The 71,710-nt window shown below is 41.7% G+C and overlaps 4 protein-coding genes across 6 annotated transcripts; 1 reads left to right on the top strand and 3 right to left on the bottom strand.

The window, feature by feature from the left end:
• Window positions 1-20,639: 20,639 nt before the first annotated feature.
• Window positions 20,640-21,458, top strand: gsx1 (GS homeobox 1). Its single transcript, XM_061702994.1, has 2 exons — window positions 20,640-21,021; window positions 21,103-21,458. The coding sequence occupies exons 1-2, from the start codon at window positions 20,640-20,642 to the stop codon at window positions 21,456-21,458; spliced, it is 738 nt and encodes a 245-aa protein (XP_061558978.1).
• Window positions 21,459-26,235: 4,777 nt separating this feature from the next.
• On the bottom strand, window positions 26,236-41,650 carry arhgap31 (Rho GTPase activating protein 31). The gene is made up of 12 exons (XM_061702491.1): window positions 41,126-41,650; window positions 37,969-38,071; window positions 37,645-37,789; window positions 34,250-34,332; window positions 34,051-34,158; window positions 33,820-33,962; window positions 33,544-33,748; window positions 33,293-33,414; window positions 31,737-31,793; window positions 31,010-31,657; window positions 30,128-30,270; window positions 26,236-29,991 (listed from the first exon to the last, which is right to left on the bottom strand). Exons 1-12 carry the CDS (start codon window positions 41,223-41,225, stop codon window positions 28,003-28,005), a joined length of 3,846 nt encoding a protein of 1,281 aa, XP_061558475.1. The 5' UTR covers window positions 41,226-41,650; the 3' UTR covers window positions 26,236-28,002.
• Window positions 41,651-47,782: 6,132 nt separating this feature from the next.
• b4galt4 (UDP-Gal:betaGlcNAc beta 1,4- galactosyltransferase, polypeptide 4) lies at window positions 47,783-54,948 on the bottom strand. Of its 3 annotated transcripts, none has more exons than XM_061703273.1 (7): window positions 54,682-54,948; window positions 52,409-52,850; window positions 51,294-51,526; window positions 51,011-51,198; window positions 50,740-50,862; window positions 49,974-50,078; window positions 47,783-49,898 (listed from the first exon to the last, which is right to left on the bottom strand). In XM_061703273.1, exons 2-7 carry the CDS (start codon window positions 52,668-52,670, stop codon window positions 49,763-49,765), a joined length of 1,047 nt encoding a protein of 348 aa, XP_061559257.1. In that variant the 5' UTR covers window positions 52,671-52,850; window positions 54,682-54,948; the 3' UTR covers window positions 47,783-49,762. The 3 variants fall into 3 exon arrangements, with proteins under 3 accessions (XP_061559257.1, XP_061559259.1, XP_061559258.1); XM_061703275.1 differs by having other exon boundaries at window positions 54,692-54,948; XM_061703274.1 differs by lacking the exon at window positions 54,682-54,948 and adding an exon at window positions 54,539-54,667.
• Window positions 54,949-62,197: 7,249 nt separating this feature from the next.
• Window positions 62,198-68,130, bottom strand: casr (calcium-sensing receptor). The gene is made up of 6 exons (XM_061702521.1): window positions 67,946-68,130; window positions 67,170-67,476; window positions 65,035-65,874; window positions 63,827-64,057; window positions 63,406-63,529; window positions 62,198-63,333 (listed from the first exon to the last, which is right to left on the bottom strand). The coding sequence occupies exons 1-6, from the start codon at window positions 68,128-68,130 to the stop codon at window positions 62,198-62,200; spliced, it is 2,823 nt and encodes a 940-aa protein (XP_061558505.1).
• Window positions 68,131-71,710: the final 3,580 nt, after the last annotated feature.

The following is a 71,710-nucleotide window of genomic DNA, read 5'->3' as shown; positions in this document are numbered from 1 at the left end:
ACACCAGAAAGAGAGCACACTGACGCATTTTGGCTGGAGCGTTTTGACAACCGCTTCCTTTTAATTTAAAACGGCTTACTTAACCAGGATCCTTCGCCGTATCATGGCCGTCGTCTGTTTTGCGTCGGTCTCCGTGCCGTAAAATGCGTAAGTCCACGCTGGCTGGCCCGTTAGTTTGCTGCTAGATAGCTGTAGCTGGGTAGCTCTTGTCAATCATTTGCCACAATGTGTTGAATGAATCATGCACAACTTTATACAATTCATCTGCTGCCGTCGCAGTTCGCCATGAACAACAGGGCAGTGCTTCGGGCACGGTAATCGGACACGTCATTCTGCAGAGGTTAGTGCCTCGGGGGAGACAGTACCGTGATCAATTTGACCAGGACTACAATAGCTAACTGTGCAACTGCGCATATATGCGCATCCGCAGTAAGTAAAAAATGGCGGCATCTGTAAATAACGCAAGTAAATGCGACGTAGCAGCATTGCAGATCTTGTCAGGATGAAGTAAGTAGAATGTTATTCTTTGATTCGTTTTGATTCAAATGCAAAAATTCTGATTCGGGATTTGTTTTTTCAGGTGAGTCAATTTGAATCACCACCAATTCATTGATAGCTCTATTATATGCACTTATTTTTATTATTCAATGTGTTTTATTAATGAGGATTTAAATTATATGTACTATATACTTGTATATACTATTTAAAAGTGCTCATTAATAAAACACAATAATCTAAAATAGGCTTTACACGATCAGGATTTTTGGGGCCGATCACCGATCAGCAAGTTTAAAAAAACGATAACCGATTACCGATCCGATCACAAGATGGAGCAATGTGTCCATTTACATGACTTGTTCATTTATTGTACATACTTGTGTACTTTATGACTCGTTCATTTATTGTATATACTTGCGTTCTGTATACTGAGGACTGAATCCATCCATCCATTTTCTGTACCGCTTATCCTTACTAGGGTCACGGGCGTGCTGGAGCCCATCACAGCTCAAAATTATTCTCTAGCATTTTAGACAAACGTTAAAACATCGATGACCTCTAGGGGGAATTCAAGGATTGGCCACTGACATAAGTTTAGGTCAGATCAACATTACAACATGACAGAAATAATGGGTGCTAACTTACTGTAATTAAATTACTTTATTGTAATTAAATCACTTTAATAAATACTGTTAATGACATGCTTACTCTTAACTTTCTCACTGTCCTGGCTATATGGACGGATGTTGTCCAGAGTTTGTGTACGTTTGGCTTTTCCTTCTTCTTTTTTTTTCTTTTTCTTGAATGCAGCATGCTCCTCCTTGTGTACATTCTTCAGGTGCCCGATCAAATTTGTGTTGAAGCATTTAGATGACGTTCCCCACAACGTACTTCAGTTGTGCACAGACTGCAAATAATTTTGGTGTTGTTTGTCTGAGAATAGTCCCATACCGATGACGTGTTTTTTAACCGACAAGATTGAAAAAAACTTTATTGGCCGTCAGATAGTTACAGTACTGCGCCACAACACATGTGACAAGACTAAAAATGAACTACCTTTTGGATTCATACGCAACGGCGACACAGAGTTAAATGTCTTGTGTGGAGCCGATCGATGCCGTCATTGATCGGATCGGCGAATTATGACATGAAAGCCGATCCGCATAAAATGTGAATTATCGGCCGTTACAGATCACACCGATCAGATCGGCGTAAAGTCTAGTCTAAAGGCAGATAATTAATCAAATGTAGATATTCTCATGACAAACACGCTGGTGAATCTTAAGTCATCTTGCAACATTTAGCCAGCAACATCCAATCAAATTACATCATGGTGATTGAAGTGATGCCAAATATCTAACTGGTTATGGCCAAATGATCTCATAAATACAAGACAAAGAGTCAGAAATGTTCCAGGACTGATGTCACAAAAGTCATCTATATTTAAAACCTAAACTACAAGTTTTTCTCTTGGAAGTAATCCCCCTAAGGCCTCTCTGCCACACTTTCATGCACTTCTTGAAGGATTCTGTGTTCCTCTGCAGCTCCGTCGTCACGGCCATCTTTATAACATCCCTGTCTTTAAAACGAGTCCCCGTGATCACCCCCTTGAGCTTGGGAAAGAGAAAAAAAAGTCACACGGCGCCAGATCTGGGTGAGTTGGGAGGTTGCTCCAGCATGATGATGTTCTTGGCCAAGGAGTGTTTTATGCTCAGGGCATTGTGACCAGGCGTGCTGTCATGGTGAAACAGCCATGAGTAGTCCTGCCACAACTCTCACCTCTTCTTGTGCATTGATTGAAGCAAACACAGCAAGATCTATTTGTAGACCTGCTGGTTGATCATCTCGCCCATGTTGAAAGGGAAAATGCCGTTTGGGTTGCAACACTTTTGCAACACCAGTCCTGGAACCTTTCTGACACACTTCGTACATTTTTAGTTGCTAACATTTAAGTTTGATAGTTCATACATTGCATGTGATTGCCGTTGTGGTCAAAAACCAACAATCAATACTTCTGCCCAACATGAAAAGCATCAAGTTATGTTTTGATTGTGGTATGTTGGTTTGTTAGCAGTGTTATGAAAGAAAATACACATGGATTTCAACATTTTGTTTTTTTTATTGAGGCATGGTACTTGACCATGGAAGAGTGCGTTACATTTTGGCACAGATTCTGATTAAGGTGCATATCAACAAATGTATTTTCTGTTTTTGTTTTTTAAATCCACTTGCATTGGGGCAGTGTGAGGCATTGACTCAGCTGGTGGTGATGCCATGGGGGGAAAAAAAAAAAAAAAAGTGACACCCACAGGACTGGAGTGGAAAAGTTGTGATTTGACCTATGCTATTATAAGAGGCATTGTAGTTTGTATATTTAATTTCTTGCCTTTTTATACTTTGCTGCTTGGTTTCTCTACCAAATGCTGAGAATGGCTGCTAACAGTAAAAATCACTGCTAAAACATGGATGCTTATAGGTCTGGTTTCTAGTTTCCATCCACAAACTAAAACCTCATACCATCCAAACCCCCTAAAACTGAACAATGATATTTAGTACCATTGGTTATTTATAGCTGGCAGTACTCTGAGTTGTTGTTTAAAGCTGCTGGAATGCACAGAGAGATGAGTAGGCAGATGCGTAATGGCATGTTTGCATCAACACACCTAATTCACTGTTTCTCATTTAAAGCAGAGAGTTTGTTTTGTCCCGTAGCTGCTGCCTTTTTTTCATGTTTTTAGAGGCGGTCACACAAGCTGCTCCCAAGCGCCACCATATAGGGCTGTGGTGGTTTTGTTTTGTATGGTTTTGTGCATGCAAGGTCCTCATGGTTTTACACACCGCAGTCTCCCTCCACTCTCCACCAGTGCTAAAAGCCCAGAAACAGAACGGTAATTGCCCAATTAGGGCCCTCGCTCCGTGGGCCGCAGAGCACTATGCGCCTCCACATGCTCACAGAGTCAGATAATTGAGATGAAAGCAAATGAACGGATGGCAGACAAACAAGCTACTAGAAAATAATTACTTGGAGTGTTTCTTTTCAGTACCTGTACAGCGAATTTCATTATTGTCAATAGGCTCTAAAGCTGCTCGAACGCTGGTATTTGTCATATTCATAGAGACTTGATAATGACATTAATTTGTCTTAATGGCTTGGTTCTATTGTTAAAAATAGTGAAATGAGCAGAAATTGTCTTTCCTCAGCAGGTAGAGAGGACTTCAGCACACTCCTGGCCAGCATGAGGAGATAATTTGGTGTGCTTGTCAAATTTCCAATAATTTGTTACATGGAACATGAGTAATGTTATTACCATTAATGTCCATTTTCCTCTAAATTCATTACTGCCCTTTTTCTCTTCTGTTTTAATGTTTTTGTCATTTTCCTTGGCTTCAGAATATTACAGGAAGAGTGGTTCAAACATTTACAATTTTGTCTCATACACAAACACATGCACAGATTTAAAAACGTGTAACCAATCCTCCTCTGGACCTACTGTATCATTTAAGATTTAGCTAATTTTGACTCAGACATATTCTTTAAGATACCTACATACTCACATAACACTAGTTTACACCTCTTATTTATATAGTATATAGTATTTATTAAATATTCACATTTTTGCACTGGTTAGGTCTGAGGAACATTTACCATCTTCTGCTTATGGAATATCCAACAATGGTGAAAGGATGTGACACTGTAAAGAAAAATCTAAAAGAAAAAAGCAATTTGAATAACGTCAAATATTTCATGGTGGAGTTTAACCTTTTTTTTAAAAAAAAATATATTATTATTACAGAGAATGTCTATAAATGTTAACTTGTGATTTACACAAAAAACTATCCCTTAATGTCCTCTGATTCTGTTCAATATTAAATGAGAAAAGCAACCAAATAAATCAACCGATGAATCAATGAATAATGAAAAAAATATATATACTGTAGAAGCAATGTATTCCAGCATTCCCAACATCATCAACTCACAGAGTTGTTAATAATAATGATTACAACACCACGTTAGATGGTAATAGGCTACTGCTTGTTTCAAAATCTCCTCCTCAGCGGCTTGCAGACACTTTCCAATCACCGTCCTCCATGGATGCAGCAGTTTGCAAAGTGTTGACATGAGAGCAGTAACAACACAAGCAACACATGAACACATCTGTTTTGAGCATCTACTGAGCAGAAATGGTAGATGCTGCTCTTTTTTCCCCGCTACAGAGTCAATATCTCCATAAGATTCCTTTGAGACTTTCCCCCAAAATCTGAGATTTTCCATTGAAATTCATGATCATTTTATGTTATGTTAGAAATACTGTACATATTGTTCAGGTACTATTTTATTTTATTTTATTTTATTAAATAAAATAACTGCATGCCGACAACGTTCATGCAAACAGCAAAATATGTAAGCTTGCTGATAGGGTGGACAATGACGGGGTGGACATTTTTGGCTAATATTACCATTTAGGCCCATATTATACTGTGTGTGTAAGTCAGAAAAGGCGCGCTTTTCTGGCTGCGCGCACTCTCCTGTCCGCTCAAAGGTGTCATTCATCCACCCTCATGCCAGATACACACTCTGGGTAGAGCAACCCTAAACTGTGGGCTTCCCTTTCAAATCTGGCCCAGTGTGCAGCATATGCACATTCCTCCATGGACTTAAGCACTTTTCCTTTGCCACACTCCTTAGTCCTAGCTCCCCATGAAGTTGAAATATCATATTGCACGTTTTGATTCCTTTAACTGCCGCTGATGGCTGGCTCGTGCTGACTGTGCGGGACACACCTGGCCCACAATTCTCACCTACACTCACCAACCGCCCAACAGCCATAATGTGTCCTTACAGCATTACGCCGATGGCCGAATGTTGACATCCATCCATCCATCCATTTTCTGTACCGCTTATCCTCACTAGGGTCGCAGGCGCGCTGGAACCTATCCCAGCTGTTCTCGGGCGAGAGGCGGGGTACACCCTGAACTGGTCTCCAGCCAATCGCAGGGCACATCGAAACAAACAACGATTCGCATTCACATTGACACCTATAGGCAATTTAGAGTCTTCAATCAACCTACCACGGATGGTTTTGGGATGTGGGAGGAAACAGGAGTGCCCGGAGAAAACCCATGCAGGCACGGGGAGAAGATGCAAACTCCACACAGGCGAGCCCGGGATTTGAATCTCGGTCCTCAGAACTGTGCCCGAATGTTTACATACTATATCATATGCCCCCGGAATCTGTGATTGCAGAGCTTTCCACTTCAAAGATTCTCCTGGCAGCTTTTTTTTCTTTTTAAAAAGCGGCGCTCACTATTATAACAACTACAGTACAACTACAACTACATAATGGCGTGATGGTGAGTTAGATTTGGAATCATTTGTTTTTATTGGATCTATGTCAGTTGTCAAATACGTTAAAGTGACTCATGTTCTGTTGTACAAGGAAGATTGCAGGGCACCACTGATATGGAACTGATATGGAACGGCAAGCACACCTGCTTTACTATTGATGGACCGCCAAACCTGCATCCTCAAGAGAGGCTTTCTTAAAGGGGCATACCCCATAATGACAGGGTGGACAAAAGTTTCAGGGACACATGCAAAATGTTCAATATTCAATATGTTCAATATGGTAGTGAAAACAGAGTATACATGTTCAAAATGACTCCTTTCATCAAATACCTTGTTTTTGGAAAATAAAACCATGTAAAAAAAATATTTGATTTAGTACCTTTTAACCACTTACATACATCTAATGAAAAAAATTCATTCTAAGAGATTTATTGTACGGATATGTGTGTAAAACTGCAACTATTTGGCCACTTTAATTTAGGCTGTACATGATCAGGATTTTTGCGGCCGATCATCGATCAGCGAGTTTAAAAAAAACAATAACTGATATCCGATCACAAGATGGATCAATGTGTCTATTTAAATGACTTTGTTTTCTGTATTTACTTGTGTACTGTATACTGAGTATCTTCAAAAGTATTCTCGAGGATTTTAGACAAAAGGCAAAACATTAATGACCTCTATGGGGGATTCAAGGATTGGTCACTGACATAAGTTTAAGTTTTCTGTCAGGTCAAACCAACATTAAAACATGACAGAAATAATGGGTGCTAACTTAGTGTAATTAAATTACTTTATTGTAATTAAATTACTTTCCACACACCGAAACTTTAGTGCATGATTCAACAGAACGCCAGCATGAATACTACAACCGTTAGTGCTACCACTAGCTTGCTAGGCTCCAGAAGGTTTTGTTGCCTGCTTGCGAGTCATATCGTATTAAAAGTACATAAACATACCTCAAGCATTCCTTGAATGAACGTCCTCTCTCGAGCACCGGTGATGACCATCACACTTTTTCCTTATTTTATTATTTTTTCCCCCCCCCACACAATAAATTTGCGTGATCTATTGTTGTTGTCGTCGCCATTGTAACGAGTGTATCCGGTCGCGTTTGAGTTGACAAAATAAAGCCCAGTGATCGTAAAAGACGGGTTGCGGTGGTATCGGAATACAAGATTTTATTGCAGTAGTCTGACATAGTGCAATCGTGAAAGACCAAATTTGTCTTGTAGTCTGATCCAGGGATTACGTGTTGTCTGTATCAGGCGTGTTGTCTGTCCCACACTGCCGATATGTTTTTTATTTTTTTTTTTTAATTTAATTTTATTTTTTTTAAATAGCTTTATTGGCGGTCAGATATAGTACTATGTCAAAAGACATGCGACAAGGCTAAAAATAAACTAACATTTGGATGCAAATATACTGTACACGCTGGCGACGCGGAGTAAATGTCTTTTGCGGATTGATCGGATCGGCGAATTATGACATTAAAGCCGATCATCATAAAATGCTAATTATCGGCCGATACCGATCAAGCTGATCAGATCGGTGAAAAATCTACTTATAATAAGACCTTAGAGTTTCATTATTCCGCTACATTTTCATGATGACTGGGGGATTCTGATGAGGTCACCAAAAGCACCTCATAGTGATATTAACCCAAGAAAACCTCTCTTGCTACATGTTCCCAAATGCAACCTTTAAAGGTCCTGTATTTTAGGAAATCAACTTTTTCTAGTATTAGGGATATTAGATTGACTCTATCGTGCCTCAATAAACGTGAAATATGAATTTAAATCATTGCATTCCTGCGTTCCAGATGATTTTCTGGCAAGAGGCCTGAAATCAAGTCATTCGAATTTCTCGAGCTTTTTTATGTCACTAGCGAAGATCTCCGCCTACCTCTCTGCTCCTGAGCCAGCGCTGTCAACATAACAAACATGTGTGTTCTCACGGGTCTTCTACACGGAGGCAATCAATCAGAGGAAAGGGGGCGGTCTTAGCCAAATATGGACAAAATGGAAACAAAACTGGGTCAAACAGAAGTACTGTAGCTGTCAGAGGGGGCTTTTCTGGACACTAGTATGACAAAAGAAAGATGTTTTTTTTTTAAAGAAATTGACCATGTCCGTGTTAGAGAGTGGAGGTCTAAAAGCCAAGATATGGGACCTCTAACATACACCTGGAGTAATTAGAAAAATAATTAATTGATATTCCTCTGTGGTGATCTTGATGCTGATGATGATGATAGACCACTGTGATGCATGCTGCTCACCATCTCTAGTTTAGCTCAACAGCCACATAAGTTCAATTTGCCACAAAATGTATGTTTACATCATGATAACACGTTGTTGACCATTAATTGTGCAAATAAAGGTTTTATTATAGCACTTTATACAGAATAATAAACTAATGAAAAAGAGAACCATTACTGTGTGTAAAATATCGAACCATGCAACAGCCAGAACTAAAATCAATGTTCTTGAGTGTCTCCAAATGCAGATCATTATCTTTTTATTTTCTGCAAAGACCAGTGGAAGTCATACTGCAATAATCAATATTAGTATTAGTTTTATGCACTATGTACTTGTCATAATCACGCATTGTGCATATTTATTTGGCCTGTTAACAAAAATACTGCCAGGGTGTGTGTGCGTGTGTCTGTGTGTACTAAGAGGTTAGAGTTATTATTGCTTAACACAGAACCTGGTGATTCATTTGACTCCTGTTTGGTGCTTCTTATATAACGTGTTGAATAATACTTTTTAAATAGTTTTCTGTATTTTCCACAGGAATGGAAAATGTATATGTTGTCCTTGAAAATGTGGTGTGAAACAATCCAAATATATACTGTATTACAAACATTTGAAATTGCAGTATTAAAAATGGCTATGATGGATTGTTTAGCTACGGTTTCTAATGTCCTAATGTTGTATAAATTCAAGTTTTTTATTGTAATATTTTGTCTTGTTTCTGTTTTTTTCCCCGTTTTATTGATGCCCCCCACTATTTCTATCAAATATTGGAAATTCACCATCATCACGCAAAAATCTCCATAACCCCCTCTGAACCACATTAAGCCAGTATTTAAATGAAATTTAAAGGACTCGAAGAGTGTCTCATTTGAATAATTCATTGATGGTGTATCTCCACCTGCTTCAGCCGCTGTGCCAGTGTGTAAATTTGTGTGACTGAGGGCCTGAATGGTGATGTGTGACACACTCCTGATGAAAAATAACAGCCGCCCTCAGATCTGCACAACGACCGATGAAGAATCGCTGACTTTTATTGGTGCTGAATAAAAGGATGCGATGAAAGAGTCAAAGGCTTGGGGAGAGAGAGGGATTCAGAGGGAGGGGCGGAGGAGTGCAAAACAAGGCCCCATCCATCACATGAGTTGAGGAGACACATTCCAGTGCCCTTAGCAAGAGGATACATTCACTCAAAGTCACAATAGAGGAGGAATCTGGGAGAAGTTGGGAGGGGCACCCATCAATACACAACCTCACCCTTGGGCTCTCAGTGCGGACAACCTCAATGCTCCTTCCAGCCCAATTCACTTCCCTCTATAGGCATGACAAATGTACATTTTGCTGCCCGTGAATGTGTTTATACTCAAAACAACAAAACAGACACAAAAAAAAATCATGGCATGGATGCGAATAGTTAACAAACATTTCAACTACCCTTCTCTCGCTCCCTCCCTTCCCCTCCCTCTTTCTGTCCGTCTGCCTGTCTCTTTCTCCACTTCGTCCCACTCATTAATCGGGAGTTGCTGAAATTTGGGGCCGGGGTGCTAGGATATCTCTGTCTGGCCGAGTCGGTGGGGATTTTAGGGTGGAGGGAGCAGGTGATGGCTTTCTGGAGTGCACTCATTTACACTCCTCCCTTTCTCTCGCTGAGCAGCGTGAAGAGGCGGGAGAGATGAGGGGGACGCTTCCCCTCACTCCTGTGAGCTGCACCTGCCAGGGGTGAGAGGATCAATGGTGAACTCTGACCTTGTACCTTTTACAATGCCCAGTTATCACCCTTAGCATGTAATGTATACATCATTTGTTGAGGATGCACCATAACTTTACATTACTGTGCCATTCCCATCTCAAGTTTGGAAGTTGTAAGAACATTTTAAACCACTGTAGTTCTGACACAATGTTAACAAGAACATCTTATAAACCATTATAAAAGCCTACATTTCCATGATTGACACTTACGAGTAACCCGACTTACAAGTTTTACAAGTTACGAGTCTAGATATGAAGCAAGAGAGCAGTATGTCGTGTATTTAAAACAACTACATTACTTTGAATGTCTGCTAGCTTAGTGCTCACACACAATGCAAAATTCAAAACGAACTGACAAATAGCAGAAGTGGGAGTAAAGTCATAAACAGTATGTCAAGCAAGTATCAAGTCCTAATCTTCAAGTCTCAAACAAGTCCCAAGTTACTGTGGAAAAAAATCAAGCCAGTCGAGTCACCAGTGGCGGAAACTGACGTGTGCGACCGCACTGGGCGCCACTCGTGATGGTGGTGTGTGTGTGTGTGTGTGTGTGTGTGTGTGTGTGTGTGTGTGTGTGTGTGTGTGTGTGTGTGTGTGTGGTGGTGGTGGTGGTGGGGGGGGGGGGTTCAAATTTATTGACCAAGGAAATTTTTTTTTATTTAAAGCTGCCGATCACTGAGGATATGGAGCGGCAGTGGACGGTGAAACTTTTGCGGATATTTGAACAAAAATGGTGATGCAACACATCTCAAGACAGTCAATAACAAAAGATGCACAGGTATGTATTCCTTATCCTGTGCAAAAAAACAACTATTACTACTGCAGCGTACTGAGTCAGGTGTGAAACTCTTCTTTGTGTATGCATCTGTCTGTTACACTGCCCAAAGCGCTATATGGGACTGGAACGGATTAATGGCATTTCCATTGATGATTTGCGATATGAGTGTTTTAAGTTCCGTGTGGTCACGAAATCAATTAAACTCATAAATATAGGCCCCAGGTATATTGATGTAATTTGTTTTCCAGATATTTCAATTTTGGATATTAGTTTTATTTCAGGCGGTACGGTGGAAGATTGGTTAGCACATCTGCCTCATAGTTCTGAGGACCCGGATTCAAATCCGGCCTCGTCTGTGTGTAGTTCGCATGTTCTCCCCGTGCTCCCACCTGCATGGGTTTTCTCTGGGTACTCCGGTTTCCTCCCACATCCCGAGAACATGCATGTTAGGTTAACTGAAGACTCTAAATTGTCCAGAGGTGTGAATGTGTGAGCGAATGGTTATTTGTTTATATGTGCCCTGCGATTGCCTGGCGACCAGTTCAGAGCGTACACCGCCTCTCGCCCAGAGTCAGTTGGGAGAGGCTCCAGCATGCCCGCGACCCTAGTGAGCATAAGCGGTTCAGAAAATGAATGAATGCAAGTTTTATTTCAAGAAAAATCTGTTTTTTTTACAATTGTTTTAACAATTATAAGCAGCACGGTGGACGACTGGTTAGAGCGTCAGCCTCACAGTTCTGAGGACCTGGGTTCAATCCCTGGCCCCACCTGTGTGGAGTTTGCATGTTCTCCCCGTGTCTGCGTGGGTTTTCTCCGGGCACTCCTGTTTCCTCCCACATCCCAAAAATGTGCATTAATTGGAGACTCTAAATTGCCCGTAGGTGTGAATGTGAGTGCGAATGGTTGTTTGTTTGTATGTGCCCTGCGATTGGCTGGCAACCAGTTCAGGGTGTACCCCGCCTCCTGCCCGATGATAGCTGGGATAGGCTCCACCACGCCCGCGAACCTAATGAGGAGAAGCGGCTCAGAAAATGGATGGATGGATTAACAATTACATCTGAAATTATTTGTAATAAAAGAAAAAAGACTTTCACATTAACAGGCATATCTAATCTTTCTTAAATATGGCATGTCCATAGTGACAGTTATTCTCGCAAGGTTGAAGTATAGCAGAGATTCCGATGCGCTGATTTCACTAGCTTGAGTAAACTTCTTTTCATGAGTATGGTGGCAACCAAGGGATGGAAGAATTTCTCTCTGAATGTTAGACAGCCAAATTGTTGCATCTGAGTCAACTGTACTTCTGCTGGTTGCAGCCAGTTGCATCCATTTTGTCTTAATTGCTACAAGATTCGATTGATCATCAGCTAATTTTATAATTGATCAATCAATCAACTGAACAAATATGCCCCTTCCTAATGTAAGCAACGCATTACTTTCCAGAAATTGTATTTAATAACACACAGTTGTCTTAAGTGTTTTTTTAATCACCTGTTCATTTTTTTTTTTTTTTTGCAGTTATAATTTTAAACTATTTGACAGGTTCCCTCCACATCAATGGCCAACAGCACATGACTGTATTGTGTTGGTGTTTTCAATCTTGCGTACATTATAAATAGGAGGCCTCTTCTTTTTTTGTCTGGCAGCTCATTTTGTCCTTGAACCAAGTATAAATGCTGATTATTCAGAGTACTGAGATCTATTTTGGATTCTGCCGTAGCGTTAGAGTAGTGTGAAAGTCGGTGGACCCCTGGCCTTGACCAGCTGAAAGCCAGTGTGTCGGTTTCTATGGTAATGGTGAAAAAGTAACTACCTCCCAGCAGCGCCCCGCCGCGTGTCGCCTCCCCAATAGAGCGCATCAGCAGAATACAGGGGGGACCCGCCAAGATGGGCAGTGACCCGTCATCACAGCGACTCTCACACATGTGCTCATATACTGTATAAACTTCGAATTAGCCTAAATCTCTTACACGCTGCCTGTGTCATAACTCGTGAGAGAGAGAGAGAGAGAGAGAGAGAGAGAGAGAGAGAGAGAGAGAGAGACAGACAGACAGAAACAGAGAGGGAGAGAGCGACACAGCCATATATTCCCAGTTCTGTCAAAAGCGGTGTGTGAATGGAATAAAATAAAAAGCTGTCATGGGGTCATAAGAATAATGTGGGGGGGGGGGGGGGGGGGATAATACAACTACAACGTTGGTGGGAAAAAAATCTTACAAAAACAGATGCCACACAATAACAATGCTTGCAATAGAGATTTGAGGATGAAGGATTTTGGTGTATAAAAATCATACTGTGACATCGTTTTACTCATGTTTAGGTCTTAATTTGTTATTCATTGCAGTTAGTTGAAAATGGAATTGGGCCCCTACCCGTGTTCAATTATTGAGCCACCATAAAACGTTATTGTCTAATGACCTTTGTATGTGCTTTTTTACTTAATAAAAAAATAGTAAATAGAAGGACAGATACATTTAATCAGCAATGACATCAATTATGGTCTCATTCTATTTTGGTAAGAAAAATAACTTGATGAAGAGAGGGGGGACACTACTTATACTTGACACTTTAGCCCATAAGATTGTTTTTTTAGCCTTGTTTTTTTGTGTATATTTAAAGAAACACATCTACAACAATCAACACATTTATTGGTGGATTTGGACTGTCTTTAAAACTTTCTTACAGAATGTCTTTAAAACCTTTTGTCTACATTTCAGAAGTCAAAGTTTGTGTTGGCAGTCAAATAGCTTCACCCTGAAAAAAAAAAAAGAAGACCGCTCCAAAACAAAGGCGACCCCTGAAAAGAAACTAATGTGAGATGAATGGGGAGGAAATAGTGCAAACCACAGGAGGTCATTAATGAGAAAACCATAAACTTAAAATGAGTCACAGTATTTTTTTTTGTTTCCTTTAAGAGTCCAATCTTTTTAACCTTAACTGCCTAGGTGTGTTTTGTTGTGTTGAAAACTCCACTGGCGTCAATCCCAATATTATGTAGCACTAACAATTTGTAAATAGTGTCTCCATGACTTTTTTCTTGTAGTGTTTTTGCTTTGCTCTCTCTGCTCTCTGACCTCCCTCCTCCCTGACTCTTACCCCCCTCTGTGGTTTCCCATGAGCCTCCAATTGACTCAATTAAGTGAACACACAACTACCATATGCTTAAAGATGTTTGTTCTCACAAAACGGCCTTGCAGCTGCATCGAGGGAGCACACAGTAGTGGGAATTTAGGCGAAGATGAAATGTCCTCCCATCCTGAGTTCCTCTGATCTTTTGTCGTTTAGAAGAATGTTCAGTGGAAACATCAGACAAAAATGGCAAGAGAGAGAAAAGTGACAATGAAGGAAAGTAAAAAGTGAATGAGGCGAGGGATGGAGGGGAGGATCAGGAAAGTCAAGTGAAAAGGAGGGAGGAGCAGTGAGTCGCCATCAAAAGTTGTTCTGCGCCATAATTCCTCTTTGTTTCGGCCACAATAACGTCTCTTGCATGTTGGCCTGCAGCATGACATTCGGCGGAGAGAAATAAGGCAAACAGAACATCGCAAAAGGCGCTTTGCTGCCTTGGGCTTTTGTACTTGGGGGACTGTTCACGGTGCAGCAAAGGACACAAAACGTGGAACAAAAGGGGCAGTGTAGATGAAGGCACTATCATTGCCATCCCCAGCACTTTGAACAACTTGTCAACGTGGACACTCAAGCGCCTCCACTCTGTCACATTTGTGTACAGACCCCTTGAAAGGCCTTGCTGACCTGCCCATATCCCTTTGCTTGGGTTCAAATGGCAAGAAGCCTTCATTGTGTTTGGCAGAGTTCATTAAATTCATTGGTTTGACCTGTTATTTCTAGGCCAAAAGTCTGATGATTTGGAAAAATGTGAGTCAGCCATACGTAATCGCCTAGTGACCTTCGCAGGGTAACAAACCCCTTTGGAAAGCATTTCAAGGCTTTTATATGAATGGAGTCAAAGGGAAAGTTTGAGACATATCTATAGCAGAACAAATGGATTTACATCAAAAGAGAATTTGAAATAATCCAAAGATATTTACACCTCTAATGGCTCTGTGGACTTTTTTCCATTTAATATTTTGACTGAAATGCATCCATCAAATCTTTACTTACTTTTCATTGATCCCACAAGTGAGGAAGTAGCATTGGAGAATCAAATACATGACACATTATAAGAAGTTAATTGTATTTGTTGGTGATAATGTCAAAATACGGCATGGAGAACTTGAGCCTCTTAGTTCCCATAACATCGTCACATTTAGATGTAAATTGGCTCATTAGGATGGCTAGACTCTCAGGTTTGCATTTATCTCCCATTTGTTCTTGTCATACACTTACCAGGCTCCATGACCACTCGGTCCTGAGGAATTTATTTCAAAGAACTTTAAATGGGCAAACTTCTATTGAACTCTTGAAAAGAGAATACAAATGTTAGTAGATCAGTGTTTCATATAAATAATTGATTTGCAACGCCTAATTGTATAGTATAATATACTATTAGGTTGGAAATATTATTTTCAATAAATGCAAACCAGGCAGACTGGGATTTCTCAGGACAGTGTTTGTAAGATTTAACTCCCTTTGGCACCCTGCTTTTGTACCTTTATTACTTGACTCTTACAGCTCAGCAACACTTGTACACACAGCACAAAATGTCAATGCCAAGTCCTTTTCTTACTGTGACAAGACCAGGCCCATGATTACTACAGCCGACCATGCCTTTTAAACCAAATATTGATAAACTATCAGAAATCCTTCTTGGTACAACCCCAATTCCAATGAAGTTGGGACGTTGTGTTAAACAAATAAAAACAGAATACAATGATTTGCAAATCATGTTCGACCTATATTTAATTGAATACATGACAAAGAGCTTCTTGAGCCATCACCTTATCGTGGTGGAGGGGTTTGTGTGTCCCAGTGATCCTAGGAGCTAAGTTGTCTGGGGCTTAATGCCACTGGCAGGGTCACCCATGGCAAACAGGTCCTGGGTGAGGACCAGACAAACCACGGCTCAAAGACCCCTTACGATGACGACAAAAAATGGACTCAGGTTTCCCTTGCCCGGACGCGGGTCACCGGGGCCCCCCTCTGGAGACAGGCCTGGAGTTGGGGCTCGAAGGCGAGCGCCTGGTGGCCGGGCCTGCACCCATGAGGCCCGGCCAGGTGCAAGCCCGAAAGGGTAACGTGGGTCTCCCTTCCCATGGGCTCACCACCTGTGGGAGGAACCATAGGGGTCAGGTGCAGTGCGAGCTGGGCGGTGGCCAAAGGCGGGGACCTTGGCGATCCGATCCCCGACTACAGAAGCTGGCTCTAGGGACGTGGAATGTCACCTCTCTGGCAGGGAAGGAGCCCGAGCTGGTGTGTGAGGTCGAGAAGTTCCGACTAGATATAGTCGGACTCGCCTCCACGCACAGCTTGGGCTCTGGTCCCAGTCCTCTCGAGAGGGGTTTGACTCTCTTCCACTCTGGATTTGCCCACGGTGAGAGGTGCCGAGCAGGTGTGGGTATACTTACTGCTCCCCGGCTCAGCACCTGTACGTTGGGGTTCACCCCGGTGGACGAGAGGGTAGCCTCCCTCCGCCTTCGGGTGGGGGGACGGGTCCTGACTGTTGTTTGTGCCTATGCACCAAACACCAGTTCAGAGTACCCACCCTTTTTGGAGTCCTTGGAGGGGGTGCTGGAGAGCGCTCCCGCTGGGGACTCCATTGTTCTGCTGGGGGACTTCAATGCTCACATGGGCAATGACAGTGAGACCTGGAAGGGCGTGATTGGGAGGAACGCCCTCCTCCCCCCATCAGAACCCGAGCAGTGTTCTGTTATTGGACTTCTGTGATCGTCACAGATTGTCCATAACGAGCACCATGTTCAAGCATAAGGGTGTCCACACGTGCACTTGGCACCAGGACACCCTAGGTCGCAGTTCGATGATCGACTTTTTTTTGTCATCAGACTTGTGGCCGCATGTCTTGGACACTCGGGTAAAGAGAGGGGTGGAGCTGTCAACTGATCACCACTTGGTGGTGAGTTGGCTCCGATGGTGGGGGAAGATGCCGGTCCGACGTGGCAGGCCCAAACGTATTGTATTGTGAGGGTCTGCTGGGAACGACTGGCGGAATCCCCCATGTCAGAAGGAGTTTGAGAAACTGGTGGCTAATGCTGGCGCCCATGTCGAATTTTAAATAAAACTCCATGCAATACACTTTCTTCTCATGTTCATTTCTTGTAAGAATTATAGTTCAGAAATAAATGACAAGTACTTAAAAATAGGGAGTTACTTTTCAATCTCCCGGTACAGTATGTGTGTTACATACTGTATTTTGTTTTGCGTATTGCATAAAACCACAAATAAAAAAGCACAAAGAGAGACAGACAATACTATGCCTCACGGAAGGGGGTGTACAAGAGCTCACAGGCTCACATTGCTGCTGTTCTTCAGAAACGTAGCTAGGTGCAGTTCCATAGTCAATTGCACAGCTGCAGTCCATTCATTCTAAAATTTTGCTCCAAATGAAAGTCAGACATGGAAAATATATCTAACTTTAAAATTTCTCCAAACTGGACTTCCAATTGAAATGAGATAAAAGACGACCAACCGATGTTAAAGATCTGCTTCAAACATCAGGTCAGAAAGAAATCCGGTATTTAATTTCAGGCTGCTAATATAATGGCAAATATGCCAAACTGTTTGGCATAAATTTGTAAATCTGACTCTTGTCAGTCTCTCACCAGTTATGAACGTCCCCGCACGTCACTGCTGCCCACGTTAGATGGACTAGGCAAACAGGTTTGGTATTTTAACATTTTTCACCCATTTACTATATTTGCTTCTAATTGGGGTCCGTCTGTATACAATTTCCCTATAGTAGAAATTAACCAAATTCCGGCTTCAACCCAAAATGGCCTGTTCCATTTCAGGAATGAATCTCAGGAATCAGGAATCTCCTCAGACTTTTTCCTGTGACCTGTCATGACAGACATTTGCTCAGAATATCTGTTGATTGGAGAAATTAGTGTCTGGGGGGAAAAATTGTTTTAACTTGCCCTGGGATGCGATTGAGTCAGTTTTGGGGAGGTCATTTTACGTTATGTTATGTTATGTTATGTTATGTTATGTTATGTTATGTTATGTTATGTTATGTTATGTTATGTTATGTTATGTTATGCTATGCTATGCTATGCTATGTAAAGAATTGCTTTATGCCTCACTTTTGGAAATGTCAATTTTATTACAGTACAATACTTGCAGGGTTAATGAGAATCATATGGAATTTTAAATTCGCCTGTTCATCAGTACTGTGGGTCATTTTTCCACATTTAATATCACATCGAAATTATGTGTTTGTTTCGATTCCTTGTACTGTATTTATTTAACACTTTTTGTTCCAACCACCAGTTCACACAAGGCCACATTCACCTGTAGAGCCCCTCTCGCACCCCACCCATCCATACCCCCCCCCCCCCCCCCCCCCACCTAGCATCGCATCACCGAAGCCCTCTCGCTTAAAGATTCATTGGTCCCTATAGACTCCAGCAGCCCAAACATATTGCACCATTCAGCCGGTACTTATGTGTCATCTGTTATCTATTGGGCTGGTGTTTCTGTTGAGCATATGAATGATAATCAGGCCTTTGTGTGTCCAGAGAGGTGCAGCAGGATATGCACTCTGTGATGTTGCCTCAGGGGGAGATTAGGAGGGGCAGTCGGCCCTCTGTGTCACGTCGACAGTCACAGCGCCCATCGTCAGCCGGGCCCAAACCCCACTGGGACCTTAAATCCTGTTACACTGTCAGCTAAAACCATCATTTGTATTAGAGATGTGTGGGTGTTTAAGTGCGCGTACATATTAAGTGAGGGGGGATAGTGTCTTAAACTATGAATTATTCATACCAAAAGAAAAGGAGATATTGACTACATCTCCATAAACAGACTGCACTCTTTATGTCACCGGGCACGGGATCTTTGGGTATAATTGCCTAAAAGCTCCTGAAAATGAGCTCCTCCAGCAGCACAGCAGGCACTGGTCAGCGTTATCATCAGGGATGAATTTGAGTGATGGCGATTGTTCCATCTTAATGTCTTATAAATAATTTACTCTTTCAAGGGTTTATTCCTCTCCCCTTTATCCAACATGAACATTTGGAAGATTCTCCAAACAGCTGTATGTGAGTTGGATTAGCGATATGCATGATTCTTGTCATAAGTGGCTGCACATAATTTATTTATATTAATAATTTTTTTTAATTATTATTTTTTAGTGCAGAAAGAGTACAGTAATAGGGTGAGCAGGCTATTTGGCGCGATTATTTCCCTTAGTAACAAGTGATTATGCACTTCTGGCCTGCGCCTCCAGAGGGAGGTCACAACTATTTGTCAGTCTCCAGTTGGGAGTGCAAATTGGGATGAGTCTCCCTGCGTGACGACCCGCTGAACTTCTACGGGGCAACTGCTGTATATAATTTGGGAATTAGTGCGTTTAATAGCAGCTATTATGCTGAGCAACTGCTCACGCTGCCACAGATTTGATCCTACTTCGGTGGTTTAAAAAAAAAAAACAGTTATGACACAAATTCACTTTTTCACCCACACATTTCTGAGTGTGATCGGGTCTTTAAATTTTAAGTGGTTATTTTCAAGATCTTGGAACATATTGCGACGAGGTTGACAGTCTGATTAATGAGCAAAAATTAGAAAAAAAGGCATTTTTGTCTTCTGTAATAACAGATCTCATCTCAGGGTTTAACCGCTCCATCACTGTTATGATGAGCCCTAATTACAGCTCCAAGGTTTATTGCACATTAGGAGGGGTGTCATGTTTAACACATTATTATATAGGACCTCTTTTAATGGTCACACAGACACCATTTATCCTGATGTGTTTAGAAGTGAATGAACAAAAAATAAGCCAAACTAAAGAATTATTTGAAGCTAGTATATCCTCCTCCTCCTCCTCCTGCATGATTTTGACGTTAATGATTTAAAAAATGTCCCACTTTTTTTTAGTGTTAGGGGAACTTGCACGTCCTTGAAGGTCGTGTTCAGAGAGCCTTAAAGTGAAAGAAAATGTTTTCCTATTAGCTAATTGAATGAGAGCGCAAGGCGAGGCCGCGCTGCTCCATGACAGAGTCGCCTTTGTTGCGTCTATCCGCCGCTGTCACACACTTTAATTCGACTCTCTTTCTCCCTCATTGAAACCCTCCACAATGACATTCAATAAGGGCCGCCGAGTGAAAACCTGGTTATTTTTTACATATTCTTCCAAACCAGCATCCCTCCCACCCACCAACCCACCCCCGACTCGGCAGGGGCCCGAGCAAAGGAATTAATCACTGCTCTTTAACAGAACTGCCTCCAGGCAATGACTTGTCCCTTTTTGTGCCTATAAATGACACATTAACCCTAAATTGGTTTGCATAAACTTTACATTCAGCTGGTACGTGTGTCCACAAGGTTAAAAAAAAAAAAAAAAAAAAAAAAAAAAGTAAAGCATATGCGGCAAGAAAAAATTCCAGATGCATCAACTCGTGACGGTTTCGCAGAATATTGTACACATTTTTTTGCAATATTTTGCTTTTGCAGCACCTATCCCGACAATCCTGACAAATCCTTGAATCCAACTGTTGGCTTTCTGAAAGTGACAATTTAAGCTGTGCTTTAAGATAAAATAAGAGATGATAAAAGGCAGAATGGGGCAGCGCCGCCTCTCGCGGCGTGGGTGGGGCTGACAAGAATAGACTACATTATGCAGTTCATTTAGTTAACAAGTGAAATAATGGGGAAGCGTGCAGTGGGAATGCCGAGAGAAAAGCACAAAACCCTATTGAGGGTTCTCGGCCGCTTGCAGCGTAACCGTCACATGGGCGAAGCGGCTCCGCGTTGCCTATTTAAGGAGCCCCAGACGCGCCTTCAGCACCACTTCGCTGTCCACCCTTCCACGCGACAGCACGCTCCCACGTCCCACGCCACTGGCTGCAAGATTCGTCCACGACTCGTCTGCACGTCCGCAACCATGCCGAGGTCTTTTCTCGTGGATTCGTTGATTTTAAGAGAGACCAACGACAAGGGGAGCGAGAACAGCTCGCCTCTCTTCCCGTACGCGGTGCACTCGCCCGGCCACCACCCGCACGGGCTGCCGGGCTCGTGCCACTCCAGGAAGGCCGGGCTGCTCTGCTTCTGCCCGCTGTGCATGGCCGCCTCCCACTTGCACCCTTCTCCGCCCGCACTGCCTCTCCTCAAGGCCTCCTTCCCGCCCTTCGGCTCGCAGTACTGCCATACGGCCCTGTCCCGGCAACAGGTCTCATCCAACGGCATCAGCCTCGGCCACGGCGCCGCCATGTACCAGGCTGCCTACACGGTCCCAGACCCGCGTCAGTACCACTGCATCTCCATCGGTGAGTCCCGGCATATAGTGTTACTAACACCCTAACTCCTTCCTTATTCTTATACTGACGATCTCGTTTTGTATTTGACAGAAAACAGCAACAGCAAACTTCAGAGCAGCAAACGCATGCGCACGGCGTTCACCAGCACGCAACTTTTGGAGCTGGAGCGCGAGTTCACCTCCAACATGTACCTGTCCAGGCTGAGGCGCATTGAAATCGCCACCTACCTCAACCTGTCCGAGAAGCAGGTCAAGATCTGGTTCCAGAACCGCAGGGTGAAGCACAAAAAGGAGGGCAAGAGCGGCTCCGGCGGCCCACGGACTGCGACCAACGGCTGCAAATGCTCGTCGGCCGCCAGGTGCTCGGAGGAAGAAGAGGATGACATGCCCGTGTCCCCCTCATCATTCTCCGAAAAGGATGATGTGGACTTGTCCGTCTCCCCCTAAACTCCTATCTGGACGATTTTCTTTTTAAACATATAAGCCAAAAAGACTGTTCCACCTGTGTACATACAAAGAGAATATTTAATCGGGGGATTGTCCTGAATTATTGTACAATTCTGTATACTTGTTGTACGTTTTCTATGTATTTTTTTTTTTTTTTTTTTTTTGGAAAACGGTAAATTTGTTGTACCGAACGCCTGAGTATGGGCATATTTGTAAAGCCGAACCCAAATGAAAAATGGACATTGTCTAATAACATTTTCCCCTCAGTATTGTTTGAGAATACTACTTTGGGTGTATTGTGGGATGCAAGCTTGGAAACTTTTTCCCTCGCGGTTTTTGAGCTCGGCCTCAAAATGTATTATTCAATGTCATCACAAAAATATTTATTTATTTAAAAATGTTGAAATAAAGACATATTTCTGAGCCGTACGTGGTGCGTTGTCCTGGTGGTCTTTTTGCGCGTAAATTTGAGCCAATTTCACGTGAGCCGACTGGACTTGACTGCATGTGCGTACATCGCAAATGCAAATACATTTTTGCGCTCACAGAACTTGTAACTAGAAGTTAGGATATTGCAGTATATAAAATGTAAAGTGACTGTGGTGTGAAGAGACTTATTCCAATACATTTTAATATTCCCTTGTAGTAATAGTTGATTTCGTTGTCATGATCATTTTTGCTGTACTTTCATGAATGATGTCAATTAAATATGCTTCTATAAGATATTTTATCCTACTAAATGAGGACCACAATGTGAATGGCTGTAAGAAGTGCATTGACACAGTTGTGCTTAACTTGAACGCGGAGTGATAAATGAACTATTTGGTGGTCTTTATTGCTGAGGCAATATATCTATTGACGTTTTCTCCCTTGGGGGGGGATTTTAAAGCAGATTTCACTGCCACTCATTCATTTGTGGTCTTTGGATGAAACGATAAGTCTCGTGTGACCGCATGAGTAAATCATTACTGTGGGTGAATAAACGAACATCATTTTGTGTGCATCTGCTTAAGATATCGATCTAACACGAAATTAAATGAAAAGACACGGCTTGGTGTCCCTGACCCACATTGTTCTGTCGTTAACACACCCCAAGTGTGGTCAAGTTTATTGCCGCTTTCATGAGCTCCAGCAGGTGGATTTAAGGCTGAAGAAAACCCTATGCGCATTACTTTATTCCTGTTTTAGTTTGATAAAACATCATTAATTGACGTAATTGGTTTTTATGTAAAAAATAAAATAAAATAAAAAGAATAATAATGAAACCGTAAGAAAGTATGGGTAAAGTGTGCTATAGCCAAGTTGTGCATTCTTAAACATCCATATAATGTTTTTGATTAAAAAAAGTAGTTCTTTTTTTTTAAAAAAGTGTATGAATATGTATTTTAATAAAGAATAGGTCTGCACACAGCGTGCATGTGCGCGTGTTGTTCATCCACTGAGGTTCGCCTGTTTTACGCACCGTTACAACTGCTTTCTGCTTCACTGTTTAGCCCATAGACTGATTTTATTACATTGAACACACTTTAAAAATGTACATGCCTCATTCTAGACATATCGTAGACTTTTCCAGAGGGGGTGGGGTGGGGGGGTGGGGGGGCTAAAGTGCGCACACAGCCTGCTATTTGCATCAATGTCCCTTTTGGATGTTAGGTTTCGCTTTTAAACTTTCCCTTAATGGTTCACTTAAGCATTTTAACAAAAGTGCTATATTTGCATTTGTTAAGATATGGGATTAGACTATTTTGTTAATTGCATCATATAGCCCCATTTTGCTCCAAATGTGCTCTGTAAAGCAGCCTTTATCCATTCAATAGCCCGGGGATATGCGCCCTGGGGGAGCTTATACGCCCGGTGCTCCAAATGCTTAATTTATTTATTCTTAATTTTGTGCCGATCAATTCATTGAAGCAAAAAGGACCACGGTGTCTTTTTAAAAGGAATAAAAGGGGATTGTGGACGTAACCTCGACGGGGCTGACGAGAGGGCTCCCCTGACGCTGGAGAGCCGCTTGAGTCAACAGGCGCCCATCTAGCAGACTCGCCCTTGTCTTTATCCCGGCTAATTTTTTATTTACGGCTTTTCTTTGACATGTCTCTTATCTATCAGATTAAAAGAACGGCTTGTAACAAATCAGTCTGCCCGATTTACAACAGCATTAAAAGGGGACAAAAGGAGCAGGCAGTCAGTACCTGAGAGTCTGGTAGACGGGCGCAGCGCTGCAGCTGATTCGATGGTTTGGAAATACGCACGAAACAAAATACTTGAATCCTGAAAAAGAGCCTTTGTACGTTTCTTTAGAAATCAAGCAATTCTGCATGACAAAGGACAATTAATAAGCCGTCTTTTCACGACCAGCAGCTGGTTTCCCCGTCAAGGAAAGTTGGAAAAAATTCAGGCTGAATGCGCGCAAAAGCCCTTTGCGCGCAGACAGCAACCCAAGGTGACCCATTTGGCACAGTTAAAATAACCAAGCCGAGGTAAAAGCGAGGGAACTGTCAAAAACATTTAAGCTGAAATATCTTGAAATTGCAAATCCCTTTATGTGGAGGGACGCTGCCGATGTGGGTTAGTGGTACAAAGGAGGTGGTTAAGTTGGAGAGGCTTTGCAAACGGACACGTGGCTTTCTCAATGAGAGCGTGCAGGCTTGCTTGTGCAGGCGCTGCACACTCGACTACTTTCAAACTTTTCCAGCCCAGTAAATAAGCTTTAGAGTGCCTAACATGCAAACCAAACAACTAGAACCTTCAGTCTTTATCGTCCCTTTAAACACTTCAAGACATGTTTACTTTGTTTTGGCCTAATTTTAAAGGATAAATAGCAGCTGCTGCTCCAGGCTCACAACCCATCTTTTAACTGCTAGTTATCATAGGAAAAGCAATTATTAGGATTATTCTAATGATGGTATAAAATACTGTAATTCTATTTTTGATTCACTTTTAAAGGGTAGGCATTTTCACGTTGCGTGTCTTTTATTATCCATGTTGCACTAGATCAGGGATAAACAATGTGCATGTTTATGCCAAATGTGTTATTTCACTCAATTAAATTTATAATAATAATATTGTATACAGTATTTTGACACGACCCTACTTGCTGCTCTTGTTGCTGTCTTGCATGTTTTTCATGACGAGTGCCGCATCATCATATGCAGGTTTTGTTTTTGTTTTTTTTTGTTTTCTTGGGTGCAGATCCTGCCAAAGTGCCTGAGAAGGAAACTGGCGCCTTGAACTCCTGAGTGTCTTCTTGCTGCAACATTTGAACCCATTCAGATGCATATAATCTGTTTAACAGCTAATCAGTAATGTAAGATGAAGGACTGGCACGCAGCTTCACTTCTCCCTCATGTGCCCCCCTTCTTAATTGAATATTCAACGCGCGCAACCGTGCTTTGCCTTTTTCAGGGTGCTCAGAATGCGCCTTTTTAATTCGGCCTCCGCTTATAGAAGCAGTGTCAGAGGTCGACTAATAATGAACTGACGTAGACATGGAAGTGCTTCTACGTGCGTGCGATGCTTGCCTTTTTTTTTTTTTTTTTTTACGCATTTGGCTACACTTTCTGCTCCAGTAAATCATTTAACGCAAATACTGGAACCTCCCTAGTGCAGTGTGACTTATTTTCTTTTCAATATATTGTGATAGTTCATAAAACAATATGGATTCTCCCTCTTAAAGTTCGCAGTTGCAATGCCAAATGCACGGATATTGCTTAAAACAAATCGTACATTGGTCAATCAAATCCATGCATTTAAGTCTGATTTTTACGCAAGAAAATGCTGTTGTTCCATGGGGTTTTCTAAAGATAAAATGTGCATACATTCCAATGGCCGTATGTTTATTGAGTTATACGTCTAGTTACACAATGTTCACTTGCAGCACACTCACACATAGACTCATACTTTACGTTTATCGGTGTGCGTCCATCTGAGCGACACCGCGTGGCTTGCTTTGGTCTCCTGCAGTTTGGGGCATGAGCGTCATCTGCTGGTAAAGAAGAATGGTTCGTTTCCACATTGAAGCTCACATTTGCAAGTGTGGCGTTTAGGTAAATGCCACCTTACTCGTTTTTGAATGATAAAATGACACGATTTGCTGCTGTAAAACAGCAGTTAAAATGTAACTAAACCATGTTCCGTGGATGCAATAGTTGAGAAGTTGTGTTATTGATAGTTTACCCAAATTGTTTAGTTGGAGGTATACTCCAAAACCAGACAATGTGCATTATGTGCCCAATACCTCACTGTAGATTAGTGCTGTCTTAGTATACTGTGCGTAGTGTTTACTGCTATAGCACCATAGTGCCACTATCGCCAACACAACACAAATGACTAATGTTGCTTACAGGCAAGTATATTCGTTTGGTACCAAAATATTGGAAATATCTACAAGGCAATCTTTTTTTTTTTTTTCTAGGTTACAAACAAACCACTAATGTGTAAATGCCTTAAGTCTCTCAAAGGGGGCCCATGCATGTGAGTCAGGGGCCCCTCAAATACTTTTCTTTAAGCACTGCTTATTATCTGAAACCCTCTCCATGCACAAATCTTTGAAGGAACAACCACCTCAAGATGCACTAAATAATGTTACTATTACTTTGATTGACTCTAAAACATTCTTTTAAATGAATGCAGTGCAGGTATATACGTACTGTACATAAACTGCCAACATTTCATCCCCTTACTTTACTAACCTGTGTTGTTGCAGTTCTAATTTGTCCTAAAATTAGAATCTTTTATGTGTTGAAAGAAATCTAAATACCAAAACATGTCATTTGAAGAACTGTTTATTCTCATAGTCTTTGTTGTAACAAAACTCACAATCACTCTCTCAATGAGCACTTTCTCAGGTGATGTTTTACCCTTAAGTGCAAATGGAAAAACTAAAAAAAACAAAGAAATAAAAATCACAATAACCATCACAATGTTTGTATCCAAGACATTTGGACAGTATAAAACACAAAGCCTCTTTCGACCCAGTTAGACCAAATAAAACTGTTTAGATGCGGTCAGTAGATTTTGCTCCGAAGTATCATGAAAGGTCCACATTGATACAATCAACATGCACACGTCAACCTCCAGGGAAGCAACTCCAGGATATTTCATATAGGCTGAATCATCTTTTCTCTTCCACACAACGCTGAGTTGGCATTTTTGTCCGAAAAAGAAATACAAAAAAACATCAAGATAATAAAGATACACATGAAAAGGTTCATCTGTAGGTTAATATTATTATCCAATGTACAGTCTGTGTATCAGACAAACATATTTCCTTTTAAATATCACATGAATCACAGTCAAACGCTAAATGCTGTATTCTTTATTTCCTTATGTTTAAAGTTTACTTCATGTCACCGACACACACATTTTCAGCAGTATATTTCCTGCAAACTATATGATCATAGCTATTATAGCTAGCACAGGTAAACTGTTAAACAGCGTCATTATCATTTTTTGTACACTTCCTTCCATTTACAAGACTTAATGTACAAGGATTGGTTTTTCACTTGCTGCAACATAAGACTAAAATTTTGCAGGTTGAACATTGGCTTTTCATAGCTGATTGTCAGTATGTTACAATATGATGATGTAACATCTTCCAAGCCGTGTTTCCACCAAAGGCTACAGTTCAATTCTTGCCACAGTATGTGTTGAAACAGCCAGTCCTGATCCATCATAGACAGAGCATAGCACACAAATAAATTCAACAACAAAAAAGACAAATGTGACATGCGAGATGAGGTTGTTCTTCCGTATTCAATTCTGTTGTCGCCCAAGTGACAATTTTGTAGTGACCTATGAATTAAATGCAATGTGTCTAGATCCAAACTTGCGGTATCATACCACACTATGTATCTCAGTGGAAAAGTGCCACATTTTTATTTTGGTATACTTCACAAGAACAATGCATACTGAATGGAACTTTACTGCTTGGTGGAAACTGGGCTTGTTACACGCTAAGTGCTTGTAAATGTAACCTAGTCTTTTGCAAGAAAGCAGTTGTTTTTTTCTAGGAAGTAAAAAAAAAAAAAAAAAAATAATAATAATAAAAAAAACTCAACAAGGAAGAGCCATTTGTATGGCGCCCACAAGACTGAGCCTTGAAGAAAACTATCTCCAGTCAAACTAACCTTCATAGGTTTTCAAGTATAAGATATGAGAAATAAAGTAAATTATGCAGCTAACTGATTGATAGTCAAAAGCTGATTGTCAGTCAAAAGTTTTGCACATGTTCTCAAAAGCATGTTTTTGTGATAAAATGACCGTGAAGCACCACCCATAGGCTGAACCAAAATCACTTTGAATATCTGAATCGTAGCTGTCGTCACATAAGTCGCTGTTAAAAACATTCCATTAGTGACACATAGCCCAAAAGATCTCAGAAATTTACAATATTTTCTTAAATACTTCATGAATGTAGAGAGAAATCTTAATTTAACAAATTGTTCAACCCCCAAGTACAGCTTTATATAAAATACTGTATTTTACAACATGTTATCATCATATCTCTCTCAGTAAGTTATTTACATTCAGCCAGTCTGCATGATTACTCTATCTGTCTGTGGTTCCTGCTATCAAATATCATCGATCTCCTCTGAGGCTGGTAGAAGCAGCTGGTTGATGTTTCCAGTCTCTGACCACTTTTTGGAATCGTCATTTTACTTTGGAGCGCAATCCCCTCTCCTGATGTCTCTTTCATTGCTGACTCCTCATTCAGGCTCTTGATGGATGACAGTTGCTTACTGTCATCACCTGATGGAGGATAATCCATTATTGGAAAAGGGGGACTCAACAGGATCAGACTCTGGGGTCTCTGGCGGTTTCTAAAAGACGGTCTTTGTAAAAGATTTGCCCTGTTGGGTTTGGGACAGTCAACAAACACTTCGAGACTGGGGGTGTGTCGCCTTGTGATGACCGGTAGTTCTGTCGTGCTCGTTGTCCTCGCGTTCTCTGTTTGTTTCTCAACCTTTGGGTGGGACTGCTGTTTGGGCACCGGCTCTTTATTCTCTAACTCCTCCTTCAGATCAGACATCACTGGAAGAGGTGCTGCATGGTTTTTCTCTGTGCTCGTTTTAGGATATTCCTTCTCTTGTTCCTTTCCTGACTCCATGTCACCATCTCTCCTGGAGTGAGGTATCTGACTATACTGCACCTTCGGAGGTACGACAGGTACGGCTTTGGCCTGGCATGTCTTTATCATGAAGGCCGTCCGGACTGATGATACACTGACGGGAGCCGAGTTTCGCCGCAAAGGGGCCTGGCGATCATTCAGGAACAAGTCCAACTCTGAGAGGAGCCCATTGTTTATAGTCCCAGACAAACTCCTCGTACAGGAGGAAAACCCGTATGAAGGACGGCTTTGCTGATTAGAAATGTCCCTAATGCATCGAGGCCCCAAATCCAAATTAAGGGAATATGGTCTATGCTTGGAAAGGTTGTGATCTTCTCTTTTCTCTGGCCCTGCTGATTCATAAGACATCTGTCTATAAAAGTGTTGTGATGATTTCTGTTTTTTTGTTCCGCCTTTTCCAATTGGAGCTTGCATTCCATTGCTGGTGTTGACACCGGCCTGCATAGAAGGCAAATAGGTCAATTTAGTTTCATATTTGCAGCTGGACGTTTGAGGAATGTTTCCTGACAAGGTCTTAGCCAGAGATGTTCTTTTTGATTGTTTGCTACTGCATGACGGGAATGAGGTCCGTTCCTCGTCCGAGTTCAGTGTTACCTCTTGAGAGCTGAACGACATTTGCTGTTTAAATAATTCCTCCACATCAGGTGAGTGCAGTGGACTTGTGACCCACTGCTTGTTGGAGCTGAGGTCTTCCCATGATTCCACTAGGTCCAGCTCTTCAGAGTTTCCTGCACATCCTTCGTCATCCTCATGGATCGGCAGCTCCAGAGAGTTGGGTCTCTCCTCCAAACATACGGAAAACCTCGAAATAACTTCAGGTATTTTCTCTTCATCACATGAGACGATTTGGTCCGTTTCAGGACTTTCACGTTCCTCAGATTGTCTTTGGCCATCATCTGCTGCTAAGGAGCCGCCAACTATTAAAAAGTCAATTGTAACAGCTTTAACTTCACTTACACAGGTTTCCTTCAAAGTAAGTTGGCACTTTTCGTTATGAGCTGAATCTTTACTCAAAGGCGGAATGCTTGGTAACATCTGCTGAATTTTCTTGTCAGTTTCATCCAGAGCAGAGCTGACAATTTTTATCTTTTCATTGACCCTAACATTATTTCTATGGAGAGAAAATAGGATGTCTGACTCTGAAGGTTGTTTCTTTGTAGATTCAGACCTGGAGGCATTAAGATAATCATTGAGAGAGGTATTTGAAGACTGGTCTTTACAGAACATGGACAGTGATGGAGAGCTGCGACTTCTTTTTGACTTTACATCCATGGTTAACCTCTTGTTTTCGGAAGGTAAAGCAGAATCACAAATCTTATCCAGTAGGTCATTTTCAGGTTCGGTTATCTTCAGCTCTTGGTGGACGTCATACCAGAGCTCCTTTGCGAGACGTAATTCCTTGTCCTGAGATTATAAAGAAACAAAGAAACAAACAAAACAAAAATGTTGCATAACAAATAACCACAGTCACCTCACAAAAAAATAAGGTACTCAAATACTTTTTAAAATACTCTTGTCAGCAATACTAACAACATATTACCTGTTGAGCAGTGATTGGCTGATTGTCCAATTGTTGCCCACTAAAGGGTGTTGGAGCTGTGCTTCCATTCACAACCGAAAGCTCTTCCAGTTGAGTATTACTCATCGGTTCCTGGCCTTCCTGGGCTACTTCTTTCCTTTTATCTGAGTACAAAGCACAGTTTTAATAGCCACTGGTACTCGTTGATTTCTGACCTATGTAATCATGCTATGACCTAAAAATAGGCAAGAAAAGGCCAAGGGTGATAGCATATGAGGTATGTCAGAAATGTTCCAGGACTGGTGTCACAAAAGATATATTTCAAATACAAACTACAAGTTGTAGTTGTCGTAATCCCCCTGGAGTCACTTTTCCAGCCTTCTTTGCCTCATCCTCATGTATTCCTGGAAGCATTCTTTTGGGATCCTTCGCAGTTCCGTCATCACGCCCATCTTGATGTCCTCCACATCTTTATAACGGGTCCCCTTGATGACTCCTTTGAGATTGGGAAAGAGTAAAAAAGTCACACGGAGCCTGGTCGGGTGAATAGGGAGGTTGCTCTATCACGGTGATGTTCTTTTCGGCCAGGAACTGCGTTACCATGGTGGAGCAGCCACGAGTTGTCCTGCCACAAATCTTGTCTCTTCTTGCCTCGTGCACTGAACGAGGCAAACGCCGCAGGATCTGGTTGATTGTCTGGTCCACATTGAAGGGTAAAGCTCGTAGTTAGTAGTTTGGGTTTGAAACATATATTTTGTGACACCAGTTCTGAGACTTTTCTGAGAAACCTCGTAAGAGTAATCAGTCACGATGAAGGACGGAAGAAAAGAAACAACTTTAGATGAGGTTGGATTCGGAACAGATTGTAGTTGTTAAGCAACCTGCATTCTAAAATGGGTTTACCCTTTGGTGGTACACTTGAGGCCAACTCCAATGATTTTTTCTTCCCTGTTGCGTCTCTCTTGTCAGGCTCCACTTTGGGAAATGTGTTGTTTTTTCCACCACCGCTCTGCTCTGAGGTTTCTCTGTAGGGTTTCAGGGTTGCTGCAGTCATTCTGTCCTTGGCAGGCCCTCTGCATGGCGTGCTATTTGAGCTGATAACGGCCGACACGCGTAGCGGTACTGACACAGCGAAAGGCTCCGATATGTTGACGGCTCTTCGCTGATGCCTTGGCGATGACTCCAGTGGAAAGAAGCTTCCCGGAAAGGAAGGTCGAGAGGAGCTGTTGTAAGAGGAACCTGAGTACAGCATCCTTCTGTTTTTAGGAGATGTAGGTTTGTAGCTGCTCAGGTCATCTCCCTTGAACACCTTGAGCTGCTCTGGCAGTGTTTTTTGGGAGGTTGCCGAAGCACCCGATGGCCCGCCCTGTTGGCTCGAGCCGGAGTTCCATCCACCTGTTGCCCCGTCAGCTTTTTTCCCCTTAAACTCCCAATTTTGCTCGTGTTCCCTCAAGTCATAAAGTGAATCAGATCCCAGTGTTCTTGATTTTGCATCTGGAACAAAGATGTTGCCTTGTCCCCCTGATGGACTGTTTCCAGTTCTGTCGTCATCTGGAAACAACAGGAGGTGAACCAAAAACTATTACTGAGACATGCACTTATGTTTCATTTTACTTGTGAAAGACTTTACCTGTTGGCAAGGAGCACAGTGACTCCATGCTTCTGGATGGTCGAAGAGATGCCTTTTCTGAGAGCGAAATGCACAATAGTTGCACATTGTTACAGAGCATTACAAGAATCTGTAAATACCTTTTTGTCTCAAATTTACAGACCTCATGACAAACCAGCAATGAGCTTGGGTTGAGCACTGATAGGTTGGATTACCAATTTTGATAGTTGAGACATTTGTCAACCCTGTGGAATTTGATCTAATTAATTATTGTATCAATGAGATTATGTTGTGTTGTTTGTGTCTCCAAGCAATGGAGGCGCAATGGATTACAGCACTCGGCAGCATCCACCAGATGGCGCAATTAATTCAGGCCCCAGTAGTTTATTGCAGTAAATGTCCAAACCCGCCAAAAAGAACAACAATTGTTTACTTTGAAACAATTGTGTAATAAAATCTTGTGTAACTTGATAGTGGATGTTTTGGATTGCTGGACTGGACTGGTTGCTTATGAGATTGCTTTCACATAGTGACAAACACATTTCTCAACAAGAATCATTAGGCTGGAGCTACTGGTGCTTGAGCCAGTTGGCTTTAGCATTTTGGTTTAGCGCTAAGCCTCAGGGTCTGCTACCTTTCTGCTGTTCAGCAAGTTTAAGCATGGCAATTGTTTAATTTTGAAGATAATTATGGGAGTTTATATTAGAGTTGCAGAATATATCGCTTGGGCATCGTCATTGCAATGTACAGCTGGACAATAGTCACAAATCACAGGGTCCTGCAATGTTGGTGTATTCACGTTCAGTGAATCCACTGTTGTATTAATAAGTGACCAGCAGAGGGACCTGGTTGGACATGCGAGTTAGACAAGCATCGATGTTATGGTAAATTCTAAAAACACACACGGAGCAGCCAAGACTGTTGTATAGTTGTACAACACTCATAGTTTCTAATAACTATTAATGAGGACACGGCCCATTACATGCCTGCATTTACTGTTTTGATCTTTAGAATGTAATAAAATAATGTATGTTGCAACAGATTACATTTGGGGTGAATTGGGGCTGAGGGTGTTCTACGGTATTTGTGAAGGGACAAACGTAAGTGTACAGAACTCAAATATAGAAATAGTACTGCATGCGTAATTAAAACATACAGGTATGTGTAAAATACCAGATTGATTAAAAATAAATTACAAATGTTAGGAATGTGCTAATGACTATCTGAAATCTATAACCTGCTTATTAACATTAATAGCCTGTATAAATGCACCGTACAGTGCATTTATATAGGTAGACATCATACAAATGACTCAGCATACACCAGTGAGCATAGTTTCTTTTCTACTGAAGCTGTTATAAAGTAACTGTCCAAATGATACAGAGAGGGAAAAAGTGTAATGTGGTGCTAGTATTCACAACATGAGTATGTTATTCTGTATTTTTTCACATCACAATATATATCGCATGGTTAAAAAAAAATCATCAATGTCATTTCCCCCCCAACATTGTGATACTGGAAATGTTTCTGTCAAGGACGAGTTGTCCATGTTACTGTTACAGTTGTAGGATACTTGCCTGTTAACCCTGGAGCTCTAATGAACACGCTTCCATTGCGGCTTAGTTTTCCTTTGGAGTCCACAGAGCGTCCCAAGTTGAAGATAGATTTCCATTTCTTGGATTTCCCAGACAATTTTCTCCTAAAAGGTAAATAGTTGTTGCTTAACCTAATTCTTATGAATAACGCACATATGCAGACATTTGTTGTCACCCCGACGTTTTTTTTTTTTTTTTTGGAAGCATTGCCCACACAGTGAACTGTGACATACTTGCTGTCCAAGTCTATGACGGTGTGGTAGAGCGTGGCCGTGCTAGTGTCAGGCAGACTGTTCTCTCGTTGGCGCTCTTTATGCACGGGATGATTTGGACTTAAGGAGCGTGCTTGGGCTTCTTCCAGGCTCATCAGTTTCATCGGCCCACACTGACTGCTAATTGGAAGTGTGGCGTACTTCTCTCCACAGATCAAACTTAACCCTGTTGAAGTACAATACGTCATGTTTTCATTCACCTTTTCAGGGCCTGTTTGCATTAGGTGAATGTCATACCTTCTTTTAGTTTGGTTTGCACTGATTCGCTGTTGAAGATCTGCTCTGTGTGGTTTAGAATGAACTCCACCACTGACTGTTGTATTCTCACCTCCTGGAAAGCCATGTCTCCATTACAGGATGTGGCCTCTATTGTTTTGGATCTATGACAATAAATCACATATTTCGTCTTGCGAAAAAAACAAAAGGTCAGAATCTGATTGTTCTTTATTTTGCTTGAGCCAAACGCACCTCAATAGATTAGGAGCCCAAACCAAGGCCAAATTGCGTGTGTGCATGTTTGTCTGGGCACTCAAAGTGGCAAGGCGGGCCAAATGCTTGGTGAGGTACTCCAGAGTCCTAAAGGCAGTTGAGAAGCAGTCAATCTCTCATTTATTACAACAAAATGAGTTAAATGAAGTATGAAATGGCGTTAGGTGCTGTAGTTCACCTGAAGTGAGGGGTTGGCAGTTGCTTAACAATCTTTTGAATGTGTAGAAGTCTTTCATGATCGCCGCACACTGAGGCCACTTCCTGCGTGTAAAATAAATGTCATGTTTTTATTCCACTCTGTGCTTTACTTGGAGTATAAACTGAATTCCAGAGCTTGTGTGAACAAAGTAAGCTCCCCTCCTAGCGAGACCTGGACACTTGTGGGAAAGTAAACGTGCAATATCCCGCAGTCAAAATGACTGAGGCCTGAACGCGTTTTCTAGATTTGTCGGTCATGTGCGACGAAAATAAATTGCTTTTATACAGTCTCGAATATGTCTGACAGCATGCCTGGTTTCAGGTTTCCAAGAAAAAAAATGCTAATAATAAAGTACAGGATGGCAGATATATACCCTAAAAGCTTCCAGGAAGGTTATTGGCGATGGGGGATAAGTCAAAAATCACCGTCAAATGATGTGTCACGCTTAGAATGCCAAATGAAACATAAAACACAGATCTGGAAACATGAGATATGGACAAAAGTATTGGCACACTTGACAGTTTGGAGTTGGTGCCCCCAGTTTGCATCTACAGAAGCTTCCACGCTTTTGGGAAGACTTTCCGCAGTAATTTGTTGGGAGGCCACAACACATGGATAGGAACACATGGCTCACAAACACTCTTGCCGTTTATCCCAGGGTTAGGTGTTCGATGAGGTTGTGGTCAGGGCTCTGAAATGCTTCCCCACCAAACTTATGTAAGCATGCCTTACTTCGTGGACTGCGGCACATAAATTGCCTTCCCAAATGTTTCCACAATGTTGAAAGCACATAATTTCCAATTTTGCAGGAAGTAGTCCAACCCTGACTCATTTATTAATTGATTGAATGGTGTGCATCAATATTTTTGTCCCTTTAATGCATGCAGGTGTGTAGCTCAAGGCCCGTTCGGTACCCCATACTCCCGAAGCACCCCCCACAGGACCACCCGAGGGACACGGTCGAATGCCTTCTCCAAGTCCACAAAACACTAGACTGGTTGGGCGAACTCCCATGCACCCTCGAGGACCATGCCAAGGGTGTAGAGCTGGTCCACTGTTCCACGGCCAGGACGAAAACCACACTGCTCCTCCTGAATCTGGGATTCAACTTCCCGATGGACCCTCCTCTCCAGCACCCCTGAATAGACCTTACCAGGGAGGCTGAGGAGTGTGATCCCTCTGTAGTTGGAACACACCCTCCGGTCCCCCTTCTTAAAAAGGGGGACCACCACCCCAGTCTGCCAATCCAGAGGCACTGTCCCCGATGTCCACGCGATGTTGCAGAGGCGTGTCAACCAGGACAGCCCTACAACATCCAGAGCCTTGAGGAACTCCAAGCAAATCTCATCCACCCCTGCGGCCCTGCCACCGAGGAGCTTTTTAACCACCTCGGTGACCTCAACCCCAGAGATAGGAGAGCCCGCCTCAGAGAACCCAGACTCTGCTCCCTCATGGGAAGGCGTGTCGGTGGAATTGAGGAGGTCTTTGAAGTATTCTCTCCACCGGCTCACAACGTCCCGAGTCGAGGTCAGCAGCGCCCCATCCCTACTATACAGTGTTGATGGTGCACTGCTTTCCCCTCCTGAGACGTTGGATGGTGGACCAGAATTTCCTCGAAGCCGTCCGGAAGTCTTTCTCCATGGCCTCACCGAACTCCTCCCATGCCCAAATCTTTGCTTCAGCGACCACCAAAGCTGCATTCCGCTTGGCCAGCCGGTACCCATCAGCTGCCTCAGGAGTCCCACAGCCCAAAAAGGCCCGATAGGACGTCTTCTTCAGCTTGACGGCATCCCTCACCATTGGTGTCCACCAACGGGTTCGGGGATTGCCGCCGAGACAGGCACCGACCACTTTACAGCCACAACTCTGGTCGGCCGCCTCAGCAATGGAGGCGCGGAACATGGTCCACTCGGACTCGATGTCCCCCGCCTCCCCCGGAACATGAGCAAAGTTCTGTCAGAGGTGGGAGGACATCCTTCTGACAGGGGATTCCGGCAGACGTTCCCAGCAGACCCTCACAATACGTTTGGGCCTGCCACATCGGACCGGCATCTTCCCCCACCATCGGAGCCAACTCACCACCAGGTGGTGATCAGTTGACAGCTCCGCCCCTCTCTTTACCCGAGTGTCCAAGACATGCGGCCGCAAGTCAGATGACACGACCACAAAGTCGATCATCGAACTGCGACCTAAGGTGTCGTGGTGCCAAGTGCACGTGTGGACACCCTGATGCTTGAACATGGTGGACAATCCGTGATGAGCACAGAAGTCCAATAACAGAACACCGCTCGGGTTCTGATCGGGGGGGCTGTTCCTCCCAATCACGCCCTTCCAGGTCTCACTGTCATTGCCCACGTGAGCATTGAAGTCCCCCAGCAGAACGATGGAGTCCCCAGCGGGAGTGCTCTCCAGCACCCCCTCCAAGGACTCCAAAAAGGGTGGGTACTCTGAACTGGTGTTTGGTGCATAGGCACCAACAACAGTCAGGACCCGTCCCCCCACCCGAAGGCGGAGGGAGGCTACTCTCTCATCCACCGGGGTGAACCCCAACGTACAGGCACCGAGCAATAAGTATACCCACACCTGCTCGGCGCCTCTCACCGTGGGCAACTCCAGAGTGGAAGAGAGTCCAACCCCTCTCGAGAGGACTGGTACCAGAGCCCAAGCTGCCCAAGGCGAGTCCAAGGCGAGTCCGACTATATCTAGTCCTAACTTCTCGACCTCACACACCAGCTCTGGCTCCTTCCCTGCCAGAGAGGTGACATTCCACGTCCCTAGAGTCAGCTTCTGTAGCCGGGGATCGCATCGCCAAGATCCCCGCCTTCGGCCATCGCCCAGCTCGCATTGCACCCGACCCCAATGGCCCCTCCCACAGGTGGTGAGCCCATGGAAAGGGGACCCACGTTACCCTTTCTGGCTGCGCCCGGCCGGGCCCCATGGGTGGAGGCCCGGCCACCAGGCGCTCGCCTTCGAGCCCCACCTCCAGGCCTGGCTCCAGAGGGGGGTCCCCGGTGACCCGCATCCGGGCAAGGGAAAACGTAATCCAATCATTTTACTTTAGTTGGAGAAAAAAATGACAAGCAAGGGAATCTGCTGTTAATGAACATGCAAGTGTGTGTACTGGAACTGTTGCTGCTCCGACAATAGTTCAACAATAGACAAGAAAATATTATACCTTTCTGATGCTGCTTTGTGTTTGCATTTTGCAGTTAAATTTTTTTGTAGCACTATCAGTGTGTGAATTCATTAATAAAAGCAATATGAATAATACACATCCAATGTGAGGTAGCTGGGCTTAATAAAGGCTCTTGAAAAAAAGCCGAAATTCCCATCACTGCTCTGTACATACAGTATGAGCGCAGCGGCATACTCACGGTGAATTTGGTGTAGAGCTCATATGTGAGCAGAGGATTTGGTAGCTCCCTGAAGTACAGCTTGCATAAGGAACCCACACAGTGGATGTCCTGGAGGTACACTTCCTTAGTAAGGTCAGGGCACGCCTCAGCACTGAATTCCTGTCTGTGCGCACACACACAGACACACACACAGCTGTTAAGGATGGCAAAGGCTTGACACGATCAAGTCAACTGCTTCTGTTATAACGATATGAAAAAGCAAGAAAAGTGTCCCCCACCAGCCTGAAGTTATGCAGTGATTGGAGACATTTCGTGACCCCCGATATGCAACAGGGGAGGTACCTGAGCCGCTGGATGTTTGAGGTGACCCCTGACAACCTGTAGATCCCGTGCACAATCCCGTGCTTCTCAATGAACTCTGCACATTTCTGTAGAACCTGAGGGACTTAAAAGCGTACAAGGTGTTCATGTTAGTCCTATATGCTGGAACATGGCCCCGTTTCTACAGGTATTTGTACTCCGTGAATGCCGATGGCAGTTCATGTCATATTAAATGTGGTTTGTGACGGACAAAGGGTAACGCTGCACATGTTGCCTTTAATGGTATGGGCTTGTTTTCTTCCCTTAGGGTTACTGATTGTAGGTGGCCTTTGACAGGAAGTTAAAAATGGTTTGTTTGTTTCAGAGGAAGGTTGACACACCCAGTCCTTGTAGCGAGTATTACTTACGACATTTCCTCTAATAGAAAACGGCTACCAGTGACCGACACAACTTTCGGCGCTTACAGTGCATCACCTAAAGTTTGGCCGCTTTAGTTGGGACTTTTTAGTCTCACTACCTTTTACCAATTCCATGATGCCTTGCTTTTCTAAACGGGACCATTGTTGTAGTTCATGTCCATGTAATTTGTGTTCCGTCTGACCCGCAGACTATTCCAACTTTGAACTACGCCCTCACTTGCATGTATCTTGCTGTGAAGATGGTCGACCAGCTATTTTTAGATGTGCTTCGTCTTCCCTCATCTCTGGCTCAAAGAGTCTTCCAGTATTCTTACTGTATTCACATGTGTTCGACTTGATTAGACTCTAGGTTGCATGCTTGTGGTGAAAAGCTGGACGATGACCAGTGTCACGGCTCGCGGCTTTGATTTATGTCATCTGTCTCTTCACCCAGACGTCAACACAGGAACACGCTTAACTGCTGCTCAGGCATCTGTCTATAGTAACTTTACATGTGCACATTTAGTTGTCATTACTGGAAGGCCCTAACAGACTTTTCTATGTTTTTGTTACAACATTACATCTTAAAACTGAGTGAATGTTTGTGTGCATGCGCAACATTTCCTCCTTGAGGAAATAACTTAAGGTGTCAGCTTGACTTCTTAATATTGGTGCACTTCAATTCGTGAAATTTTCCATAGAACATTGTTGATCAAGTTAACAGGTTACTGTTTTTTGTGGGGTGAGAGTTCGTATTTACAACACTACATAATTTTATAATAATGTGTTGTAGTATACATATACACTACTATGCAAAACACTAAGGCCAAAGTTAGATTTATTGTTTTAGCAATGCTATAATGACTATACCGTATACTAAACTATTTCAGTTGAGTTCAGACGTCCACCAAGGAACAGTTGACAAATATGTGGAGAAACTAAGAGGTAGTGTGATACCTAAAAAGTTAGTTAATGGAGGAGGATGTGTGGTGCCGTCATGATTCTGAGGGTGCGACAATTTAATCGATGCCAGAGTGACTCATTTGAAAATAAATGACTGTATCTGCACCTTTATCCAGATCCTCGTTATTTCTTCCATGTAGCACTTCTCAACAAAGTTTCATGGTTTGGCATTTTTGCGAGACTGTACAAATTGTATGTGGCCTATTTACTGTTTTATTGTCAAAATGACTGTTGTGGAAAAGTTCATTAAAACAACAACGCTAGTGGTGAAGACCTTTGCACAGTATTGCGTGCAAATACAGCTGGCACATCTTTACAAAGTAGCTTTTTTTGTCACTCTATTATAATTTATTGTCACGTGCATTTTTTTACTCTAACACAGTCTTTGAAATGGCGCATTTCATACAGTAGATATCGACAGTGGTATATTTTATAGTTAGTGTATCGGAGACATCCCTCAAGAGTAGTTGTTCAATGCAAAATGTTATATTCTTTACAACATGGAATACAATTACTGGTACTCTTCAGAGAACTTCTGAGAGTTACTTTAATGTGGAATATAAAGAGCAGAGACACTAAAAACCTTGTCTGAGTGAGCTGTAGTCTTAACATTTAGTTATGTATTACCTCATACGAGCAGGATTACACAACTGCTTCTAATGAAACATTGTAGAGAAGTGTGCAGAGGAAATATGGATCAAAATGATGACCAAGCAATTTATGGATGAACTTTTTCCCTCTGCCCCAGACAATAGTAGAGTCTCGTTTGTCAATTCCTGTTATCATTCTTACCCAGAAAATGGAAGAGTCCCTTTTCATCATCTGTTCCTGTGACATTCTCTTTCTCCATGAACGAGAAATAGACCCAGCTAACTAATTATGGTACTCCGCATTCTATTCTATTTCTGCCTTTAAAGTGGATAAAAAGGATCCCCCACATCAAGAATTAAGTTATCCTCCCTGAACCAGGAAGTGGTCCACTAACATTTAGACTCACAGATACAAATACAGTGATCCAAAACTTTATTTTTTGTTTTGCCAAACCCTCCAACTCATGAAGGTATACTATTGTAGTTATTAGATGGATTTATTGTGTTTTGTAGCTCAGTATCAACTATCTTAAAAAAAATAAAATGAAATGTTTCTGTCCAGTGCCCATATCTATGACAGAGGTGGATGGCGGTGTTACCGTACCCTCCTCCCTCACTTCCTGGACCGAATGTCTCACCTCGCATTGTGAACATGCACCTCCCACAATCCCTGCACATGTAAGTTACATTCAAAGTTTGCTTTTGTGTTCTTTTCTTCCCCCCTCTTTTAACACAAGTTAGTTCCCAAAACCAGAATTGGGGGGTTTTAAAATACAAATCTTCATCAACGGCTAATGCGAATCTTATAGCAACATAAGTCCTACTGTATGTATGAATAATTGAACATCTTGTTCTTTGTGTCTCTCCTAATTCCTGTAGGCAGCAGCGAGGCCCAGACGGCGAGTCACAGGGACTCTCCGACACTGGAAGAAATTGAGTCCAAAAAATGAGACACAGCCACACCCAAACCTCACAAATTACCAGTGACTCTGGCCATAGGTGAATGAATGGCAACTAAATGTAAAACACTCGAATATATACTGTACAAGTCATACAACCCACTTGTAAGTTATTTACCTTTTTGTCTTTCATGCCATCAGGTTTGTGTATGCGACTACTACTATGCTAAAATAAAAAAAGTGTTTCACTGCACTATTCTGAATTTTAGTTGCCAGGCATTTGTATTTAGCTTATTCTGGTTGTATGAGAAGAAAAGCAAGGTGTTACCATCCTGTCCTGAGTTCTGGAGATGTTCCGTCAGGTCACAGCCGAACGCATTTTCACTTCCTTTCGTCTTTGACTTCTGCTTGGTCCCTTTTTTCTTCATGTGGTTCCAGTTAGTGGTCCAGATGATTAGCAGCTCCTTGTAAACGTAGCACTGAATCCATATGACCCCGAGCAAAGGTGAGTTGGTGGATCACAAAGCAGCCGCATAGAAGTCCCCCGACAATCTTCTCCGAAATGTGCTGCATCCGCTCACATTTTGACGAAGCACGCGGCTGGATGTTGCGAGCAGAAGTGACGTCACTTGTTGAAACTTTCAAACTTTTAGGGTGGCATTTCTTCACAGGAATGACACAGTGACACTTTTGGTTTGCTGGGACGTGGCAGCCGGCTGCTTTATCTCTCAGAAACAGCGTTAGAATCGCTCTGTTTCCTGTTGTTGGGATTTTTTTTCCCCCTTCCACTGGCCAGTCCTCTCTGCTCCTTTCTATCTCCTCCTCTTTTCCTTCATTCCACAGCCTCCTCGTTCACTGGCTCCTCTGTAGCGAGCACGGACCAGTACAAGGGAGGCCAATCATCTCAAGAACGTTCTATTTATAATCCGATTTCCCATCAAGATGTTTGAGTTCTGTGTTTGAACTTGAGGCCGTGATGTGGCACTGATTTTAAGAAATGTTGAGGTTCACTAAAGGAGTGGGAGGTCAGAAGACACCTTCTATTTCTCTCCTAGTTTTATCTATATATTTTTTCTTTCCGTTCTCCAAATTTATACGGGATGGCTGCCCTCTGCCTTCCTGAATGCTCCCTGTGTATACAATTTCCTGTGCAAAGCGCCTAGGCTGGAAAACAAAAACAGAGGGGTTCTGAAGGAAGGAGGGAAGTGGGAGGTGACTGAAGCGAGGGCTTGAAGGGCACAGATGGGAAATGTGGGGTGGGGTGGAGTGGAGGGGGTGCTAGGGTTAGGAGATGGACACATGGTTCTTGTTACATGCATTTTATCTTTGACCAACCGGACTCCAACTAAATGCGGAACGTTTTCTTCCCTCTACTGAGTATCTCAAGTGGATGTCATCACTGCGTTGCGGTGTACTCACTGGTTGTCATGATTGACTCCCTGTATTCCAAGACTGAGTGGTTTTGCAGGGAAAATCACACACCCGCAACACCGAATTCCATATTCTGAGGTTCGAAATCTCTCAGCTGTATGCTTAACCTTTCCAAGAAGTCATATCTTAGGACCTGCTTTCCAATTGCAGTGCATGCACTCCGACAGGACCACCGACTGCAATGATTTACTCTATTGCATTTCAAAGTGCAATATGATGAGAAGTGAAGCAGAAAATCCGTGTAAGCATCGTCGGACTGTTACGGGTCCTTTACTCGTCTATCGCTGATTTGTGTGGCTGCTTGAGCCCCGCAAACAGTACAGCCTTCCTTTAAATATTATCACCATTTGTTTTGGTAAATCAGAGCTATACGTTGATGCACTATAATCAGTCAGTTAATCAATCAATCAGGCACATTGTGTCGAATTCTTTGTTTCCAACTTTGCTGGAACTGTTTGGGGAGGAGAAAAGATGAGGGATAATAAAAGTTATGTCCCTGATGCACCTCGCACGTCATTTATTTATCAATAGTTCCACAAACATCAAATCTACCACTAATATAAAATAAAATGTTAAAACATAGCACACATATAAAACACTACCAACAATCAACGCTATATTTTCTCCCATTTCCACTACCTGTATGTGTACAGTAATTGCTATGTGTCCCTATCAGGAGCAGACTTACAATTAGTCACAATACTGTACTTGTCTCATGGCTCATTTCCATGTCATGTGATCAATATCAGTTAGGACACTTGGGGAAAAAAAAGAAAATCTATAATTTAGCAGTTTTCTTTGCTTTTTTTTTTTTAATGCAGCCTTGGTTTTGTATGGGTCAATGTCTCCCATGCTGAAACAGCCACACTTAGTCCTATTTTCAAAAAGTTTCTGCTGATGTAAAATTTCTACCATTCGTAGTAAAGGCAGCCCTTATTGACAAAGTAAATTGTGGTGGCCCACTGAAATACTGTACACTACTTGCAAAATGGTAAAAATTAAAGTGCACAAAGGTGAAGACATAGAAAGCTTCATAAAAATTGTCTGACTTGGACAATTTATGTGTCACCCTTTAAACTCTGTGGATACAAGTACATAAATGATCCTAACTATTCATTAAATTTGTTACATTCTAGTCTTTGTACAATCGTATAACAGACATGCAATCGTTCTGAACTTCCGACACTTTCACAATCACAAATTCATACATGTTCATTCATGTCCATTTATTTGCTGCTATTGTGTGAATGCAAAATGGGTGCCTCATCCTGGCACTTCAGCTCACAGATCCATCTGGTGTATTGCAACAACATAACGAGACCCTCCAGTGACAGTAACGGTAAAGACAGCTTGAGTAACAAAGACGGACCGTTTGCAAAAGAACCAAAACAATGTATTTGTATTAGTTTTGGTGGAAAAGGCATATTAAAGGACCTATCTAATAATGTGAACGTTAGCGCTTCATAGTTCTGGACTTACAAATAGTGTCTGCAGAACCCCCCCCCCCCCCCCCCCCAAAAAAAAAAAATAGTCTAAAATTACTCAGTAGTAATTTTAGACTTGTTTTCTGAATAAAGATTTGATTTTGGCCCGCCCATATTTTGGACACATCAGCCTGTCACCGCCTGAGACGTCAAGTGCAGAAGGCAAGGACATTTCCTCATTGAACCACTACAGTTTCTGTGGTGTAATTTTTCCCTATATTGAGAGTCTGGATGTGTTTTTTTTTTTTTTTAAATCAGACAATAACATGATATTGGCAGTGAAACGTTTTAATAAGGTTTTTTTTTTTTCAATCGTTAAAAAGCCTCATTTGAGGAAAGAAAACAGCCACGTCATCCCACATGAGGTCAGTTTCCGCATACAGTATAATAAACAGGTTTCGTCAGAAATGCCTCTAGACATTTGAAAAGAGTTACGATGGATGACAGTCACAGCGAACACCCGCCATCACGGCAGCGTGTTCATACTATTTTATCAGTCTTTAAAGCTTGATAAAATAGTTTGGACAATTATGTTAAATAGGCGTTTGATTTGATTTTGTCCACTGACCGTGGACTTTGATGGCCAGGGGTTACTGTCATAACGGCGGACATCTGACGAGGATCTCCCAGCCAAACGCTGAATAGAGATTGATGTCCCAAAACTGCGATCAATCGTCACCAACATTTATGTGAACAAATATGCCCACTTCGCTCATGCTCTGAAAATATCCGAACAATCGGCACGATATTTTTTATTTCATCGACGTTGACGCATTTTCCTCTCCGTAGTTCACTAGAGAAAAAGAAACATGCTTTATATCAGTTAAATCCATAATATTTGGGTTGTCGTTCTGATATTTTCAGAGGTGGAAGGGAGCATGAGTAGAGATGTCCAGATAAATTGTGTTGATGATAGTTATCTGAAATTAAGCCACATTGTGCTTTTTTACGCTGAGAGTAAGCGTTTCAGACTGTCCCTGCGGCAGCTACCGTGCCATTTTAATAAATGAAACCTTAATATATTAGATTTTTCAGCATAATAAATTAGCAATTTAACATAATTTTGGGGTGCTATATTTGTTGCGTTCATGTCAGAGTGCAATATATAAAACATGACTAAATACTGTCACTTTATAGTACAGTACATTCCCTTTTCCACACCGGATATGCAGTGAATTTGATCTCCACTTCTGCCACTGACGTCACACCAAGATATGGGGGCGTGTTGATTTTAGTGATGAAAAAGGGGTGTTCCAAAGGCAATTAGATATTTATCTATTGCTCCAGTTGCTCCAAAATGGATTGATATTATTGGAAATGACTCGGTTTTATTTTCTTGAGCATAAAACACATGAAATCAACTTGTTAGTGAAATATGGACCATTTCGACCTTATACCTCCTTTAAGCAAAAGGAGAAAAATCCTATTGCTGTATATCCAAAAATGTAACCCGCTTCTTCAGAAAACATGTTGTAAATTATGGAACTTCATTTGGGACACATAAAGGGAAAGGCAGTTTGGCATTAAAAGTTTGAAAAATATTAATTTAGAATATTTTTTTTTCCTGAGAATCATTTACCGTTTGAATAACTGCTAATATTTCAAATAATCATATCAGTAAAATGTATAAATTAAAAAAATAATCTTTCCCATTACTGATCAAATTAAATGAAAATGACCCTAATACTGCCTCGTTTTACCAATAATATGAAATGTGTTCAACAACCACAACTTTAGTGTTAGGAAAACTGCATACACTGTATTAACTTTAAGTGGATTCAAGTAGCAATGGTGATGTAAACATGTTTATTTTCTAAGCCCCTCTCATGTAACCGAAATACCGTATTAGAAAAATGTCTCATTATGTTTAAGCACCAATCTACAACACTTCTCACACGTACAATTTTAAAAGTATTTTTTTGGATAATTCTACCCAATAATTACTTTGAAAAAACAGACATTTTGCTAGAGCTCTTAAATCTCTCTACAGCTTGCTCGATCTCATTACACACAAGGCATACATTGGACATGGCCTCAACACTGCTTGTTTTATAAAGTGTGCTTGTGAGTGTGTCACATGTGCGCTTGATGACCAGGCCTGGCCTCTGGAAGACAAAGCTTCTTTCTGCAACATAGGAAGAGGACATGACATCATTCTGTCCATACAAAGCCTCAGGCATCCCGCTCTCTCTTTGCCCTGTTAAGACAAAAAAAATAGCCAAGGGGTCACTGTAAGCAAATAAGAAGCAGTCTTCATTATAGAGGTCACAGCATATTTTTTTGCTGTAATATTTTGCTTCTGATACACATGAAGGAATGGAAACGATGTGCAACTTGGACCTCCTATTGTTGTTGTGTTGATGTGAAGATAGTCTATAACACATGGTCAACTCTGACACCTCACGTCAAGTTAAATTTGTTTCTGTGTGTCAGTGATTCTTTGCTCATCTCTCCAGTGTGTATGCCCGCAACCACCCCACTAACTGCTTTGAGGGGATCCTAGTGTCAATCATCATACCCTGGATTATCCAGAAAGTTAAGAGACCAACACCAGGAAAGACTGATGAATTGCTTTTCCTCTGGTTCCTCTATGCTGGTAAAATTCTGTCACAAAAACAAAGTCTGCAGTGGATACTTCATTAGGCACATTTCAAACTTTTTTTCCATTCATCCATCCATTTTCTGAAGCACTTATCCTCACCAGGGTCGCGGGCATGCTGGAGCCTATCCCAAGCCATCTTTGGGCGGGGTACACCCTGAACTGGTTGCCAGCCAATCGCAGGGCACATATAAACAAATTCGCACTCACATTCACACCTACGGGCAATTTCGAGTCCTCAATTAACCTACCATGCATGTTTTTTTGGGACATGGGAGGAAACCTGACTACCCAGAGAAAACCCACGCAAGCACGGGGAGAACATGCAAACTCCACACAGGCGAGGCCGGCTTTGAACCCGGGTCTTCAGAATTGTGAGGCTGATGTGCTAACCAGTCGTACACCGTGCCGCCAACTTTTGTTTTGTTTTGTTTTAATAACAACCCGAATTTCTGCCTTTTATTTCTTAATAAAAACCCAAATTTCTGCCTTAAAGATGTTTGATTTGCTAAGAGGGCTATACAGTATTTTGCTGCTCTCATGTCGCTGAGGTAACTAAATTAACATTTTGTAACTAATGTTGTGACTGGTTGTGTGTATCAGTAGCTTCACTACAAAGACACAGGCATTAATTTTAAACTATTTGATGGAGCTAAACCGAAAAGCGAAGCTCTCAATTTATCGGTCGATCTACGTTCCTACTCTCACCAATGGTCACGAGCTGTGGTTCGTGACCAAAAGAACAAGATCCCGGATACAAGCGGCCGAAATGAGTTTCTCCTTTATAGGGTGAGAAGCTCGGTCATCTAGGAGGAGCTCAGAGTAGAGCCGCTGCTCCTCCACATTGAGAAGAGCCAGATGAGGTGGCTGGGGCATCTGATTCGGACGCCTCCATGGTGCGGTGTTCCGGACACATCCCACCGGAAGGAGACCCCGGGGTCGACTCAGGACACGCCGGAGAGACCACGTCTCTCGGCTGGCCTGTGAACGCCTCGGGATCCCCCCGGAAGAGCTGGATGAAGTGGCTGGGGAGAGGGAAGTCTGGGCGTCCCTGCTAAAGCTACTGCCCCCGCGACTCGACCTCAGATAAGCGGTAGAGAATGGTTGGATGGATGGATGATGCCACCTTCCCTTCCTGTATTCTCCACCAAATGCCATTCAGTTTAAAAGTAAGAAAAGGCCTTACATTGGGACAGATGGATATGTTGGTCTCTGCAAACAACTAAAATCGTAAAATACCGGTATTTTATTATCACATGCACATAAATTATGCCAGCAACAAACACATGCACAAGATAAAAATTATTCTGATGAATATGCACTACTGGAGTTCCCCCACACGAATAAGTATCCCTAGGGGCCTTATTCGACTGGCATTTGTAACGGCACTCACTTATATTAACCTAATGTTTGTAAAATGCAGAAGCAGGTAAATTTACTAAGTATTTGAGTCAGGTTTGTAGACTGACTATACAGTATTGTACTGAAAATGTTGCCTAAATTACAGTAATGGCAACCTTGTTACTTCTGCCTCCCAGTGGCCAGATCCATGCATTGCAATCAGTGAGTAGATCGTTTCAAGCTAAAAAGCTGTCTATTTGTTTTATTAGTTCAAATACCCGTGACTTGTGGCTGAATTTACCATCAAAGACACCAGCACAATAGATCATGTGACAACATGACAATAATAATTCAACATTTCCCCCACTATGAAATGTATCAGTCATGTCTTTTCCCAAACTTAATGCCACTTATATTTATATATTTTTTTTAAATCCACTTATGACATTCTCAAATAATGAAATCCGTTGTATAATGAATCTAAAAAGGACAGTTTCAAAGTGAAACATCTGTAGCAACATTGGTCTTTCAGGATTAGCAAAGTGTCTGAGATCATCTGAAAGTGTCATTGAAGTACTTTGCAATCAACCTTTAAATGGAAGAAACATTTGATGGTCACACAGACACAAAACAACCAAGTTGTAATACACAAGAAGCCACACATCCCTTTCAAGATATAATGAAATTGATACGTGCGTCTCAAGTCCCATTACTAGCCAGCAGGCAGTTTACTACTTATATAATAAGAGGCTATTCTCATTGGTCACATTTCGACAGTTAAGGTAATAATGATCCACCACCAATCACATGTTCCTGCAAAACAACAACAACAATATAAGGCCCATTTGAAAATAAAACGTAATACAAAAAAATCCAATATTTTCAGGCTGATGAATTTGGTAGGACAAAAGAAACCTCTAAGAAAAGGCAGCCAATAAATATCATTGACTATTTTAATAATTAAAAAAAAAAAGTAATAACCAAGATTATCTTAATTTGAGGACAGCTAGAGATTCATTGCATCACCTAAATCCTACAAGGACAGTCTTTTTGCACATTTTGGAAATTGTCAGTTGCAAATAATGTGCTCAACCGTGTCAATTGTATATATACATACATTAATATAATTCATCTGAAGATCACTTTTTATTATATACTCCAAGAACACCTGTATTGCAAAACATGTTTCTGGAATAACAAGTCGAGAATAATAGTCTGTATGATATACTGTAAATACATAATAGCATAGGGGCACATTGTGTAGTGTTGAAACAGACTCTTGAAGCTGTGTATAAAGTATTTCTATTTAAGATATATATTATATTTAATCTTAAAAAAAACCCAAAACAAAACAGCAGTACTTTTGAGACTACTTTTACTGAACATGTTCTATGTTCTATTCGGTCTTGCAATAATATCAAGGCTTTGTCTTTTGGCCAGCAAGTATTTCAAAACATGCCATACTGTACCAGTGTTCACTTCTTGCGACTTCACTTTTTGAGTCCAAACATTAATTTGAGTTCAAACATTAATTTGAGTACAGCCAGACATTTGTTCATGGATATGTTGAGCATTGTGTACGTTAAAAGTACAACATGTAGATGAAATGTCAAAAAGTGCAATCTAGGTTTGGAAGGGGGGAAGGGGAGGGGGGGGAAAAAAAAAAAAAAAAAAAAGTGATGCTTCACATTCAGTACTTAAACAAAACTCACACAGTCCTGAATCCAGCATGGCTACAAAGTAGACGTACTGTAACAATTGAGATAAATAAAAGGAATGCATAAACAACATTTGGGCAATCCTTGACTGCACAAATAGGGCCCTTGGACAAGTGTTGTTGGACAAATGTAGAGCTGAACAATAACGCTCAAGACTTGCATCACATAAGACAACATTTGTTGATCAGTTTCCTTGCCACAGAGAAATCACTGAGATCATGAAGTGAAATTATTGCATATTTAACCACATTTGAGCGTTCACGTCTGCTTCTTCATATGTGTACTGCACTTGCCTGCGTTATACTGTATGATGTCTAACTCACAATAGCAGGTATTACTTTTTTCACCCCTCTCTAAAATGCCATAACAGTGAGCAGAGCTTATTTGAAGTGTCAGCTCTTCGGCTTCCCAATGTCTACGGTGACATTGACATAGAGCGGCAGCCTCTCCACTGACAGCGTCTGATATTTGCAGCTGTTCAACCCATCCTTTTTCCAAACTAGTGCGGTTCGTCTTAACAGTTTCATCCTGGGTAGGCGGAAAAAAGAATAATTAGGCAAAATAGAGATTGTTGTCAGAACACGACAATGACAAATTACCGACCTGTCCTCGTTGACTTCATTGCCGTGGTCCCGTTTGTGAAACACCATTGTGTAGCGTGCAATGTCAGCAGGTGGTCGCACAATCTTCATTTTCTGCAGCTCCACCCTAAGTGTACAAGTGCAAGGCATTAAGACCCTTCTTCATCGAGCAGTATAGTCGAATACAACACACATTTTTATGTGTGTTTCGACCACCAAAACCTGTGACGGGTACCAAAATGTTCTGTATTGTCTCACTTTTTGCCAGTGTCAATTTTGACAGCAAATTTTGACTTAGATTTAGTCAGTCTTTTGACGAAAATGTAGTTTAGTTTTAGTCATAATTTGGTCATCTAAATTGTTTTAGTCTTGTTTTAGTTGATGAAAACTGCAGTAGATTTAGTCCACTCAAATAAAAAGTGTGTTAAAAGGTAATATGTAAACGTCACTTCCCTTTCTGAAGGTTATTACGTTCACCTAGATCAGTGGTTTTCAAAGTGTGGTATAAGTACCACCACTGATTGATATTCTTTGTTTACAGTGTCACATACAGAATATTTTCAAATTCATTGTTGGGGCTACCTTCTGTCATACTAGTGTGATGTCATCGACATAGATGAGGCAGCTATGGCCATCTGAATTACACATCCAAAGGCCAGTTCGGGATTTTAATTATGCACCAAGCCACACTGAACTACCCTGCTTGTTATAAACAAGTCATGTTAAAAAAAGGATGTGAAGCAGTTTATATCGTAAAATGGGTTTTCTGGGCCTGTTTCTTCTTTCACCTGATGCGAAGGTCATCATCTTCTCCACCCCAACCCCAGTAGGTGTTTGCAAATCCATTCACTTTACGGAACTGCTCTCTGCTCATTGCCGTGACTCCTCCGAAGTAGCCTTTGTAATGCAGCCTGACGGAGGAAACAGATTCATTTTAGACCCTGAGTACCCTAGGATTATCTGAACATTCACAATAATTTTGTACTATCAGACAAGAGTGGGCCGTTTTACACAATTCACACATGGTGTACAGGAAATGAGTCTTTGCCAGGAACTTACTTGTATCCGGTGGCATTCCGGCCAACCACCAGGTGTTTGGGTTGCGAATCACAAATGTAGAGATTGTGATCATTTTCAGGAACCAGGTCCACATCATGGAAAATGAAACAGTCCCAACTGTACTCTTTAAGTGCCTCTAAGTAACCCACGTTCAGTAATTTGGCACGGTTAAAAGTGGCATCACCGGCCTTTTAAAAACAGAAGTGATAGTGAAATTAGAATACAATACAAAGATAATCGTACGCCAGCAATTGATAAAAGTCAGCGTTGATAAGTACAGTACCTGCTGTACAACATAAACAGCATAGTGGAGTTGCTGCCTCTGTAAGAAGGGGTGCAGGTGGTGCAGCAGGTAGAGGAGATGTCGCTCTCGGTTGCGATGGGGAATGAGGATGGCCACGCTCTGTCTGGCTGTGCAGGAGGAAGGCTGATACTGGCCTTCAGTCACCCGCTTGTTCTCGCCCTCCACCTCTTTCAGTTTCAGGGAGGGCTCAAAGTTCAGCTTCACTGCACCTTCTGTGGAATTCGAATTTATTCATGAAGATTCATATTATGCCTCAGCGGACCTTATGAAAGCTCGGTTTGTGCGTTTTGCGACACTTATTCCAAAAGAAGGACCAGCCATAACAATATCAAACAAGGAGAGTTAAGAGAATAACAAGAATATACTTGTACACGCCTGTACATCACTTATCAAAGTTAGTAAGGTATTTCATTGTTTAATCACTAACATTACATGAGTGATTAGGTTCTTTTTTACACTTCAGAATGTTAAGATAGTTAATTAAAATGATTAATTCATGATAAAACAGATCAATTTAAATTGTTACAGATGGGAAAATGTTGTTTTGATAGAAGTTGACTGGTGTCCTGGAATGGTTTCTGTTCAACCTTTTGAGGTTCTACATGTTACGTTTAAATTGAACTACACTTAGCAGTCCTTGTTTTTTTTAATTTTTTTAAATATTTATTTTGTCATTTGTCAAGGCAGCTGACAATACAGCAGTTCTACTTTTTACGAGTATGACTTATTGATGATCCTACATGATATTTATATAAGCCAACACCCAGGGGCGTTGCCAGGGATTTAGGGCCCTGTGGAAAGAAATTCACTTTGGGACCCTATACGTTAGGTATATGCACAATATAATCAGATCCAACACCGTAGCAGATCTATATCAAGAATTCTGCATTTACAAAGATAATAAATTGCAGGTTTGATTGACACTGCCAGGAAGATATTAATTTCACAATATTACTATTGTGGTCGTAAGAAAGGTAACCAAAACCTCTCATCAGAATTAGCGTATAGTTTGCAACCAGTGTTGGTTTTAAGCAAATAAAACACCATACAGGTATATTGTCCACCTGTTAAATGAAACGTGGGCGTTCACTCACGTAGCAGCGGCGACTTCTTAGGACATTCTTCTATTGCCGTTGAGGTAATTACACGAACGGCTGCTGACGTCCCCAAGTTTGTCATGACCTGCGTGCCCTCTACTTTAATGAGAGGTTGCGTTGCTGCTGAGGGGAGCAGTGTTGATTTTACGCTGCCACCTGAGAACATGGAAAACCATGCCAGCACAGACAGGGAGAGAAGCAGCAGGAAAATGTACTTCACCCTGCGCAACATCTTGGAAGCAGATGAACAAATGCCCATGGCTGTGTGATGGTGGTCTCGCTCTTCTAGTTTAAAACATGTCCTCCGTGGCCAGAGCAGTCAGCCCATGACAAAGAAGCATGTTGCTGCTTTACAGTTTCCACCATGTGGTTCACTATTGGGTTTAACATCTGCGGTTGTAGCCTCAAATGAAGTATCTGGGGTATGAAAAGATATCACCTGTGAGAGAGAGAGCGAGAGACCATATGTTAGTTCACAGAGCAAACAAGTTTGTGAGGAGCAAAAAAAAAAAAAAAAAAAATCTATTAAAAAAAACTCCACAAATTTGCTACAAAAAAATATTGCAAAGCATTCCCTCCTGCTATATTTTGTTTTAAATTATATACTATTACATATACTTTAGCGAGTAACGACCCTGCAGTTGTCACATGAATTGGTGTTGTCAATCCCAGCCTGTGTGGAATTTGCATGTTCTCCCCGTGCCTGCGTGGGTTTTCACAGGGCACTCCGGTTTCCTCCCACATCCCAGAAACATGCATGGTAGGTTCATTGAAGACTCTAAATTGCCCATAGGTGTGAATATGAGTTTGAATGGTTGTTTGTTTGTATGTGCCCTGCGATTGACTGACAACCAGTCCAGGGTGTACCCCGCCTCCTGCCCGATGATAGCTGGGATAGGCTTCAGCACGCCTGCGACCCTTGTGAGGAGAAGCGGCTCAGAAAATGGATGGTTGGATGTTTGCCAGTCAATCACAGCCTAGCACACAGTGACATTTGACAAACAATCATTCACACTCACGTTCCCACAATTCTATAGTAAAACTATCATGAGTGTATTTGGAATGTGAGTGGAAGCCAGAGTACCTGCAGAAAATCTAACCAAGCATGGGCACAAAAAGAAAACTCCAGAGCCAAGATTCGAACCCAGAAGCTCAGGACTGCGAGGCAGATGTGCCAACTACTATTTCACCGTGCTTTACATATAAAAGCATAAGATGAAATTTGCTTTTGTTAAAAAAAAAAAAATCCAAGCAAAACATCAAAGTCAGGAACGTGTTCGGCACATGAAATGACGTACTAAAGACATTGTTGCAGTCCAAAAACTGGTCATCAAACATTCCCTATACAATAGAAAACATTCTACATTTATCAAAGTAGTTTCAGAATCAGAATCATCTTTATTTGCCAAGTATGTCCAAAAAACAAACAAGGCATTTGTCTCCAGTAGTTGGAGCCACTCTAGTCCGACAACAGTCAGTCAATTGACAGGGAACATTTGTGAAACACAAAGACATTGAGAAAAACAGTCCCTGAGCAATAAAGGGTTGTTAGTTATCTGGTAATGCCGGTACAATGTTTTTTTGGGGACAATTGTGCAAAAAATGCAGAGTACTCTAGCACTTAGAGCAGTTTGAATGACTAATATAGCAATAGTCCTGTGCAATGACTATTGTGCAAAGGGCGCCGAGACTTCAAGGAGTGTATGCAGTTTAAAGCGACTCGTAGCGCGATAATCTGTGACAATGTTGATTGTGCAAATGTTGCAGATACTCCTCAGTCAGTGTGCAAGTGGGGCATATGCTACTCTGGCATGTGTGGCCAGTATTGGTAAACAACAGATATGCAAATAGTGCAGCGTGGCGAGACTACTACAGTGAGTGCACGAGTATGTATAATTAGCATTACCTTCATCTATCACTTAGTTTTACAATTTCATCCAAAATATCTAATTCAATGATGTGGACAGCGATACAAGGGACATTCAGTTGTTAATTGAATAAACACATTGATAACATGAAGCTCCTCTTTAATATAATCACAGTCTCGTTAATCTTTGTAGAAACAAATGTATATGTATCTATATGTAAATATAGATACATATATATTGTATTCTCTGAACTACTTACTTCAAACGGCCTAGCAATACTTGTTTTTCCTGAAAGTCAACATCTTTTCGGGACAAGTCGAAGTAGCATAGGCTAGCTCCACGCAGCATCCCAACATAGCACGACATTTGTCATCACGCCAAGAAGAAAAGCGACACACGTACAATTGTCCACCTTTTACAAAGTCGACACGTCCTCCTCCACCCGGATGCTCCCCATGTTTGCACACAAACCGCACGTCGTTACCTCCGTTACGAGTTGTTTTCCCTCAGTAGCTTCTCCCTATCCTTATAGTTAGCTGAAGAATGCGCAATTAGCTTCAATAGTGGTCAGTCTGGACAGCCCGGGGAACATTAAAAGCGTCGCTTTGTTTCAGTCAAAGCAACCTGGCCTGTGTTATGCTTCACGAGAGTTTTTGTTGCCACACACACTGGAACAAGGCTGTAAAGTCAACGCAAATACATGCACTGGATCCTGCATTCTGGGTTTTCATAATAAAAGTGCAGTATTTGAAAATTGACGCGTTCACTTTCCTCTGTTTTATTTCACTATGCCGGTAGTTCGCAAACGTTCTACACGAAGTAGTGGCTAAAAAAAAATAGTCAGCTCTCCAATTACCACTATGTCGCCCAACGTTAAAATACAGTAGTAGTGTAGCAGGCCCAAGTATTCATCATAAACAAGACAAAGGCTGTATTCTTAAAAAGTATACTTTCTTATTACTGTAATCCACTGTAACATTACGCAGTTTCAACGGTGACACTAAGCTTGAATATGGGGGGGCTGTATTTGATTTAATTAAAATGTATTACAAATAAAAGTTGAAAAAAACAGTTCTTAAAGATTAGATGCGAATGTATTCATCTTAAAAGTTAAATACAGGCGGCACCGTGGCCGACTGGTTAGAGCGTCAGCCTCACAGTTCTGAGGACCCGGGTTCAATCCCCGGCCCCGCCTGTGTGGAGTTTGCATGTTCTCCCCGTGCCTGCGTGGGTTTTCTCCGGGCACTCCGGTTTCCTCCCACATCCCAAAAACATGCATTAATTGGAGACTCTAAATTGCCCGTAGGTGTGAATGTGAGTACGGATAGTTGTTTGTTTGTATGTGCCCTGCGATTGGCTGGCAACCAGTTCAGGGTGTACCTCGCCTCCTGCCCGATGACAGCTGGGATAGGCTCCAGCACGCCCGCGACCCGAGTGAGGAGAAGCGACTCAGAAAATGGATGGATGGAAGTTAAATACAACTGAACTGTAATTAGGCAGTGATTCTCTCACATACCACTAGAGGCACTCGGCGTACCACTCGTGGTAATCATACTCCACTTTTGAGAATCATTGCAATACAATAAAATACACTACTTTCTTTTTCCTCTGCAGACAGTACGGACAAGGGGAATAGGGGTGCAAACCACAGCAGGACAATAGTTACACAGTCTAGATATTTGACGACATGTAACGTTACAAAGTCAAATCGCGTTCTTCTGTGTGGAGGGGGGCACCCGGTGAGGACATGCGACAACTTACCAATAGGACTAAATGAGAGAGGACAGTAAAGGGCAGGGTAGGATGGGATGTGGGAAATTATCAACCATCACGCCCATTCTGTGGGGGACGCCACCCACTCCGCAGGAGCCAGGGCGACCCGGACCGGAACACCCCCCCCCCCCCCACCTCCCATTCCATGACTTAGCCGTTATAGGGAGTATTGTTGATTTTGTCCAATTGATAGCATATTCTGATAATTGCGAGAATGTCTTAGAAAGGACAGCACTGTTTTAAATAAATTCCAGTCCACATTTTCGCACGATGGCAAGTATTGCTGTTGCAAGTCTCCAGCGAGAAACTCGGTAAATGTCGTCGGTGGCCTGTTGTTTTAAATATTACTGCATAAAGGATTATGCTAACAAATATCTAATTTCTTTCCATAAAGGTTGGTCAAAAGTAACCTATGCTAAAGGTGGATTGAAGTTTGCATTGAGGCACCTTTCCGACACATTTTGGGAATTTGAGCAACCAGTCCTCCGTGTACTTCTGAGTTATTTCGCTTGGATTGGAAAAGAAAGGAAAGTTCCAAAGGAAAAAAATATATAATTTGAAGATGCTCATGGAGTGTCATCAGCAGGTTGCAAGAGAGAGACTCGAAGAAAGGCATAAAAGTGGTTTTGAGTTACTGTAGTAGCTACTGTGCTAGCTTTAATATTTAATTTAATTTATATTATATACAACTTGCTTTGTAGATTCTTTGTCACATTTTCTACAAATATTGCCACAATCTGTGCATACATCATTATAAACTACTTTAAAAAATATTATTCTTCTAATCATACCATACAGGATATTGCTGTACTACCGATGTATTATTTTCCAAATAAAAGTCTATCCATTCTTTTGAATACTTGCTATGTACAAGTATTATTTATTAAATAAAAGTCCTGAAGAACTGATTGACCCAGAATGTTATGAGAAGTCATTTTTATCAATATCATGTAATGGCCAAAAGTGGACCATTTTATCAGCTAATCAATTAGTTAAACACTCCTAATACAATCAGTTGTAAGGTCTGAGACAAATTGAAATGCCTTTCAGTCTCATTTCTCACTGAAGATCAAATGTTAACATCACGCTGGTCTCGGCTGGACATACATTTGTTGTTTGGAGGGTCTTTAGTTGTCCAGCTGCTTCTCAGCCTCTTTTAGGTCAACCTTGATCCTGACAATCTCAGCATGCCATCCCTTTTGCCCAAGGGACTCCACAAAAGCATTTTACCCTCCTCAAAAAAAATAATTTTTTTTTCGCTCAGCTGTTATGGTATATTTTGAATGAAAGCTTTCATTGAAACTTCATGATTTAATATTATTTTGTATACAAACTATACTTAACTTTTTTAAAAATTATAATTTATTTTTAACTAATGGTCTGATCGCGGCACGGTGACCGACTGGTTAGAGCGTCAGACTTACAGTTCTGAGGACCGGGGTTCAATCCCCGGCCCCGCCTGTGTGGAGTTTGCATGTTCTCCCTGTGCCTGTGTGGGTTTTCTCCGGGCACTCCGGTTTCCTCCCACATCCCAAAAACATGCATGAATTGGAGACTCTAAATTGCCCATAGGTGTGAATGTGAGTGTGAATGGCTGTTTGTTTGTATGTGCCCTGCGATTGGCTGGCAACCAGTTCAGGATGTACCCCGCGTTCTGCCCAATGACAGCTGGGATAGGCTCCAGCATGCCCGCGACCCTAGTGAGGAGAAGCGGCTCAGAAAATGGATGGATGGATGGTCTGATCATGATTGTGCTTTGTGATGATGACTTCCTGTCTTTGAAGCTGCTGGTAACTAATTAAATTAATACAGTGGAATAAATAAGGTGACAAAGTTGCAAGCTTTGGTTTATTGTTTTGTTTTAGGGTTTATTTTACTGTAGTAAAAAAGCCAGGACAAAAAAAAAATGCTTCATGGGTCCTTCACAAAGGAAATGAGCCGACTCCGTTTTCTTGACAATTGCCTGAGTGGTTTCAAACAAATAGTGCCATCCCTGAAGGTGTTCCTCCCTGACGCTACTTCTACCTCCTAAGCATCAAGGCTGTCTATAGTGAGGTCAGTTGTCTGAATAGCATTTCCATGTGAGACACATCTGCACTGTTTGCTCTTGTCACACACTTGTGATAAGCAAGCACTGGAAGTTCTCTAATACACTTTCAACAAATTCTCTTCGGACTTTCATTGCATGTTTACATTTAAAATGTGAAGATTTGGCCGGCACAGTGGACGACTGGTTAGCACATCTGCCTCACAGTTCTGAGGACTCGGGTTCAAATCCAGCCTCACCTGTGCGGAGTTAGCGAGTTCTCCCCGTGCCTGTGTGGGGTTTCTCCGGGTACTCTGGTTTCCTCCCACATCCCCAAAACATGAATGGTTGGTTAATTGAATACTCTAAATTGCCCGTAGGTGTGTATGTGAGTATGAATGGTTGTTTGTTTATATGTGCCCTGCGATTGGCTGGCGACCAGTTCAGGGTGTAGCCCCCCTCACGCCCGAAGATAGCTGGGATAGGCTCCAGCACGCCCGTGACCCTAGTGATAATAAGCGGTACGGAAAATGGATGGATGTGAAGATTTTTATTGCAGCGTTGTTTTCTTTAGGTACTTGTAATTTGGAATCTCATTTAAATTTAAACCAGTGTGGGTCAAGATATAGTTAAAGAAAAACAGCCTAAATCTCAGCTTTGTATGTGACAAACCAAATATTTATCAGTCTGAGTGTGACAGACAAGCAATATTTTAACTTTTCTTGTAACCCTTTTTTTATTATTTTATTTTTTAAATTAATTAATTAATTTATTTATTTTACTTTACAGTTGGGATTTAATCCTATTCGGTAATGTTCTGATGTGGGTTGTGTTTGATATTTTTGGAATATACCACACTTTATCTTTGGCTGAATTTTTTTTTATATTATATATATATTTTTTTAATTTGTGGCCCATGAATTGTTAAGGCCTTGTCAGTCACACCACACATAGCACAGTGCAGTGCACCACCGACCAACCCATTCATTGCTTCTATGATGCCTCAGAACAACAATGCAGCACTGCACCACGCAGGCTGTGCACAAGGTTGGCGGCGTGAAAAAAACGTGTTGTATGTGTTTTGGTTGAGTCAGCGTGGATAGGGGCACTTGCCACAATGTCAACAATACACAAATAGGGACTGGGTCACCTAGAGTTCACTGCATTTTTTGAGCAGTTAGCATATTGTTGAGACTGTGCCATGTCTAGGAGTCTGGATTGCACGAAAAAAATGGAGATGTTCACTGGTAAAAGAAAAGTGGACATGGAAAAAGAATGTACTGAAGATAATGCATTTATTCTCGCTCCAATGTGCTTAATATGCTAGAAGACCATAGTTGTGATGAATATTTCCCATTTGAAACAGCACGATGAAACAAAGCACAATAATTTTGAAGACACATTCCCTAAAAATTCTAATGTAAGAACAACAAAAATGAGTGCACTGAAATCATCATATCAAGCTGCAAACAGTATTCTTGTTACATGAATGACACAACAACAAAAAGCAACAGCTCAGAGTGGCGTGGATTTTTGGTAAGCAGAAGAAGCCATTCTGAGATGCAGAAATAATAAAAGAATGAACTTTTTTTTCAATTATTATTTTCGGATGTGTGTTAGTGTTTGGAATTCCTGAGATAGGCGACTCAATTCTCAGCGCGAATGCAAGAAAAAAAAGGACCTTTGACTGATTGAAAAGATTCTTTGTGGCCTTTTAAGATTTGTCTTTGAGTAAGCCCTGATCAAGAGTAAACTATTGAACTACAAATGTAGGAGACTCGATTTGTCTTTGTTTGGAATGATTAGAATAATTTTGGACAGGAAACCAACAACTTTTTGTAGGGATTTAAAAAGCTATTTCCCCTAACAATTTCTGCCATTTCCTGCTAAAAGACAGACATTCACTTTAACTTGAACTCAAAGTTTAGCCATAGTATGAATCATTTTGAGGTTAACTTTAGGAACAAACCACCGTTATATCCCAGCCATTTGGATTAGTGCCAAATCTTTTCTCTATAAGATTCGTACATAATTGTCTGAGAAATTGATGACAATTTCCAAAATACTAGAAAAAAATGAAACAAAATTCCTGGATATGCATCACAATATAAAGACTTCTTCCTTGGTCAATGCCTTGTGCCTCTCCAAAGTTTAATAGAAATCAGTTTAATTGTTGATGAAGAAACCTTCCAATAAACAAAAAAGTCTAGATCAGTGATTCTTACCCACTGTGTGCTGTGGGAAATCAATTTCACTTGATTGGTCCAAAAACAATATACCGTATTTTCACGATCATAAGACGCACTTAAAAGTCTTACATTTTTTTCCAAAATGGATGGGGCGCCTTATGTGTGCACCGAGTTCCAAAATCTGTAAATGTTGTTGTGTGACTTCGATGAGCGCTCCGCTTGACTGACTGGGAGCATTTCCTGCCGACACGCTGCTTTTATAGAGGAAAGACGAACGTGACTGAGGACAGCATGCGGACGTTAAAGGGGGAAGCGTGCGCGTGATAGAGGACGCTAAAGACACGCCCCCAGTAAGTATAGAGCGCCGGTATGTGCATTGTGCAAAACAACATCAGTTTGGCTAAGGACCCCCGAAAATGGCACCTACGAAGAGACACGCTTACTAAGCATAGTTTAAACTGCAAGCTATCAGTTACGTGGAGGAACATGGGAATCAAGCAGCCACAACAGAATTCAAGATCAATGAATCTATGGTTCGCAAGTGGAGGAAACAGGAAAACGAGCTTCACCAGGTGAAGAAGATGAAGCTGAGCTTCCACGGAAACAAGGCGAGTTGGTCCGATTTGGAAGACCAACTCGAACAATGGATTAATGATCAAAGAACAGCCGAGAGAAGCGTCTATAAAGTCACCATTCGACTGAGTGCAATTACTGGGAGCTTGCCATCATTCCGGGAGGCGTGACGAAGGAACTCCAACCGCTGGACATAGATGTAAACAGGGCGTTCAAAGTGAAGTTGCGAGCGGCGTGGGAGCGATGGATGACAGATGGCGAACACAGCTTTACTAAGACTAGGAGGCGGCGCCGGGCGAGTTATGCCACAATTTGCGAATGGATTGTGGATGGTTGGGCTGACGTGTCTGCTTACACTGTTGTTCGAGCTTTCATAAAAGCCGGCAAAATTTCTGAGGAGCCGCACGGCAACGAGACTGACTCCTGACGAATACGAGAGGGAACCTGCCGTGTTTGATGGAGAACTTGCCCAGCTGTTCATTTCGGATACAGAAGATGAGGACTTTGATGGATTTGTGGATGAGGATTGATCAAAACCTAACATGAGTACATTGTTAAATACAACCAAACTCAGTTTTGCTCCCGCTGCCTTTTTAAAAACATACACAAGCATGCATGCTAGCGTATGTTTTTGCGTGCATGCATGCTACCAAATGTTTTAAGATAGCGTATGTTTTACCATGCCTGCGCCCAATAATACGGTGCGCCTTATGTATTTGTTAAATACAGAAATAGACCCCGTAACTGAGACTGCGCCTTTTAATACGGTGCATCTTATGGTCGTGAAAATACGGTACCACAAATGATGTTTCCTTGTTCTATCTATTTTATGCCAGCGACGTATAGTGACAGGCAGAAGAATTAAATGCTCTTCCACTAGATGTCAGAGGTACAATTAACCTGTGTATCCACCTGTAGATGTACCTTCATACAACAGAATAATAGCTTTGTGCTCCACTGAACAGACCCATATTTCACAGAAAGTAAATTTGTGAGTAAATTCAGAGGAAATCTTATTATTTCTGTATTTATACCTGTAAACTCCTTTTTGTGACAATTTTGTTTGGTGGTGTGCTGTGTGATTTTCTGTAAAATATGTGCCTTAGCTAAATGTTGGGAAACACTGGAATATGTCATGTTCATAACATGATGAATTGATCCTTGGAAGATTGTATAACAGACCACCTAAAACACAAAACACACGTGACCAAAATACAAATGTTTTTGAAATAATGTTTTAATACAAAATATGCATTAAGCACACAATGACAACTATTAGACAGGCTGATATTTTTTTCAGTTTTCGTTCCTTTTTAAAGTCCCCAAAAAGAAAAAGGTATAACTAAAAGGTAAGCAATCACATCAAAGAACTCCTTCTCGACTCCTCAAAGCTTAAAGACAACATGACTGTCCCGCTGCCAAAGCTCACTCTTGGCTTGTTCCTTCCAGAGGGTGTCTCGCCACCGTCACCGTTCGTCTTGAGGCTGATGGAGGACGACGGGGAGGAGGTGGATGATCCTCCGATACTCCCTGACTTTTTTCTGGACACCGTGCCCTGTTTCAGCGTGGCTTTGGCGGCCACTTTGAAGGCGTGGGCTGCTGTGCTGCACCTGACTTCCTCTATTGTGTTCCTGGAGGATTTAAAGAGGATGATGTAGACCTTGTTGAAAAAAATACACGCCAGCAGCCCAAAGCTGGACGCCAGAATTGCAATGACCTCGACTGCTGAAACAAACTTGCCATAAGTACTAAAGTAAGCGGGGATGAAGGAGATCCAAACTATGAAGAATATGAGCATGCTAAAAGTAATGAACTTGGCTTCGGTGAAGTTTTCTGGAAGTTTGCGGGATTTGAATGCAAAGAAGAAAGAGACTGCCGCCAGGAGAGATGTGTAGCCAATGAGAAATGCAAGAGCCATCTCAGAGCCCTCATTGCAGGTGATGAAGATAATCTCGTCGATGTCATGGTTCATATAGCTGGAAGGGGGAGCATTATAAAGCCACACAACGCATATCGTAATTTGGACAAATGTGAAGAGAAACACCAGAAGAAACTGTAGGTTTAATCCCCACCATTTACGTTGGAAACTGGTTGGAATCTTGGCCTCAAAGACCAAAAGAACTCTGTTGGTTTTGACAAGGATGCAAGAGATGCAAAGAACAAAACTGACACCGAAAGCTGGTTGACGCAGACGGCACATCCAATCGTGCGGCTGTCCAATGAAGATAAGTGAGCTGGAGAAACAACAGATAAGCGAGAAGAGTAGCAAATAAGACAACTCTCGGTTTGTGGCCTTCACTATGGGGGTGTTCCGGAATTTGACAAACACTCCCATGACAAAAGCTGTCATGACGACACCCAGCACTGCACATATGGCCAAAGCAATCCCAAATGGTTCAGTCCAGGACAGAAACTCAATTTCCTTTAAAAAGCACGAGGTGTGGTTCCCACTGGACCAGGAGTTATTGGGACATTTGGTGCAAATACTGGCATCTGTGTGCAAAATAAGATGAACATTAGAATAATTTTTCAAGAGTGCAACATAAACATCTGCTCTCAGCGTACCTTTGTGGTTACTGAACTCCCCATCTGAGCACTCAGTGCATTCAAAGCAACAAGTGGGCATACTGTCTATGATGCCCTTCCTGGTGCCAGCTTCACAGTCCTCACTGCAATTGGAGAATGGCACCTAACAGATTGGAAACAGGCAAACGTTGTATAAGAGAGTGAGCAGAATTCCTATAAATGAAAGGTTCCATCCAGACATGTATCCACCCACACATCCATTTCCTATACAGTACTGTTGATCCCGTTTATGGTCATGGCCAGTGTGAAATAGGCTATTGTGTGTCACACTGTTTACTATCACGCTAATCTTCCTACATACCCCTGTGTAAAAAGACAAACCAGGTCTGGAATTTCTGTTCCAGACTGAACCGAACCAATTTAGAACTACCCCTGACAAAACATTGTGATTGTTATGTACCTCAAAACTGTACCCATTCCAGAGAATCTTTGTCTTGTCAATTACCAGCTTGGCTCCTCTCTTTGAATGAATATTATAGTATCCAATCTCCTCAAACACCACAGAACCATCTTCAGCAGATCTGTGCCAGTTGATTATTGTGTAGTTTGCTGCCAAGTCAAAGTTCTCATCAAAATGCATCTTTTCTCCCACACTGTTGGTATATTTCAGATGTCTGAGCTGTTTTAGTACCTGTGTAGCACAAAGCAAACATTTGGGTTGTCATTAAAGGTCCGCTACCATCAATTTTATTATTTTATTTTTACAATCTTTCATATCCTTTTTTGGGTTTGCAGGATAATTTGGGTTGGAAATGCCCAGAATGTCCTTTTTCAAGCTATTGTAGTTGTTCTTTTTCCCCTGGTATTTGAGATGGACAGATTTGTCATCACTATGCAACATGTAAAAGAGATTTGCTCCGATTGGATTGCTCATTTTCCTCAATTTAAAAATGGCTTGGCTCAGATTGGTCCATATGGTGCCTGCTAGTGTCTCGAAGCTTGTGGTGCCCAAGCAATAATAACAATGTCGCGTCCTTCGATATCTTCCCATCATTGTGACGCACAATTAACCAAGTGTTGGATCGTTGCCCCATTAATAGGAACAGGGGCTAAAATTAAGAGGGGGGATTATTTCGAGACTATGCTCGTAATCTGCTCTCATTCATTTGAATTGAACCTGCTGCAATGATCATCGCTGGCGACAATAAATGCAAGTTTTGCTATTTCATCCACTGTGAAATCATAAATTATGAATATAGTTAAGTATTGTTGTAAACACACAATATATTTATACTTAATAGAATGTATTTATATGGCTTGACAGCATCTGAGACTCACTCGCTTAAAACCTGGAAATGCTGTGTTGCCGTTCAGCTGAGCTGAGTGGGTGGGTACCAACCACAAAGGGGGCAGGTACTTGAATATTCATTGACAAAACTACGTCGCACTGTCGGTAATTTTAAATCCACTTGTTTTGCAAGCCTAACGCTGTTGATTGCCTTTTGAATTCGATGGACAAACTGCATAGATGTCAAACTTAGATCATGTAACAGATTCATTTCGACCTATGTTATGCATAAAATTGTAGAAAGTAGAAACATTTATTCTGATGGAAGGGGACCTTCAAACATATTTTGTAGCTAAGTTTACTGTAGTTCAACATTTTACCTGCCATGCTTCCATTTTCTTTATATCTGCACAGGAATTGTTTGCAAATAGTCCATGTCCAGGTGTACAGGTGAGGATGTTCTGTAAGGCCTGTGCAATGGAATAAACTGCAACATACACGTTGTAGGAGATACGAAGGTGGGTGTAGTCCAGGTAAGGTGTCTCCACACTGGTGATGTCTTCCTCACCAGTACACAAAGGCCTAAAACCTGTGCTTCCGTTGTCACTTTCTTGAAGTCTTGGACTGTCTTTGAGATAACAGTTGAAAGTTTCCTCCCAAAACTCCCTGACAAATTCATTATGACTATCTTTGTTTGGTTGGACTTGTTGCAGAAAGTCTTTAAACTGTGGTATATGTCCCGCTTTCAGGGCAAAACCAACAGTGCCTGCCACCACATCAAGATACTCGGGTTTAGCAATGAGGGATGAGCTTGCCCAAGCTTCACTGGCGATCCAAATGCGATCTGTGATGTTTCTCCTGACCATCTCTTTGATTAGAGGTTCCATATCTGGACCACTGGCGAACACCACGATGACTTTGGCGCTGGAGTTTTCAATCCTGTCGGCCAGTGCTTGGATTTCGTGGTCCTCCATGTATTGAGAGATGAGTTCATTGAGGTGAATGCAGATGTCTCTCTCCTCCATCTCTTTCTCGAACTTTTCTATACCGGGTCGTCCATAGTCATCATCTGAGGCCACAGCGATGACCCAGTTCCACTGGAAGTACTCAATTACATCGGCCATAGCCGTAGCCTGGTACTCATCAGAAGGAATGGTTCTCATGAAGGATTTGTATTGGTTCTTGTTACTTAAGAGGCGACTGGACGAGGCGTAGCTGATCTGAAACACATTATGATAAATGGATGGCTTGATAGATTTAGATCATGTTGTTTATCATCATCATCATCATCATCATTAACAACATCATTACCTGTCTTCACAATTAGAAGAAATCACATTGCCTTTAAGTACAGGTGTCAAATTGAAGGCCCATGTGTCAGCGCCTCATAACATTGTGTGTCCCACTTAAATAAGTAAATGAAATGTCTATTTTGTTTTTTTGCTAAATGGTTTCATTATTGTAATTTTAACATTAAAAAAAATTAGTTGCAATTTGCTTTACTTTTAACAGATTATTTTCACCAAATCCCTTCTTAACATAAAACAAACAGTGAATAGTTGTACACTTAAATATATGCCTGGCACTATTCTCCATGAAATCTGATTTTAAATTCAATTTGTTGTTAACGAGGGGTGTCAAACTTATTTTTGTCAATACAATAAGCTTACAATGTGCCCCGCCATTGTAGTTAATGTTTTCCTCAGAGGGCAATTATGACTGACCATATAAACGGTTAATTGCTTCATTTTATTGCATATACACAACAAATTGATGGATAACCAATTTTGAAATCAGAAGTCAAGGGTAATAGATTGTTCACTTACTGTAATATAAGGGATTGGTAACAACAAATGCTGGCCTGTTTAACATTATTTATTACATTACATTACAATTTGAAAGTTTGGTACAGATGTCAAGAATCATGGAAGTTGATAAACATGATTTACTGACGGACATAAACATAAAATTATGTAGCCGGCCGGATCTGGCCCATGAACCTTGAGTTTGACACTGAATATAATGACAATCAAATGCAGGGTCAATTCTGTATTTGTAATAATATGACTAAGTGATAATGCATTCTATACATGGTTTTGACAGTCATAATGTCTGCTAAGATGTGGTTCAGTTTGACACCCTATCCTGATCCTGGAAAGATCCATCCATCCATCCATCCATTTTCTTTACCGCTTATCCTCACTAGGGTCACGGGCTACTGGAGCCTATCCCAGCTATCTTCGGGCGGTAGGCGGGGTACATTTTAAACTGGTCGCCAGCCAATTGTAGGGCACATAGAAACAAACAACCATTCGCACACGCATTCACTCCTACGGGCAATTTAGAGTCTTCAATCAACCTACCACGCATGTTTTTGGGATGTGGGAAGAAAACCAGAGTACCCAGAGAAAACCCACCCAGGCACGGGGAGAACATGCACCGTGCCGGCCCTGGAAAGCTCTACATTTCCAAATATGATTCTATGCCTGATAAAAGTTTACAGTACAAAACACACCTGTGAAATATAAAACAGTCCCAATAAGTTTGCCACTGCTGTGGAGACAGCAGATCCAGCAGCTCCTACGACTGCAATAGTCGATGGGATGTGGTCAGTGCAGTTGCAAAACTCATCCAGATTCAAGGAGTCTATCTTATTTTGGGCCACAAAACTGAGAGTGGCTTCCAGTGCCTTTGACACAGTATTGCATGTGTCAAAGATCCTGTAACCTAATGTGATGTTGGGCAGGAGAGTGCTGCTGTTGTTGATCTCATCAATTGCAAAAATCATAGCTTGCAGCCAACGGAAACCACGGAAATTAAACCTATGGGACACAACATAACATGGATTAGCCTGTTTAAAAAACATGTACACGTACAGCAGGGCATACTCATCAGACACTTGGTTATGTATATTCCAAAAGTAATGAGATCCAGTACAAGAGCTGTAATGAGAATTCTGTTTTTACAAAGATGACAATGCTCTGTGGGCAGCACAGTGATGTGCTGGTTAGCACATCAGGAGATCCGCATTTGAATCTCCACTGGAATGTCTGTTTACAGTTTAGGTATCCCCGTGCTTGTGTCTCCGTGCGTCTTTATGTGCCGTGTGATTGACAGCCGACCAGTCCAGGGTGTACCTCTCCTCAGAAATTAGCATATTGACACGTATTATCTGAAAACTCAGTATTGCTATCTTTGTAAAGACAGAGTTCTGGTACAGCTTTCTTACTTAATAACTCAGATTGTTTAGGTGTACTTAATGTTGTGGCCTGTTAAATGCAGATCGGTCACCTGACACATTGTGTGGACTCAGGCCGTGCTGCCAAGTCTTGATCTTTGGATGCGACCCCAAAGTGAATGGGGAAGAGCCCTCCAAGCAAAATATCGCCAGTCATCTGTGCTCGTTGATGGGGCCCATAGGTGGACATGACGCTAGTGCATCCAAGGAGGTACAGATAATACAGAACAAATCGCATCTTTTCTGCTGGGAGGATTTTCTTTTTTTCAGCGAAGACACTGTAGTTTTAGCTCTGATCATCAAACTGACCGCTGCGCTGCCATAAGATGTTCATGTTCACAAAGGGGAGAGTATCTAAGTGTAGAAAGAAAGAAGTGTTGAGCTGAGAGAGAAGTCACACTCCAATGAACCCCCTTCCTGCAGCCTCATGCTGTGGCCAGTGAACCCAGTCATCATGGAGAACAGCCAAAGCAGTCCGCCTGCATCTCGCTAATACTGTTGGAAAAATGCTGGGGCAGAGATGTGATAATGAAGTAATGGCCACCACACTATCATTCTTTGCAAGACTCAATTCAAATTCTAACATCCAATTTTTGTTCAGTGAGAGAATGTTTTTCAGGCAGATTTTCAAACCACTGCTGAATACGGAATTTCTGTACAGTATTTTAAACACACAAGGAATTTGTTAACAGCAGTTGGTGTCATATTCGTCCTTCAAGCAGTATACATTATCCAGGGTTTCCCCAATTTTTCAGATTAACACCCACATCTAAAATTTGATTGCTCACAAACATGCAAAAATACATAATCTATAGCCATTACATTGATGTGTATAACTAACGGTAGATCTTATAGCATTTCACCCTGACAAGCATCCCAAAAAAAGACTAAATGACTTTCGGGCCCTTGAGCCCCAGATGGATAAAGGATGCACTATGCATAAACAGACAACGTATGAAGAGAGGATAATAATGAAATTATAATACAAAATATTGACACAAATGTACAAATGCATAGAGTGCAGTATTGTGTGTGTTTTTATTCCTGACATTGTACAATCTTATATTTAATTGAATTTCCCATTAAAATTACTTAAGTCTTTTTTAAATCCTGTTTTTGTGTGTGAAAAAACATCTACGTAAAATAAAATGCAAATAAGATCAAATAAGATTATTATAGTAATATTTGTGTTAAATGACTTCGATGGATCAGTAACAAAACACCAAAGAGCATTATTCACTGAACAATTCCATTAACACTGTATTTTATAAAAACGGTGGAAAGTATCTCAAAGGTGAACTTACCTCTACAACTCTTTGATATGACTGTAATAAAATTCACTCAAAGAAGTGCAGTAAGTCATTTGAAGGTGTTTAACCAAAATATCCAGAGTGCGGAATGAATTCAGTGAACAATTACTTTGTGAGCCTACTTTGTGGTCTCGATAAATGATTAACAGGGTGAAGGTTTGTCCATTTTCTACAGCTAATAAAGTCTACTCACCCTCCACAGCTCCTTAACTAACATCTGCATCTACTACATGTTTGGTACGGATTCATTAATAGTGGTAAAGGTTATTTCAAACGCATTACATTATTTCATGTCCACGTCTAATCTGCATAACTACATGGTACCGGGAATCCCTGGAAGATCTGGATTGCACCATTAGTTTCCTCAAACAGTGTCTCTTCTGCTCTGATGAACCATGCCTCAATTTGTTGCTGAGCAGATGTCTGTGCTAAAAACAATTTCAGTTGACAGTTTATTACTCATCAGTGTGCCGCACTGATGCTGAATCCTCCCCTCGATGGTGTGGGATGCTGGTTGTGTTCCTAATATTTTGGGTAAATTATTTGTCTACGTTAAAGGGACAAAGTCTGAACCACAATACATATGTTTAAATGGATAGTGCTTTTAACAGTGTCAAAACTGAAAATTGGCAAAGGCAGGCATTTTGTATGTAATTCTTGTACTGGATCTCATTACATTGTGCAAGTGTACCTAATGAACTGTCCAGTGAGCATCTGAACCGTGTTTTATCTTTTAATTATTCTATTCATGATAAAAAGACATTTCGTTAAATATTAAATCATTGTTTTTAGTAATGGCGCATAGTGAGCTGTGTTACCAAATGTAGTTCCTTGTGCAATAAAGGACTGAGGGGGGAAATTTGTAAATACATTTTGGTGTGTTTAACTGATCCAGACATAGTTTCATAAATTGAACAGTAAGGTTTTTTCCCCCCATGTGCATGTTTTTATATGGTTTATGCAAAGACTGGTAAAAAAAAAAAAAAAAAGACATATACACCATGTATTTTTTTTTTGTCTTGCAGCATAGGTTTTATTACTGTGCATGTACAACCCCAATTCCAATGAAGTTGGGACGTTGTGTTAAACATAAATAAAAACAGAATACAAAGATTTGCATATCATGTTCAACCTATATTTGATTGAATACACTACAAAGACAAGATATTTAATGTTCAAAGTGATAAACTTTATTGTTTTTAGCAAATAATCATTAACTTTGAATTTTATCGCTGCAACACTGACACGAATAGAGAGTGGCTGGATCCAAGAGTAGTCGGAGGCAGATGTGAAAGGATAAAGAGGTTATTGATGAAAGGTAATGGCGATGGTCCGAGGTGGATTGACAGGTGGCAGGTAGTGGTGAGGACAGGCGGCTGGCTTGGCAGCAGGAATCACGTGGATCAGGAACACTGGGCGGGGGGGGGACACTGGAACAAGGAGACACAGGAGTCAAAAAGGGAACGGGTAATAGGGTAACTTATGTGAGGTAAATAGGCCGTGGTACCACTGAAAGTAACTCCAATACTTCGGCGAGGATTTCCTGGAACAGACAGGTTTATATACTGGTGATTACTGGTGAGACTGATTGGAGACAGGTGCTGAAAACAGAGAAGGGAGGGGAGAGAGAGAGAAAACGTAAAGCGCCCTCCCGGCTACAATAATGGAACTGCAGGCAGTATATGACAAACACGTTCCAAAAAAGCTGGGACAGGTGGCAAACAAGACTGAGAAAGTTGAGGAATGCTCAACACCACACATCAAACACCTGTTTGGAACATCCCACAGGTGAACAGGCTAATTGGGAACAGGTGGGCGCCAATGGCATGGGTAACTTGCCAATGGCATGGGTAACTTGCACATGCTGAAAGGTACATACAGGTTTTGGAGAAACAAATGCTGCCGTCCAAGCAACGTCTTTTTCACTGACGCCCATGCTTATTTCAGCAAGACAATGCCAAACCACATTCTGCACTTGTTACAACAGCGTGGCTTCGTAGTAAAAGAGTGCGGGTACTAGACTGGCCTGCCTCAAGTGCAGACCTGTCTCCCATTGAAAATGTGTGGCGCATTATGAAGCATAAGACAGAGACAGAGACCCCGGACTGTTGAACAGCTGCAGCTGTACATCAAGCAAGAATGGGAAAGAATTCCACCTACAAAGCTTCAACAATTAGTGTCCTCAGTTCCCAAACATTTATTGAATGTTGTTAAAAGAAAAGGTGATGTAAGACAGTGGTAAACGTGACCCTGTCCCAGCTTTTTTGGAACGTGTTGCAGCCATAAAATTCTAAGTTAATGATTATTTGCTAAAAACAATCAAGTTTATCAGTTTGAACATTAAATATCTTGTCTTTGTTTATTAAATTAAATATCAGTTGAACATGATTTGCAAATCATTGTATTCTGTTTTTATTTATGTTTAACACAACATCCCAACTTCATTGGAATTGGGGTTGTACATGCACAGTAATAAAACCTATGCTGCAAGACAAAAAAAAAAAAATA

Source organism: Phycodurus eques, chromosome 17 (genome assembly GCF_024500275.1).
Source record: "Phycodurus eques isolate BA_2022a chromosome 17, UOR_Pequ_1.1, whole genome shotgun sequence".
NCBI lineage: Eukaryota > Metazoa > Chordata > Actinopteri > Syngnathiformes > Syngnathidae > Phycodurus > Phycodurus eques.
This window is presented reverse-complemented; position numbering and strand designations above follow the sequence as displayed.

What these genes read in the sequence shown, in the direction of transcription:
- casr (XM_061702521.1), bottom strand. Translation starts at nt 68,130, where the DNA reads ATGCGATTTGTTCTGTATTATCTGTACCTCCTTGGATGCACTAGCGTC. An exon ending in GACTGTTTTATATTTCACAG is followed by an intron (nt 65,875 to 67,169) that starts GTGTGTTTTGTA and finishes AATGTGTTTCAG; the next exon opens with ATCAGCTACGCCTCGTCCAG. An exon ending in AGAAAATGGAAGCATGGCAG is followed by an intron (nt 64,058 to 65,034) that starts GTAAAATGTTGA and finishes TGTGCTACACAG; the next exon opens with GTACTAAAACAGCTCAGACA.
- b4galt4 (XM_061703273.1), bottom strand. Translation starts at nt 52,670, where the DNA reads ATGGGCATTTGTTCATCTGCTTCCAAGATGTTGCGCAGGGTGAAGTAC. An exon ending in GATGATGACCTTCGCATCAG is followed by an intron (nt 50,079 to 50,739) that starts GTGAAAGAAGAA and finishes TTGTACACTTAG; the next exon opens with GGTGGAGCTGCAGAAAATGA. An exon ending in AATGAAGTCAACGAGGACAG is followed by an intron (nt 49,899 to 49,973) that starts GTCGGTAATTTG and finishes CCGCCTACCCAG; the next exon opens with GATGAAACTGTTAAGACGAA.
- arhgap31 (XM_061702491.1), bottom strand. Translation starts at nt 41,225, where the DNA reads ATGAAGAAAAAAGGGACCAAGCAGAAGTCAAAGACGAAAGGAAGTGAA. An exon ending in GCAAACCAAACTAAAAGAAG is followed by an intron (nt 33,749 to 33,819) that starts GTATGACATTCA and finishes GTACTTCAACAG; the next exon opens with GGTTAAGTTTGATCTGTGGA. An exon ending in GTCATAGACTTGGACAGCAA is followed by an intron (nt 33,415 to 33,543) that starts GTATGTCACAGT and finishes TTTACCTTTTAG; the next exon opens with GAGAAAATTGTCTGGGAAAT.
- gsx1 (XM_061702994.1), top strand. Translation starts at nt 20,640, where the DNA reads ATGCCGAGGTCTTTTCTCGTGGATTCGTTGATTTTAAGAGAGACCAAC. An exon ending in GTACCACTGCATCTCCATCG is followed by an intron (nt 21,022 to 21,102) that starts GTGAGTCCCGGC and finishes TGTATTTGACAG; the next exon opens with AAAACAGCAACAGCAAACTT.